The 72,089-nt window shown below is 43.7% G+C and overlaps 1 protein-coding gene across 2 annotated transcripts; it reads right to left on the bottom strand.

Annotated features, from left to right (window-relative positions):
• Window positions 1-35,342: 35,342 nt before the first annotated feature.
• On the bottom strand, window positions 35,343-46,612 carry LOC145348384 (doublesex- and mab-3-related transcription factor 2-like). Of its 2 annotated transcripts, XM_080196596.1 has the most exons (4): window positions 45,962-46,612; window positions 44,683-44,788; window positions 35,978-36,135; window positions 35,343-35,869 (listed from the first exon to the last, which is right to left on the bottom strand). In XM_080196596.1, the coding sequence occupies exons 1-3, from the start codon at window positions 46,355-46,357 to the stop codon at window positions 36,110-36,112; spliced, it is 528 nt and encodes a 175-aa protein (XP_080052722.1). In that variant the 5' UTR covers window positions 46,358-46,612; the 3' UTR covers window positions 35,343-35,869; window positions 35,978-36,109. The 2 variants fall into 2 exon arrangements, with proteins under 2 accessions (XP_080052722.1, XP_080052721.1); XM_080196595.1 differs by lacking the exons at window positions 35,343-35,869; window positions 35,978-36,135 and adding an exon at window positions 39,267-40,367.
• Window positions 46,613-72,089: the final 25,477 nt, after the last annotated feature.

Here is a 72,089-nt window from a genome sequence, read left to right as displayed (position 1 = left end):
GAGATGCCGGCATTGGATTGTGGTAAACACAGTAAGAAGTCTCACAACACCAGGTTAAAATCCAACAGGTTTATTTGGTAGTACAAACCACTATCTTTCGGAGCGCTCCGAAAGCTGGTGGCTTGTGCTACCAAATAACCTGTTGGACTTTAACATGGTGTTCTGAGACTTCTTACTGAGCATATCGCTGAGCAGGGCCACTGCACATGCACCAACTTGTCAGTGTCGAGATCAGCACATGTGCAGTTATGCACTGCAGGCCTCCTGATCACTAACTGGCTCAATCACTGGCCATCCCTCTCAATGCTGGCCCTCCGACAATGCCACAGTCTGATTGCTGGGCCCCTGAACATGTTCAGGCCAGGCCGGCCCGTCCCCACCCTGATGCCCAGCCCCGGTCACTGACCTCTGTCTCCCTGATTGCGATCCCAGTGCAGAGTGGCAGCATGACACCCCACCGCCACCAATTGCTCCCCCCCCACCGCCCCCACTGGTCCTGTGCTCCCATTAGACCCCGCCCCCATTAGCCCAGCGTGCAGTACCAAGATGCCCCTGGGCTTTGTTAATTTTCCCCTTGGGCAGAGCCAAAGGGGGCCCAAGCTGCAATGCCACAGTGTCAATGCTTAGGGGACGCCCCCAGGCATCTGACCCTCTGGGAGGCCTCGATTGCCCCGCCTTCACTCCAACTGGGTTGGTATACTAAACCCTGCTGGAGCGAAATATTCCTGGCGGAGGGGTAGGGAAGAGGCTAGCAGGCCCAGAGATTTTAATCAATTAAATAGGATTTAAATTCCAATTTAAATAAATTACGCAGCTCTGCATGAGAAAGTAGCGCAGAGTTCACGGCGCTGGAAATCTGGCTGCTGGAGATGTGCAGAGGCCATGGCGCCCAGCAGGGACCCCATGAAATGGCCTCCACTCGAGTCTCCCAGCCCACTGTGCTACAAAAGCAGCACAGTGGGCTGGGAGAATAACCCCCCATATCTTTGTTGCAAGTCTGTTTCTTTTGAAGTTTCACGCTTGAAAGAAACCTGACTTACTGATGTCTATTCCTCTTTCTTACTAAAAACACTATATTATTCCACATTTCTCAATCAAGCTACCAACATGCCAGGGCTTGGATTGCAAGATCTCATCTTGGCTATGTTCATGACCCATCAATGTTCTCTTTCAATCTTAGCACTTTCTTCCAACATTCTCACTTTTATTTTAAGCATGTCTTACACTAGTTCACTGTATCACAGTTAGTCAACTCCAAATTCCTCATTCTCACAAATCTGTCTACCAGTTGAACTGCACCCAGCATGTGGTGTGATGAGCATCTTCTCAATATGATTCATCACACCTCACTTGAACAGGCCAGTTTTGCTAGATGACCATACCTGTGCAGAAGTTTTTTCTGAAGCTTGGGTCGGCACAGTAATGCAGTGATTAGTACTGCTGCCTCACAGCACCAGGAACCCAGGTTCGATTCCCAGCTTGGATCCCTGTCTGTGTGGAGTTTGCACATTCTCCCTGTATCTGTGTGGGTTTCCTCTGGTGCTCTGGTTCCCTCCCATACTCCAAAAATGTTAGATTAATTGACCATGCTAAATTGCCTTTTAGTGTCAGGGCGTCAGTAGAGTAAATAAATAGAGTTATGGGGATAGGGTCCAGATGGGAATGTAGTTGGTGCAGACTCGAAGGGCCAAATGGTCTCCTTCTGCACTGTAGGGATTCTATGGATTCTATGAACCTAGTTGTACCTAGAGTTATGTACAAACACTGCATCATGAATAATATGCATGTCAACCAATCAATGCACCATCAGTTCACCCAAAGAATAAAAACAGCAGCCTCGCTGCTTGAATTCAGAGTCGTTAATGGTTATTTTGTTACATAATGATTAACTATCAATTGTGCTTCAATAAAAGTATATTATTTTCGTCATGATACTTACTACAAATAAATAGGTGATTTCATTCTAATGTCTGGTTCTGTTCTTCCTGATTTGTTGTTGCTTGGTTATTGTTACCAGGTCAGGACAACATTAGATTGCACTTTGAATGGTCTAGGTAATTGAAATTTGACCTTTGTGTTCTCAATGCATTCTCGGTAGGAGACCTTGTAGAAGCGTTGTTACAGTTAGTGATGAATGACATGTTTTTGATTGTCTAGACCGGTGGTAGCATTGATTCTTTAAACTATTATTTAACAGGGGCTTCAATACAGTATGTGGGATTGTTCTCTGTTGCCCTCTACAAGCTTCTGAGATCCCGGATAGATGACGCATTTATTCATGCCTGTAGATCATTATCTCCATTATCACTCTGGGAGATCTTCAGAGAATGCAAACAGGTGTGCTGCCAATTCTAAAACTAATGACCTGTGTCTGTCATTTTTTTTGTGAATTATTTATGCACTTCAAACTGAGGGATAACTATACCAATTTGGCATTTCTACTTTCCACATTATATTGTGGTAAAATAAGGGTAATTCTGAGTTTTTCCCAATAAGTATTGTGATTACTCACATATTTCATAGAAGAGCACAGTCAACAGAGAGGTGGTTTTCATCCTTTCAATCATTATAAACATAAATCTGAGTCTTAATCATAATAAGACTTGTAACTTACTGTATCGCCCCCAGCCCCTCCATTTTAATTTCTATGTAATAACAAGATCTCACATCAAAGGAAACTTTGTGGATATATTTAACCTAACCTGTCAAGGGAGAAAGGGGTGGATTAGTACTAGAGGCCCATTTCAAATCTCATTTGATTTTACTTTTCATTGACTTCAGATTACCATCCATCTTATAGTTTAAATCAAAATTTATAAAAATCATACTGAAAGAAAATTCCAATAACTATTTAATCTATCTCATTATAGAGCTTGATCCAGCTGAGGGAATGTTTTGCATAATGATTTTATAATCCTCAAAATAATCACGCAATGTTTCAAATACTCACCTATCTTCACACCTTGCTATTCAAAGTTTGCTTGCTGCTTTCCACAAGAAACAATCCACATTACTACCATTACACTCAACAGTACAGTATGTGATTGGACTCAGTTCTCCAGGAGTGGAACAAGTCTGAATTGAATTTAGGTTTGCATACATGTCCCATATTTGCTTCTTTGCTCTGCAGTTGACACAGTGTGGTACATTGTTTTGCAGTTGGTGCAGTGTGCCACTTTGTCCCACAGCATGTGTTACAGTTCCAGATAAAGTTTGTGCAGCAGTGGCACACAGGAAATGGCTGGCAGGCAGGCAAGCACGAGGTGCTTATCTAACTTGTTTACATCTAGAGAGCATGGTTTTGCCAGGACCTTGCAGAGAATCAACTTAATAAACACCATTTTATGGTCATTTCAGTTGTCGCGGAGCACAATGATAAAAAGAGAGCTCCTGCACCTGAGAAGCTGAAAAGAGAAATCTATTCATGTTATAAGGGAGCATTACCTCAGAAATCCCAGGCAGGATTTTCATACAAGACTTTGTCGCTACATGGCCTCATTACCCTTGGCAATAAGAAAAGTATCATCCATGATATCCAGCATTAGTGTACATGTGCAGACATGGAGTGATGATAAATTCAGGTTCAGCTGCAGTACTCCTTGTGATAAAATTTTGTGAGTGTGTAATTTAAAAAGTGCTTTAAAAATTAAACACAGACACAAGGTTAAAATATTCTTTTTCAAGTACTGGGTTTCAACGATTGTTTCAGTCTTTGTTATTTGACTTCAATGGAGGTAAAAATGAGGAGAGTGAAAAATTGGTTCCCGATTCACACAGTCACAATCTAACTCAATGGTGGATAGAAGGCCTCGAGTGCTCCCATGGTTTAATGATTCCTCCTTACATGTTCCCATCCACACTGTCATGGCAAAGCAAGTTCCCTGAGGCATAGGAGGGCGTTGTCCTGCCTGACTGAGCCAGAATGCCGATCACGGAGGAAATTCACAGCCACAAATGAATCACTCATCCCATTCAGTCTACCATATTGAGTATTCATTATCTTTTTCCTTTTTGGGCCTAAAATGTGGCAACTTGAGTGGGTGTGTTTAGAAAGGGAGTGATCAACTAGTTGGTGGAAAGATGATAGAATCTTAGATTCCCTACAGTGTGGAAGGAGGCCATTTGGCCCATCGAGCCTGCACTGACACTTTAACAGAACATCTCACCCAGGCCCTATTTCCATATAATTATCCCACTCATCCCCCTAACCTGTTTTAGTTATAAGGAGAGGCTGCATAGACTGGGACCTTTTTCTCTGGAGTGTAAAAGGCTGAGGGATGATCTTATAGGGGTCTATAAAATAATGAGGGGCATAGATCAGCTAGATAGTCAATATCTTTTCCCAAAGGTAGGGGAGTCTAAAATTAAAGGGCGTAGGTTTAAGGTGAGAAGGGAGAGATATAGAAGTGTCCAGAGAGTGGTGAGGGTCTGGAACAAGCTGCCAGAGGTAGTAATAGAGGCGGGTACAATTTTGTCTTTTATCAAGTATTTAGACAGTTCCATCGGTAAGATGGGTATAGAGGGATATAGGCCAAATGTAGGCAATGGGATTAGGTTTTTAAAAAAAGGGCGGCATGGATGAAGGGCCTGCTTCCATGCTGTAAACCTCTATGACTCTACACATCTTGGGACACTAAGGGCCAATTTAGCATAGCCAATCCACATAACCTGCAATCTTTGGACTGTGGGGGGGGTCTCTGGAAGCTGGAATCAAACCCGGGTCCTTGGCACTGTGAAGCAGCAGTACCAACCACTATGCCACCATGCTATGGTTAGGTAGTAGCATGTGCTGCCAGAGGCCTGGCTGCGTCTCAGTGAAAAGTGCTCATTTATCACTGCCAACCTCCACAACATCCCTCAAGAATGTCATGCAGTGTCCATTGTGATGCCACCATCATGGACAGCTGTGCTGCACCAGCATAGGTATTGTGCTTGTCTTTGTGGGGAAACTAACATTGCCTTTTTTGTGCTTGGAGAAGACAGCACATAACACCAAGAAAGGCCAAATGTCAGATTTACAAATCCTCTACAGGGGCGGGCTTGTGTTTGGCAGAGCCAATCAGTCACCTCTCTCTGAGGAGCAATCCTCAGAGGACGCACCGTCACAGCATTCAACTGCTCCCTCCATATGTGTAGGTACTTTCACTCATTGGCTATCCAATCACGCATAGATTCTAGTGAGAACATCACTGTCATTCCCAAGCAGCTGACAGAGGCTATGACAGCTGAGGCTAATGATGGTCAGAGGGCTCTGGGCCGCCAGGCCGATGCTGAACGCCAGGCTGATAATGGACCTCTGGAACTGTTTTCAGCTACAGCAAGAGGCAAGCAAACATCTAGTGGAGCTTCCAGAGGCTGTGCACACCCATGCATGCCTTATGGAAGAGTCCATCCAGGCCCTGAGTGCCCCTCAGCACCTCTGCTGGTGAGACCAACGCCTTGAGTCTCCAGAGCAACTGAGAACATTCCTGCACCAATGCAGAAGCTCTTCAACACGGCAGGATGCTCCAATCAGAAGATGGCCACCAAGGTTATCCCAAACCAAAGGCCTACCTCCATTTCAGCTACAAGCACAGGAAGAATACATCACAGGAGTTTGCATAATAGATTTAACAAGAACATCTAACTGCACTTGGGGCTCACTGGTGTAAACAGTAAGTAGAGTTAAGCCTCATGTTTGTTGTGGCAAAGTGATGGACTTTACCATGTTCGGTTAGCAAGTCAGACGTATCAATGTGCATCTGAACATTGGGTGTTTTGAGTGCAAAGGAGGCAACAACAGGGATGCATAAAGATAGACTTAAGTGGAATGTTTTTAAAAGAATAGTAAGGGTCATAAGCTTTTACTGTGTATTAGCGTTTCCCTAGTATATACTTTATTACCCATTGTCTGATGTCATCATGCATCATTTGGTTAGCAGCCTTCTTCACATCCTCACCTTCAGAAGTCGTTTATAACCAAAAAAATTCACATTGTTTAATGCCACCCCTGCTGAGGTTCCAGGTTATGCAGCGCGCAGCAGACCACCACAATATTCAAATCCCTCAATGTGGGAAGTGGAAGGGCTTCACTGGTCTATCTTGACATCTGAATTGCACCTTCAGAAACTCTATGGTCTGCTCAACACCCATTCTGATTGTCCCATGGCAGTACTTCTACTCTGCATCTGTGCATGGGTTCCTCACTGGTGTGAACAGCCATGTCTTTATCAGATAGTCCTTGTCTCCTAGAATGCATCCCTGAAAATGTGCGGGAGACTGGAAAAGCTGTGGAACCTGGGACTGCTGAAGTAGATGTGTATTGTGGTTGCTTTCCAGGAATCCTGCACATACCTGAAGGATATGCTTTCAGTGGTCATAGACCAATTGGATATTGAATAAGTGAGAGCATTTTCGTTGATGAAGGTCATTGATGGTTTCTGAGAATCTTGATAGCCATATGCATGCAGTTGATGGCCAAAACCCAATTATTCTCTCCTGTCAGACTGTCTGGATCAATGAGAAAATGTGGTCCTCTTGAACATTGAAATGGCTGGCTTCATGATGTGCAAACAATCCACAGCCAGGGAAATTACACACAAGTTTCTTCTGGATCCCTGGAAAAATACAGAAGAATGGAATTTAAGAATTATGGTGATTTTCAGTGTGACTAGCACTGGGTGTCCACTAATACCCTTGGGTCTCAGAACTTGCAGCAGGCACATGTATCAGTGATGCCTCCCTGGAGTGACACAGATTTTACTGACAGTCCCATTTGGATTCTGGAGGTAGTTGAGCCTCAGACTTGCTCCTGGTGATAGCCTCTTCTAGGGGCAGGAGTTTGTTGGCATGTCCCCAGGCCTTTAAGTTGGTCCTAAATTTTCTGATGTGCCTCTATCATGCCTGAACCTCCCACCCTCTCAGCCTCTCCTCCAATTCAATGGAATGGGTGAAGCCCTTAGCAAGTAGCCTTCCACATTATGCAAGGCCTTATATCCGAATGGCCCCCACTTTCCATGATTAGTTTCTTCAAAGCAAGTGTTACCACTCCAGTGACATAATGGCAATAATTCAGGCACCTTCTTCTCCCTTCTTCGTTCAACAATGCTTCTGTACACAACCTTCCCTGATGCAGGAGGTTGGTTTATCTGATAGCTGGCTGAGTGAGCCAGCACTGAAATCCCATTTCCTTGCCACTTCCTTTAACCAGACAAGACTCTGAAGACTTGTGGTTCCTGTATGCCATCAGTAAAATCTGAAATGTGCTATAAAATTTCAGTTAATTAGTTTCTCAAATACCTTAATTGCTCTCCCATTACCTTGATGTGCAAAATTCATGGACCTCTAATTCAACATCTTTTGACCCAATTTTATGCCTCTGCCCCTGTTCCCATCCAGTCCTGCTCCCAACCTCCACCTTTGAATCCGTTCTAAGCTGGCCACTGTTCATATGTACCGGTACAATAATGTTCCAGGAGTCAGTGAAAGTCAGAATGCCCAGTGTGCAAGGCTGGCCAGTTTGTTTTTATGAAGGCATTGCATTCTTATATTTGTTCTCTTTCATAATAATCATCTGATTTGCTAGTTGTACTCTTTTTGAAAGCACAATGCACCATATTATTGTAACCCAGATCAGGCAGACACTGATCATTGCATCTAGAGTGGCCCATGTATTTTAAATTTGACCTGATATTCTCAGAATATTCTTCATAACAAACCTGTGGAAACTTGGCTACAGTTAATTCTAAATTATGTTTTCCTGACAGTCCATTCTGGTAGTGCTACTGATTCTATGATCCATCAGTAACTAGAAGCTTCAAGGGATTTGTCAAATGACTTAGCGGCTGAAGTTATTAATTGGTGTACTAATAAGTCAGACTGATATGTTCACCTCATGTTTTTATTTCACCTCTCCAGAAGTAGAGAATTTTGTTTTTCTATATATTAACTCCAGTCTCTGGAGTTAGCTGGTCTCATTTGAGGTGAATTTAGAATCCTAAAATTGGCACCTGTGGCTCCAGGCTAAGCAGTGAAAAAAATCAGGATTCCAACTTCTGGTCATTATCTAGTGACTCTGCTGGCATGTATAAATGCATCAGTTTGAGAAGGAACAAGATTGGGCTTAGCTGTGATGCCCTTCATGATGAAATAGTGTGCCAGACTCACTGGTGCATGGGTAATGGATGTAAAGGTGAGGTACTGGAAGGCTACTAAATTCTGTGAACCTATACCTGAGAGAGATAAGTTGCTTTAACAAGAGGAAATGAAAGGAAAAATCAGGAAAAAAACCCATCAGATTCCATGCCCATTCTCTTCAGCTTGTACCATTTATTGCTTTTGAAGAATACTGATGTTCGCTATGAGTTTTCCTTCATGTGAAAATGAAAACAATTGTGATTTTACTGTAAAAGGATTCAGCAGCGATGGAATCTAGCAGCTGAATCAGCTCATTATTTTCCACTGGAGCCAAACAATACTGCTATACCACCAGACCACTATCTTGCTTAGTTCTCAATAAAATAACATCTCAGTTGCATTAAAGTAACATTGTCTCATTACTGGGGTATTTCTGCATTTACAATCATAACAGTCTGATTCTTGCAAAAAAAAGTCCTATTAATACAGCACCAACCAATATTCAACCAAGAAGCTCGTTATCCCTCTTCCTCAAAATAAAAATTAAAATGAACAAAGTAAAACAAATAAGTTAATGAGGCAAACAAAACTCTTTGGGGGAAAACATGTTTCAACCCAATATCAGGCTGAAGAATCCTGATGGTCTTGAGGCAGGCAGTAGTCAAATTTTGTAGCTTGCAACCCAGTGCGAGAACTGCCAGTGAATGCATGCACACTCAGTAGGGGGCCGAGCAAGGTGCATGGCTGGTATGATGTACTGCACTTCTTAAAGGCAGCTTTCCCCTCTTAAAGGCAACATGCACTTTAGGCGACAGCAGTCGTAGGAACAATGTAAGGAATCCTTTAGTGGAAGAAAGAGAACTGGTAATAGAACTGCACTGAGAGCGGATTTTCAAGTTCCAGAACGTGGCACTGAAGGCCTTATTGACAGAGATTGATGGTCAGAAGTCACATTTCTACAGGGAGTCAGGAAGTCCTCAAAACACACCACAAAGTAATATAACACGTGGGAGCTGTTGGACATCAGTATGATCTGCAGCATCTATGGAAAGAATTCTCCAGTCTTGCCAATAGCAGAAAGTGTGGTGGGCAGGATTGAATAATTTGAAGTGATGGCAAAAGTTAGTTTCCTGCTGGCACAATTTTCCCTTCCCAACTTTCATGACAGGTTGAATTTCCCATTGCTCCATGTCGAAAACCTCATTTGGATCCCTTTGCGTTTCATGCATCATCATTAAAAATCCAGCTCATGTTGTCCGTTCAAGTCGAATTGCCCCACCAACTAATAATTAGACCAGTCAGATTTACAACTGGATGTAAGTGACATGCACCTGGAAACCTACACTTCACTCAGGACATTGAGACTTGGGCTTACATTGCATTGATCTAGCAACTTCTCTGACTTAGTGTCAAAGGTGCCCTCCATCACAGTTGGAAGCCAGACTCAAGACTGGGGTTTTGACTGCACAGAGGGAAAGGATGGGATGGAGAGTTGATAAATATTGACATGGCTAATGATTCACATTTGGCAGCCACAGAGTGCTTCAGATAGGAGGTGCAATGTGGCTCAGTCTGCTACACACCCCTTGAATGAGCAAACATTGACATGCTGAAAGAGGGGATTAAGGGTTATGGGGAGAGGGCGGGAAAGTGGAACTGAGCCACGACAGATCAGCCATGATCTTATTGAATGGCGGGGCAGGCTCGAAGGGCTAGATGGCCTACTCCTGCTCCTATTTCTTATGTTCTTATGTTCTTATGTTAAAATGCATGTTTGATAGGGTCTGTTGCTTTCTGACACCACCACCCCCCTCCCCGCCCAACCCAATGTTTCTTTCACACTAAATTTGGCCATCTGATTTTCTGCTTCAGGCACTCAACTCATGCCGTCTAGCTAGCCACAGCAACCAAGTGGAATTACACAACTGATGAAAAGCCAACATAACCTGACACGAGTAGACGCCATTTGAGGTATTGACAATGTGCACACTTTACAGGTGGTATGGAGTTGGGACCAACAGACCCAACTCCATACCACCACCTGCAAGTTCTCCTCTATGCCACTCATCATCCTGACTTGGAAATATCACTGTTCCTTCACAGTCACTGGATCAGCATCCTGGAATTTCCTCCCTAGCTGTATTGTGGGTCAACTCACAGCATGTGGACTGTAGAGACTCAAGAAGGCAGCTCATCACCACCTTCTCAAGAGAAACTAGGGATGGCCAATAAATGCTGGCCAGCCAGCAACACCCAAGTCCCATGAATGAATAAAAAAACTATTAAGGTATGATTGGGCTGCAGTAAACCCAGGCCCATGTTCCAACTCATTTGAGGGTGATGGTGTAGCTGAGTGCTGATGTAGAACAAAGAAGTGAGTATTTCAATAGAACAGCATACAGGGCAAGGGTGATGGGCATACAGAAGCTTGCTATATGGCAGAGCCTCTTGTTACTGTCAAGAAACATGGTGGAGTCTGGCACCAACTTCACACAGGGCTTCTCAAAAATCTATCCTTTCCAGCATAGAAGTAATGACCAACACAATGACAGTGATGACCGAATCATCTTTATTTGAGCATTTGGTGGTCAATGTCTCTCAGCTTCCATTGCAGCACAGGCAGAAGCTATCCAATGTTTTAGTGTTGCAGTGGAAGCTCAGACACAGGTCATAAAATCTAAACTTGTTGACGTGCAGGATCAGATTGCTGCCATCATGGCTGCAAATACCAGTGCCTAAAGGAGCAGGCAGATTCAAATGACAGTCCAGCTATCTCTGCCCTCACTGATCACAAGAATTGCTGAGGCACCACCACAGAGGAGTGACAGTGACTCTGTGGAACATGAACCTCCTGCCCTCCCTTAGAATGACAGCATTCATGCTCCCACCGCAGCTACTCTGATAATGACAAAGAACAAAGAACAACCCAGCACGGGAAACAGGCCCTTCGGCCCAACGAGCCCGTGCCGCCGCATCTTCCCACACCTACCCTGCCCTGTGTGTATGTGAGTGGAACCCCTAATGTAGCCAGATTCTGGGGAGAATAGTGTCAATTTGTTACACCAATCAGCCTAAGAGCACATCTTTGGGGTGTGGGAGGAAACCAGAGCGCCCGGAGGAAACCCACGCAACCACAGGGAGAATGCGCAAACTCCCACAGACACAGGCCCAAATCCATGTATTTGCACAGCTAACAGTGATAGTCACTGAGCTGTTGCGGTGCCCGTCTGCTGGTCCAGGATTAAGCACACACAACGACACAAAGTACTAGGCCACTCCCGGAACCTCCAAGAGCAGCCCACGCATGAACCACCGTGTGCATGCCCCTCGTTTGACAACAAGGTGGACCGACCCTGTGGAATAAAAAGACAAAACATTAACATGTAATACTACATTTCCAGTGTCGTCCCGAGGCTCTGACCCTATTTAATACCCTCTACTATAACCCTCCATCCTTGCTTCGCTCATGTGTCTGTCTAAGTAAACCTTAAACAAGTCCAACGTGCCTGCCTCCACCACCCTACTCGGTAGTGCGTTCCATACCCCCACGACCCTCTGCGTGAAAAACCTTCCTCTCGTATCCAAATTATACTTCTCCCCCCTCACCCTTAGATCGTGACCTCTCGTAATTGTCCCCAATCTATGGAAAAGCCTACCACTGTTGACTCTATCTATTCCCTTCAGTATTTTATATACCTCTATCATGTCCCCCCTTACTCTCCATCTTTCTAAGGAGAAGAGCCCCAGTTTCTCCAACCTTTCCTCGTAACTCAGTCCTTCTATGCCAGGCAACATCCTGGTAAACCTCCTCTGCACCCTCTCCAGGGTCTCCACGTCCTTCCGGTAGTAAGGTGACCAGAACTGGACGCAGTACTCCAAATGCAGTCTAACCAATGTTCTGTACAACTGAAGCATTAGCTGGCAGCTCCTATACTCTATACCCCTTCCTATAAAGGCTAGCATTCCATAAGCTTTCTTCACAACCTTCTCTACTTGTGTCGACACCTTCAGAGACTTGTGCACCTGCACTCCCAGGTCCCTCTGTATCTCTATACTCTTAATCGATCTACCTTTTATCACATAACTCCTCCCTGCATTATTCTTTCCAAAATGCATCACCTCACATTTGTCAGGATTAAATTCCATCTGCCATCTATCTGCCCAATATACCAACCTATCTATATCCTGCTGTGTCACCTGACAGTCCTCCTCGGTATCTGCCAATCCTGCCATCTTGGTGTCATCCGCAAACTTGCTGATCACACCACGTACGCCCTCTTCCAGGTCGTTTATATATACTACAAAGAGGAGAGGTCCCAGTACTGAGCCCTGCGGCACACCACTGGTGACTGGCCTCGAGCCAGAAAAGGTCCCCTCGACAACTACTCTCTGTCTCCTATTGCCCAGCCAGTTTTCGATCCACCTAGCTATCTGTCCTTGTATCCCATGTGCCTTAACCTTTTCTACCAGCCTACCGTGAGGGACTTTGTCAAACGCCTTACTGAAATCCATATAGATGACATCAACCATTGTCAACCGTTTTTGTCACCTCCTCGAAGAATTCCACCAGATTCGTAAGGCAAGACCTCCCCCGAACAAAGCCATGTTGCGTATCCCTAATCAGATCGCAACGCTCTAAGTGCTCATACATCCTATCCCTAAGACTTTTTTCCAATAATTTTCCTACCACCGGTGTCAAACTCACTGGTCTGTAATTACCAGGGTTATCCCTACTACCCTTTTTAAACAGCGGTACCACATTAGCTACCCTCCAGTCTTCTGGGACCTCACCTGTGTCCAAAGAAGAGACAAAGATTTGTGTCAGAGGCCCAGCAATTTCATCTTTCACCTCCCTAAGCAGCCTGGGATAAATACCATCAGGCCCTGGAGCTTTATCCGTTTTTATGCTACCTAAAAACCTTAGCACTTCTTCCCCCGTAATGGATATTTCCTTCCACTGATCTACAGCTCCCTCCAAGACACTACACGACACCAAACCCCTCTCCTTCGTGAATACCGATGCAAAGTATTCATTCAGGATCTCCCCCATTCCCTCAGTCTCGATACATAGCTCCCCTGTTTTTTCCAAAGAGGACCAATTTTCCCTCTAACCACTCTCATGCTCCTAATATAAGAGTAAAATGCTTTTGGATTTTCCTTAATCCTATCAGCCAAAGCCATTTCATGCCCTCTTTTCGCCCTTCTAACTCCCCTTTTTAGCTCCCTCTTTCTCTATATTCCTCCAGCGCACTCTCCGTTCCCAGTTGTTTCGACCTAACATAAGCCTCCCTCTTCTTCCTGACCAAGTCTTCGATACCCCCTGTAATCCATGGCTCTCTAATCCTGCCTTTCGCATCCTTCCTTTTTACCGGCACATGCCTTTCCTGCAACATTTTCAGTTTGCCCTTAAAAGCCTCCCACTTACCAACCGTGGACTTGCCAGCTAACAACCTCTCCCAATCAGTGTCCTTCAGCTCCCTCCTAATCCGGCTATAGCTTGCCTTCCCCCAGTTCAGAACACTCCACTTCGGACGGCACTCATCCCTTTCCATTTTTATCCTAAAGTAGACGGACTTGTGGTCACTGTTAGCCACATGTTCGCCTAACTCAACCTCAACCACCTGCCCCGGCTCATTTCCCAACACTAAATCCAGTATAGCCCCCTCCCTAGTCGGGCTAGTTACGTACTGCTCTAGGGACCCTTCCAACACACATTTTACAAACTCCTCTCCCCCCATACCCCCAGCTCTAGGCACCTTCCAATCCACTCCAGGAAGATTAAAGTCACCCACTACAACCACCTTATTCTTTCTGCACCTATCTAAAATGCCTCTGCAAATACCTTCCTCCACTGACCTCGGGCTGTTGGGTGGCCTATAGTATACCCCTAGCATTGTAATCTCTCCCTTTTTATTCCTCAACTCCACCCACAGCGACTCAATCCCTAACTCCTCCATATTGTCCTCCCTCTGCACTGCTGTGATGTGCTCCTTTACTAACAACGCCAACCCATCACCTCTCTTCAACTCTCCTCTGTCACACCTAAAACACTTATACCCAGGAACATTCAGCTGCCAATCCTGCCCTTCACGTAACCACGCCTCCGTTACTGCCACCACATCTAACTTCCTCACAAACATCAAGGCCCTAAGCTCATCCGTCTTACCCGTCACACTCCTCGCATTGAAACAGACGCAGTCCAACCCACCAGTGCCACTCAGAACCTCCTTCTCCCTGATAATTTTCCTTTCATCCAAACCTACCCTATCACCCAACTCACTCCCGCCCCCAGTGTCTAATGAGCTATCAGTCACATCCCCACCCCCCCCCCCCATTAGTTTAAACCCTGCCTAAACACTCCAGCTAACCTCCCTGCTAAGATATTTGTCCGTCTCCCATTCAAATTTTCCCCATCCCTCCTATACAGTTGCCCTTCTCTCACAAATACCTCCCAGTGGTCTACAAAAGTGAAGCCCTCTACCTTGCACCAATCCCTCAGCCATGCATTCAGCTGCATGATCTCGTTATTCCTAGCCCTGCCGGAACTAGGCAGCAGCCCAGAGAATGCCACCCTGGAGGTCCTGCTCTTCAGTTTGCACCCCAACTCCCTAAATTGCCTACGTACATCTGCCCTATTCCGCCTTCCTACGTCCCTCTCCCCTGCGTGTATTATTACCTCTGTCTAGGTCCCCTCCCCTTTCAAAATTCCCTCTATCCTTTCTGTTATGTCCTGTACCCCTGCTCCACGGAGGCAGACCACCATCCTGGAGTCACGCCTCTGCCCACAGAACCTCCTGTCGATTCCTTTGACCTTCCCATCCCCTACCACTATCACATTGCCAGCCCCCTTCTGTCCCTCTAAGTCATTCTGGCCCTCCTGTCTATCCTTTTGTGCCCCTGTCGATGAACCTTGGGGGGCCACTGGGGAGGTCTGAGGACCAGGACTATTCTTCTTCTTCCTCTTCTTCCTCTTAACAGTTGTCCACCCATCCTGCTCCTCAGCCCCTGGGACCTCCTCTTGCTCATGGTTCCTAGCCATTAACTCCTCATTTTCCCTAACCAGAAACGCATCCTCTAAACGCACCTCTAGTTGCCTGACCCGGGCCCTCAACCGCTGCAACTCTAAACACTTAACACAGATGTGGACCTTCGGGAGACGTGATGCCTCCAAGAACTCCCACATGTGGCACCTAGCACAGCTTATGTTCCTCCCCATAGCCCCTGCCATGTCCCAACCTCACCTGGGTTTGTATGTGCCGAAAACGCAACCCGGGAAAGTTAGAAACTGCAACTCACCTTCTCTAAGCCTGCTCTCACCTAAGCCCAGGGACTGCGGTTCAAAGTCCAGCCCTTGAGGCCCAGAACTATACGAGCTCATCCTGAACAACCACCTTCAATCTCCCACACTGGGAGTCAGCCACCTTCTACCAGCCATACTGAAGCCATTGAGATAACATTGTATAGAAGCACCAAACAGAGACACCCTCAAGTCAGGCAGTAAGGGAATACACAAGGAAGAATCCAACTTTCTTTGTAGGCCCATGTCATGCAGGAAACCTGACAGTTTTAGTTGTGTGGGCTGGTGTCAGGCAAGGAGTGGGTAGGAAGACTTCTTTTAATGGGCCTATTGTAGGCAATCCTCCCAGGTCACTACCTCTCTTTAAACCCTCCCCTTGGCCACCTTTACCACAAATCTTCAGTCCTTCAGCCCCCTTTGCTGAAACATCTGACTCCTGGCTTAAACTGGCTCCTTAGCATTGGGGATTGCCTGTTGTCCAGCTGTAATCACTGCTCCTGGTGGTGCTACTGAGACTACAGATCTTCCAGCCATTGATTGGCCAACAGCTCTCTAAGGTGGGAGTTTCTCCTGAGAAAGGGGTGACAATATTCAAGTGTTAAATTGCTGCAGGGCAGCCACTGGGATAATGGACATGATTGCAACTGACTTCTTAACTGGGGGGGGTGTGGGGACCACGTTGCCCATAAATTTCAACCTATTGGCAATGTTGCATGCTCTTGCCCCTCTCTCATAGGGAAAGGTCTACGGTTATCTCCATTGATACTGGCAACACAATCTATTGTATGGCTGCAAATCTCTTTGCAAGGAATGGCGCAATTTAGTTACCACCTCTTTGATAAAACATAGGTGTCTCAGACACTGCTCCTAGCTGAGAGGGAGGTAAGAGAAGGGCTCTGCAAAGTGCATGCTCATGTTAGTGTCAACCAGAGCACACTGCATGAGTGCACGAGAGACAGAAGAATTCCAACTGACATTTTGCAATTTGGGCTTCCTTAGTACTAGCAGCAGAGATGCTGTGGAATCAAATTTTGCTTCCTTTAAGTCTGTATATGTGTTTTTTTTAAGTATTTCTTTTAATTTCTCATATACATTGCTAGAGAAAAGAAAGTCAACTAATCTCAAATATTAACTAAGCAATCAACCTCCTATTTCGGAGAGCTGAACCTTGTTTCCATTGAAAAATAAATTGATACAGGGCAAAATCATAAATGATATAGGTGTCAGAAGGCTACTTAACTAAAACTGTAGGTATTGGACTGTGGGATACAGGTGAGAAATCAACAATCCTCAACTAGACTTGAGCAAATGAGAAGGTTGTTATTCAATGGAACAGACTCCCAATCAAAGATTCCACAGTCCTGACCTATGGGCACCCAGTGCAGAGGAGAACAGGGAAGGCAGAGGACCTCCTCATGAATCAGCTCCTGCGCCTAGCAAAACAAGCTATTAACAGGTCCAGGCAGCAGTCAACCAAGGGGATTGTCCAACCTGACTAACTGCCCCTCTACCACGGCTACATTCGCGGCTAGGAGAGGCAGCATGCAATGTCTGAGACCACTATCAAGGTCTTCCATGCTCATTGGGCACTGCAGGGACAGAGGTGTATTATTGACCCATTTAAGCACATTTTGGTTTGCTGTTTTAAGTTTCCTTTTCGCTTTGTTTTTTGTTTCAGGCAGTTCCCTTCTTTTTGGGGCTGCCCCTTTTAATTTGTCCCTCAGTTTATTTGATTTTGTTTAATTGGTTAGTTAAAAAGATTGACTCCTAATCGAAGCAATTGAGGCCACATGATAAATAGCTGGTTGAGAATGGATTTGGTGTTTAGATAGATAGAAGTTTTGGCTAGGAAACATATGTGCTTTAAGAAATTTTTAACACTATAATAAATAGATGACACAAAAGTAAACATGTTGTGCAATTTCAGATTACTTCTTGAAGTGTTGTTTCTTTCCCAACACATGCATCTATATATTAATTTAAACCTGAAGATTTAATTTCTGTACTGCTTTGCCATAGGATTGAAATTATCAGCTGAAATATGTTGGACTTGAAACATCCATGTAGCGATTTAAAAAGTATCCCAGGGTCCTGCTATCCATTGACCCCTGCTGGAAAGTGAACATGTGTGAATATTGGAAGTGATGTCCACTCCTTTCAATTTACCTACCAGTACTTATTGCCCAGGTCCATCCCTGTGGAATTGTATTGCAGCAAAACTGAGTGCTTTCAGAAGAAGGAGAATTATTTTCAAGTTATTAAATCAAACTAGCTACGATATATCAGTTTCATATATAGCATTGCTGAAAGAAAATTAATCAACAGTTTTATTCCATACATTTAAGTCACAAATATACTTTTAAAATTAACAAACATAAAAATAATGTCTCAAAATGCAAGCTGTTTCTTCGTCTGGCTGGATCTTAAAATATAATATAGATTCCATCAGGAAAAATAAGTTGCTGGTATAAGTATTATGCATTTTTTAAAATTCTTAATTGGGCAGTGAAACGATCTATCATTCTGAGAAGTCAGATAAGTGATTACCAAACAAAGAAATCGGATGAATGTTATCACTCACGTCGACGCCATATTGTCGAGGATGCTCTAACTTATCTCCTCCTTATATCTCTGCATTTATAAAGAAAGGAGAAGCACTGAGACAGATATCTAATCTGTTCTTAGATGTTATAGGGGCTGCAAAAGTGTTACCAAAGATAGGGAGGTGTTGCTACAGCAACATATTTTTATTTATTTAGTTGAGTTAAGACGTGCTTTTTACCTCCAGCATGCTGATAATGCTCAGCTCTTTTTGTTTCTCATTTATTGATAACACCAAATTTAATGCTGGTACAATAAATGAATTTATAAACACAAAGTTACTTGCAATGCAGCATTTTTGTGCTATAAATGCAAAACAAAGGGGCTTACTAATAATGGAGATGTAAGAACACAGGAATTGCTCAAGTAAATTTTCTCCTTATATTAAATGTGCTTTTAATTTGTAGGGCGGAATTTTCCAGTTGTGCCAGTGACAGGCATCATGGCGGGCAGGTTTAGAACGTGCGGATCGCAGACAAAAATCAATTTCCCACCGCCAAGAAAATATATTGCAATTTTTCACTCCTGAGTTTCATGGTGGGTCAGGTTGCCTGCTGCAGCACCATGTCAGGGATTGCATTTGCAGGTCTTTGCATTTCACAAAAGTTCATTAAAAATCCAGTTCACTGGAATCATGTCCTCACTCCAAATCTCACGGCCACATCAGCGACTAATTAGACCAACAACCTGATATATATAACTGATGTGCTCCCAACAAACTGTACTTCACTTGCGACTTCAAGGCTTGTATGTGCAGTGGTCATCTATCACTCACTGGACTGCACTTGCCACTGCTCTGATTCTGTATGAGAGTTGCTCAGGCAAGATCAGTAGGAAGGGTAAGGGCTGGAAGGTACACACTTGACTGGGTGGTGGCTGAAGTACAAGAGGGAAAGGGCTGGAGAGAGTCACATGGCAAGAGCAATGAAAGAAGAGCAGAAGGGAATGAGTGGACAGATCTGACTAGAGTGGGGCTAAAGGAGCACAGCAGGGAAGAGGTGGACAGAGACATATGGCTGGCAATGTTAAAGGAGCATAGTAGGGTGGATGAGCCTAAGGGAGTACTGGGGCACTGTATGCCATATAGTTGATCCAGAAATCAAAGTAGGGCAGTGTGCGCTATGTAGTCCTGGCCAGAAATTAGAGACAGTCCTGGAGCAATGCATGCCGTATAGTCAAGGCACCATGTAATCAGGACCAGAAAGCAGAGACAGTCCCGGGCAATGTGCAGCATGTTTCAATGCAAGCTGTTGGCTCGCATATTCTTGTCCTAGTCCAGGGAGGAGAACCTATCTGTCCTGTGTCAGTCATGTATAGCATGGTGTGCAGGGCGTGGTCAGTCCCTGACACATCTCAAATCTTGGGGGTTGGTGGCTTGGTACTGGGCCCTGGATAGCAGAGTTTGTTTTATTAATTGACGGATGTGGATGTTGCTGGCTAGGCCAGTATTTATTGCCCATCCCTAATTGCCTTTGAGGAGGTGGTGGTGAGCTGATTTCTTGAACCATTGCAATTTCTAAATGCAGTTACACCTACACTGCTGTTAGGAAAGGAGTTTAAGGATTTTGATCTGGGGACAATGAAGGCACAATGATAGAATCATAGCATCCCTACAGTGCAGAGGAGGCAATTTGGCCCATCGAGTCTGCACTGACTCTCTGAAAGAGCATCCCACTCAAGTCCTCCCTCAGCCCTATTCCTGTAACCCCATGCATTTACCCATGGCTAATCCATCTAACATCTTTGGACACTAATGGGCAATTTAACTGATATATTACAAGTCAGAATGTTGAGTGACTTGAGGGGAACTTGCAGGTGGTGGTGTTCCCAGGTATTTGCTGCTATTGTCCTTCCAGAGGGTAGTGGTCATGGGTATGGAAGGTGCTGCCTTAAGAGCCTTGTTCGGTTCCTGCAGTGCATCTTGTACATGGTACACATAGCTGCCAATGTTCATCAATGGAGTGATTGAATGCTTGTGGAAGGGATACCAATCAAGCTAGTTGCTTTGTTCAGGATGGTATTGAACTTCTTGAATGCTGTTGGAACTGCACTAACCCAAGTAAATGGAGAGCATTCCATCACAGTCCTGACTTGTGCCTTGTAGATTGTGGATAGCCATTGGAGAATCAGGAAGTGAGTTACTGGTTGCAGGATTCCTAACCTCTGACCTGCTCTTATAGTCTCAGTATTTATATTACTATTCTGGTCAATGGTCACCCCCAGAATGTTGATTGTGGGATATTCAGAATGGCAATGTCATTGAATGTCAAGGGAGAATGGTTAGATTCTCTCTTACTGGAGATGGTCATGGCCTGGCACATGTGGTGTGACTGTTACTTGCCACTTATCAGCCCAAGCTTGGATATTGTCCATGTCTTGCTGCATTTGAACATGGACTTCTTCCAGGTCTGAAGAATCATGAATGGTGCTGAACATTATGCAATCATCAGAAAACATCCCCACTTCTGCCTTATGATTGAAGGAAGGTTATTGATGAAGCAGCTGAAGATGGTTGGGCTTAGGACATTACCCTGAGCATCTCCTGCAATGATTCCCTGGAGCTTGATGATCTTGAACGACCTGAAGGAGTGCCACCAATGATTTATCACTGAACTTTGGGGCACAGCATTTGTTTCCTCTTGGGAGTGTTCTGGGATGCGGAAAGTGAATTTATGCATAGGTGCCCGGAAATATGAGCCAATGAGGTAGCGATAGGGTAGACAAATCCCAATCCACTTTGCCATGAGATACAATGTGCTGCTTGTTTATGCATACAATATGAGGTAAAAATTGGATGGTTTGGTATGGAGACCCACCATGCCAGCTGGCAAGAAGCGCGTTGACCTTCCAGCCTGCGACCACACTTAGAGCAGACACAGTCAGCCTCACTTTATTTTCCATTAAAAATTCAAGCAAAAATTGCTTAAAACAATTTTTAAAATTCTATTACGGAATGTGAATGTCACTGACAAGATCAGGATTTGTTGTCTATCGCTAATTGACTTTCAGAAGGTATTGGTGAACAACCTTCTTGTACTGCTATAGTCCATCTTGGGTACATGCATGCTGCTGTTGGGAATGGAGTTCCAGGTATTTAAACACTGACAGTGAAGGAATGGTGATGTAGTTCCAGGTCAGGATGGTGTATGAGTTATAGGGTACTCTGGTGTTCCCATGAATCTGTTGCCCTGTGACGGAGGTCGTGGGTTTGGAAAGTGCTGATGAAGGAGATTTGGCGAGTTGCTGCTGCACTGCATCTTGTGCATGGTGAAAAATGCATATTTAAGATAGTGGATCAGGTGGTGATCAAGCAAGTTGCTTTGCCTCGGATAATGAAGAGCTTCTTGGGTGTTGCTGGACGCACGGTCACCCAGGTAAATGGAGAATATTCCTTCACTTCTAGCTTGAGCCTTGTAGATGGTGGGCAGGATTTGAGGAGTCAGGAGGTGAGTTACCCACTGAAGAATTCCAGTCTCTGACCTGTTCTTGCTGCGCTGTTATTCATATGACAGGTCCAGTTAATTTTCTGGTCAATTATAATCCCCAGGATGTTGATGGTGGAGGATACAGTGACGGAAATGCCAGTGAAAGTCATGGAGCTATGGTTACATTCTGTCTTGTTGAAGATGATCATTACCTGCCACTTGTATGGTGCATTAGAATTAGCTTCCTTGATGGTTCAGTAGATAAATATGGAACTGAGACATACAAATCAGCATGTCTCCAGTTTTACTCTCTGCTCAGTCCCAGTTTGGAAAGTTGTAAAAACCCTACTATTGGTCCCGTTGGACCAAGAAAGGAGAAAAATCAGTCGTTATTACAGCTCTCTAGTTGTTAAATGTGCAGATGTGACAGTTAGGTACTAACATATGAAACCACAACCTCTAAAGTTCAGAACCCTTAGGAGAAGAAAGGGGAGAAATAGGGTGTAAAAGACTGTAACAACTGAGTCAGCTAACTCTGGCTTTTTAACATTATTTCTGAGAAGTAATCCTAAGTACTGAAGCTGTTTCTGTGTCCTTGATCTTTATGTTAATGCTAAACAAAGTATTCATGTTTAGTAGTGCCTGCAGTATCTCCATAGGTGTCCAGATAATTTGAGGAGGTGGGAATTATGTCAGCAAATGTGCAAAACCCAACCCCAGCTAGCCATGAACATGCCTGCTTAACTTTAATGCACATCTGATGTACTGACGTACCTGAGTAAACTAATGTAGAGAAACGGGTCCATAATTACACTATTCAAATATGGCTCCATTCCTGATCTTCCCAAATTGATCTGAATTGAATAACTCTTGCATGGGTTTTGCAGGGTTCAGGAAACCCGGCAGCTAGAGGGGGCATGAAAACAGCTGAATGAGAAAGGTAATTTTTTTACAGCATTGTTTGTGGATCAGGAGCAATGGGCATGCTTTGCCCTGGCCTCAAAGACCTTCTGCTTCAATCCAATAACATTTCCCAATCTACAATGTTTCCCAGGCACCCACTGCCAACTCCAAAATGTAATTCTTATGCCCATCACCAACCCACAACGTCTTGCCACTGCTGGAGACCATTGACATTGCTGGCTTTCCTGCCTGTCGGCTGGCAACCTCTCAATCTGGCTGATTGTTATGAAAATGGAGTTTTAAAAGTTACAATGTGATACTGTCATTGGATTCAGCAGGATCAACACATTTCCAGCAGTTTGGGTTTCCTTGCACAAACACACTTCCTATTTCTCCCATAAATATCAGAGCCATTAACCCTGAAACATTGCAACAGACTTTTCATTCTATGTTAGCTATGTTTTAATAAAAGTATAAAGCTATTGCTTCTGATTATTCAGAGTGAATTGAATCTTCAGTAGTAGCTAAAAAGGCTGATTGTGCATTGGCAGCTCGTTTTACACTCTTCTGAATGTTCCTTTCAATTGCAGTCAATAGAAAAGAAAATTGGGCTAAATGTAAGACTGGTTGTGGATGCACAATTGCCAATTTTAAGCTAACACCAGGACAAATTTCACATTCATTTTTATTTTATCAAGTGTAAATATCTCCCCTTAATTCAGCTGAAACAATTGACAATCTCCTCTGCATTATTACATCAGCCCAAAGAACATCTTTACTGGACATTTTACGGTTTATAAATTTTTCCGATTTCAAATCCTAAAATGTATTTCCTATTTAAACTGTTGCTACATCCAAAAAGTTCTGATCACCCTGCCACAGCAGTTTTGTTTGTTTTTGCCTTCGAGTGCAAAAAAAATTATGAGAAAATTATTAATTTGACTGAGTTACATTGCTTTTCAATAATTATATTTTAAAATTATTTCTCCCTGGAATCCATTGCTTCTGTTAAGATGTCAGATGCCGATCCATTATTTGCACCTGTAATATCAAGTATAGAATTACTACTGTAATAATATAATTTAAAACACAACTTAATCTAAAAATTAAAGTTAATTCTAATCCACTGTCTGTATTTTCCCCGATGTTCTTTTTCCATTTTCTACCTGTTTCACTTTGTATTTTTTAATCTTAGTTTACTTTTAAACTGACCAATGTGACCTATTTTATTCCATCAGTTCTTTTTCCTTATTTTATTACTGAGAGCAGTTTTTAAAAAAAGTAAGGTTGCGATCTTCTAAATGCCGAACGTGCCTTTTTTTTGTACAACTTAAAAATCAAATCCTGCCTGACTTTGTGAAAAAAAATCAAGCCAAACTTTAGGGGGGCGATTCTCCCATTGCAATCCACGAATTTTCTGGCAGGTCTGGTGTGGAGAATCGTGTGTCAGCTATTTCAAGGGATTTGCGCATGCATTCCTGACGCATGCTTGTCTCCCAGAGCCAGGGAACAGGCACAGTTGGAACCGTACTGGAAACCGGCAGGAAGAGAAGTAAGTGATTTTAATCTGTTTTAAATATATTTTAAGTGTATTTCAAATGTCATTATCGAGCCCTGCAAATTCTGTGGCAGACCCGATAGCATCTCCCATCCCGCCAGGATTACTTCACTCCAGCGGGGTTTAGAATAGCTCCTCACATTTGGGGAACTAGCAGGAAACCCCACTGGAGTGAAGGGGGGAGAAATCGGGGCCACCCCAGGGAGTTGGGCAGCAGGGGGTAATGCCTCCTGGGCATGGGCACCATGGCAGTGCCAGCCTGTGACCCCAGCACTGCCCAAGGGGTAAAGTACCCATGCCCAGGGAGCACCTTGTCACTAGCCATCGGGCATCAGGCAGTGCTAGGCCGCTGCCATTCTGCATGCGGATCAGTCTGGGCTGGAGGGAGACCAATGATCGGGGTGGTCTGGGGGGAGTGCTCTGCCGGGCGGTCAGCAAGAAGAGGTCTGCTGTGATGGGTGGGTGAAGGGAATTGCCATTGCTGGGGTAGTGGATTTGACATTGGGGCGCTCTGGGACAGAGTGGGGTGGGGGGTGGGAGTCAGGGCTGGCCTGGGAATTGTTATGAGGGCCACATGGAGGGGGGCTGGAGGGGCAGCACTGCAGGGGCTCCGGGCTGGCCAGCGATCGACTGGGGACCAACAGATCAGGACAACTGTGCATGTGCAGAGTTTCAGAGCTGTCAGCCTTTGGTGTGAATAAGCCCCGCCCCTCTAACATTTAATAATATTCACGATTGTGAACTCTGCAGTGCACAGAGTGTGGAGATGCACGTCTGAAGTTGCACTGAAAAAACAGTCGCGATCTAGACCAATTTTCTTGCCAATTCAGCATTTTTGGGAGAATCGCCCCCTTTGTTTCTACCAGTGGGGCCTAACTTGCCTGAAAGCCAGCTGATAACAGCAGAGGGCGCTATCATGCTCTGTCAGCACAGGGATTAGTCACTGCCTCCACCAGCTTTAGCCAATCTTTTGGTTCATCACCACATGCTCTGCCTGGACCAACCAAGATCACAATCCACCCTCACCGATCGCTGTTGCAGAGTGGTGGCAGACTTTCTCCCCACCTACCAATTTCTGTTGTAGAGTGGCACCACCTTCCATCGATCATTGTTGCAGAGCAGCAGCGGTCCCCTTCCCCACTATTCGCTTTTGCAGAGCAGCAGCAACCCCCCAAATGGCCTGCTCCTGGTCTGGCTCTGCCCCTTCAGCCCTGGTCCCCATCAGGGGAAGAACTTCCTTACACTTTGGCTACAGAGCAGACTTCTACCACTACAAGCTGCAGAAATCAACACAGTGCATTATCCATCCATTCATCCTCCAGGATAAAGGACCATATGGACCTATCATGAGCTGTACGTTTTTCTTATCTAGCAGTTCTTTTTCCCTATTTTATTACTGAGAGCAGTTTTTAAAAAAAGTAAGGTTGCAATCTTCTAAATGCCGAACGTGCCTTTTTTTTGTACAACTTAAAAATCAAATCCTGCCTGACTTTGTGAAAAAAAATCAAGCCAAGGACAATTTTTTTAAAACTCAGTCGGTTGGTGCTCGCTGCATATCTAAACTGCAATCTAGCATATCTAAACTGTTACTACTTCATTAACTACCTTAAAATCACTAATGGATTCTCAGCCACCTATTATAGACCAACTCGCAATCAGGAAAGTTTTGATACGGTGTGAAAAATCATGAGGGGTCCAGCCAGAAAGGGAAAAACTATTCCAATTGGCAGAAGAGTCAAGGACAAGAGGACAACAATTTAAGGTGTATGACAAAAGAGCCGACAGCGACATGAGGAAAAGGTTTCTAATGCAGTGGGTGGTTAGGATGTGGGGTGCAGTGTCTAAGAATGTGGTGGCTGCAGCAGATTTGGATAATTACCTGAAAGGGATTTGGATAATTACCTGAAAAGAAAGAAATTGCAGAGCTGTGTGGAAAAGACAGGAGTGACGCCAGTTGAATTGCTTTTCCAGAAAACCGACATGGACATGATGAGCTGAATAGCTTCCTTCTCTGTTGCAATATTTCTATGATTCTACATAAAGACAGTGAATGGGTTCTCTACGCTGCAGGGCCAATACGAGGTACTCCAAGTTGGAAAGAGATTAATCCTGGTGTTCAAAGAGGCTGTGCTTCCATTTTGAGGTGACTTCTTTCCAACGTTTTAAGCTACTAATTTAATAACTTGAATCAGCAACTGGACCACAACTGGGAAGGGAGCCACAACTAGGAATAGGCAGCTGGATATGAATGCCTGTCTGGAGTGCTGGCCTGCCTGGCCTCTAAATTTATTTTTGTATCACTCTTCACACATACTGTTACTGATAAAAAGCCCAAGATATATAAAGCTAAATGTGGTATGATACATCTTGCCATTACCATGGTTAGGAGTAAGAATCATGATCTGACCAGCTTGTGCTGGTGCTTTGGTGTTAATGTGTTTTTGTTACCACTTTGGGTTACGATGAAACATTTGATAATTGGCCAAATAGGTTATTTTTGTTTTTGAGAAAATTGCATCAACATTATTTATTTTTCATTAAATGATCATTTCTTTGTATTAACACTAAAAGTTAATTAATAACAATTCTAAGTTTAATTTAGAACAGTCAAAAACAAAACATAAGTATGAGAGAGAAAGGCACGGAGATGCAGAGAGCAAATGATATAAAGATAAAAAGAGAAAAGCACAGAGACTTGAGCAGAGATATTAAGACACAGACAGAGACAGATTTACTGTTAAGATCCATCGTGTGACTTAAAATTACGAACGTAAAATGAAAACAAAAAAATGTTTGATTTCTCCAAGATAGTTGTTCAGTCTGAAGAATCTGCCAAACTGCAGGCACATGTGTTATACTTGAAATTACATTACAGTTATTACATTTGTATATTTGCGCATTTCCAACATAAGCTAATGAAAGAAAATTCAAAGGGAATAGAAAGGTATGTATAACCCTTCTCAGCAGTTGGAAACTGGACAGATGACCAATTAATATCATCTAATGGGCACTGCCTGGCCCTGCCCCCGATCTCCTGGGAGGCTTCAATGCCCCCAGCACTGCTCCAGCACACTGCCAGTGACAGATGTCTGCTGTCAGGATACCTGATTTACCACTGCATGGTCCATTGCTGGGGTGTCTGGTGGACACCACCAGGTGGGCACTGCTTAATGGGCACTGTCGGGCTAGGCTTTGATGGTCTCTAACCCCCTCCAGCATGGCCAGCTCGCTAGGTCTCCATTTGTGTAGACCAGAAGTCTACAGAAGCATGACGTTTCACTGGAGATGATGGAAACATCAATGAGGGGGGAAGCATGCATGCTGGACTCCCCAGTGATATTTAAATCCAGTCAGTTTTATGCTAATATGCTTTGTGCCCTTTCTGGGCCCAAGGCGGTTCATGCCACTTGAAAGGGGCTGGGAAGATAGCAAACTGTTGCACGCTGGACGTAAAATGGATTTTTAGCTTTGCACACTATTTTTCCAGTTCACCCACTGATCGCCAGGTGTGGTGAAGTGGTAAAATTGCACTGTTAATCTCAATACTATATAGTATATAGGGTGGCACATTGGCACAGTGGTTAGCTGGTTCAACTCCCGGCTTGAGTCACTCTCTGTGTGGAGTTTGCACGTTCTCCCTTTGTCTGCGTGGGTTTCCTCCAGGTGCTCTCACAGTTAGGTGCATTGTCCATGCTAAATTCTCCCTCAGTGTACCAAAACAGGCGCTGGAGTGTGGTGACTAGTGGATTTTCACAGTAACTTCATTGCAATGTTAATGTAAACCTACTTGTGACACTAATTACTAAACTTAAAAAACTTATACTATTGCATGTAGTTCAAACAATATGTATTTAATGATTTCCGCAGAACAACATTGTACATAAGCTATACATAAAAGTATGGTTGTTTGATATATACAATTGTGTGCAAAATTAATATTCAGAAATATGTAGTTTTTAACTATGTATTTGTCAAGGATTTATGTACAGATTGTTTACTGATTTAGATACATTGTGATGGGGTTTTTGGAGTGGTGATCTATTTCCCATGAAACAAGTCAGTACAATGGATGTTCCTGTGGTGTTAATTTTCTTTCATATGTCAATTTAACTGAAATTTCTCCAATTTCGTTATATTTGAAACTGTGCCACTGGCAATTCTATAAGGTCTGGTGATGGAGTTGATCAAATCAAATGCTGAGGTGCATTTTTCACACTCAGAATTCAAATGGTGAAAGGTTCATTTGTGCTGAAAGTTCATATTGAAAATAGAACTTCAATTATCAGTTTGTCAGATAATTAATTTTTGTGTTCACATTTATTGATAACAGTGAATAAACAGAAAGAGAACTTGAAAAACAAGAACATAATCTCAAAATAACTCAGAAGATGATGTGATTCCTGCAGTAACCTTAAGACTCAAGTCATTGATTGAGAAAATAGAAGCAGCCCTTTCCATAAATGTACCGCAAAATGTGCTGCTGAGCTATAAATTCAATTTCTGATCTTTGCCGAGTCTGTCGGTTTTTTCTGAAATAGCATTTAGGGATTACATGGTTGGTCTCAGCGTTCTAAATCAGCAGTGTAGATCATAGAATCCCTTCAGTGCTGAAGAAGGCCATTTGGCCCATCAAACCTACATTGTCAATAATCCCACCTAGGCCCCTCTCTCTTAAACAGTACAAAATCACATTTCTTCCTCTCTTTAGCTCTGCAGAAGCATTGTGCGGATTTGAAATGTTAAGTCTGTTTCTCTCTCCACTAACGCTGCCAGACCTGCTGAGATTTTCCAGCATTTTCTTTTATATTTCATGTTTCTAGCATCTGCAGTATTTTGCTTTTATATTATTATTATAACCTGACCAACACTCTGACTTGACTCATATGTGAAGAATAGCTGAGGTACAAAAATCTCAGCTTCTGTGGAACTGTTCTATATTGCACAAGTTTGTACTGTCAGGATAGGAGGGCAAGATATTGTGAACTATGTCCTGAAAATATTGTGAGATAATGAATAAGAATTCTCAGTCTCTGATAATTCAATTAGTTTGAAAAGGTGATTACTTCTCATTGCATAAGCTCTCCTTTAGCTGTAGTCGACTTCACTGCATCTGATACTCTTGAAATGGCATAACATTTCTGTCCTGTCATTTAAAAATGTGAGAATACCGGTATTTACACTGACTGGGGCCAAGCAATGTCAAGAATAAGGGGGATGTTGACAGGAATAGCATGAAAGATTCCACCTCAATTTTAAAACACAATTCTTAGCCCTTGATGAAACAAGTTGTTTGACATTGTTTCTTATAGATATTTAAAATTTCAAATGTAGAGCTTAGGCAGATACAGTTTTTAGATTTTGTTTAAATGTATAACTTATAAAGGCCGAAAAAAGAATGATGTAAAGTAGGAAACAGTGTGATGAGTATTGATTTCAAAACAATGAAGATTTGGCTAGGAGGTAGAACATGAAAGGTGGCACATTTGAAGCTTAAAAGGATTGAGATAAAAAAATTCAGTGGTAATGTCTGAAACACCAACAATGAATCAGCATGCCAAGAATCACTGTGACAGTGATAAATAGAATGAAGGGCAAAGGTGAGAGAGATTGGAAATTAAACAACAAGCTTTTTTCTTGTAAACTGGTGAGGATTGAAGAGAGATTTTAATAGAGTCCCAGTTATAATAGAGCAGGAATAAAGTGATGGATTGATTTAGACTTTATATTGCACTGTATTATTATTAAGTGGAAAAGAGTTATGGCAAAAGAAACAAAAACGACAAAAGAAGTAGTTTTCTGGTTGGAATATGGGATACACTCTCTGAGAATGTGGTGGTGGCAGCAGATTCAATTGTGACTTTTAAAATGAAATTGTTTGAAGCCACATTAACATTAAGAAATGAAAATTTGCATTAATATAGCACCCTTTAATACCTCAAATTGTCATTAAGCAGCTAAATAAGTAGCTCGAAGTCTAGTCGCAGAGCAGACAATGTGCACAAAGCAAGGCCCTGCACACAGCAATACTTAAATGACCAAATACTGTTCATGTTTAATGTTGGTTGATGGGTAATTATTGGCCAGGAAACTAGAGAGAACTTCTCTGCTGTCCTTCAAGTAGTTCCACTGAATTTTTTACAATCCACCTGAGAAAATGGATAGGATCTCAATTTAGTGTCTCATCTGAAATCAGGCTGGATTTTACACTGCACTGCCAGAGAATTTGAAGGCAGGGGTTCATTTTTCCAATTCACAGCCTTCCTGCCACCTATCCACACGCCTGCCTGCCCTTGACCCGGATGAAATTTTAAAGGCTGCAGTTAAGGTGTCAGACAGATTTCCTGCCCTTGGACTATTGAGGCCCTTAAATTTAAAGTTTATTTATTAGTGTCACAAGTGAGCTTACGTTAACACTGCCATGACATGGAGATGCCAGCATTGGACTGGGGTGGACACTGTAAGAAGTCTCACAGCACCAGGTTAAAGTCCAACAGGTTTATTTAGTAGCACAAGCTTTTGGAGTGCTGCCCCTTCACCTGATGAAGGGGCAGCGCTCCGAAAACTTGTGCTACCAAATAAACCTGTTGGACTTTAACCTGGTGTGCGAAACTTCTCACTGTATATTAACAGTGCAATGAAGTCCCTGTGAAAATCCCCTAGTTGCCACATTCCGGCCCCTGTTCGGGTACATTGAGGGAAAATTTAGCACGGCCAGTGCATCTAACCAGCACGTCTTTTGGACTATGAAAGGAAACCGAAGCACCTGGAGAAAATCCACGCACATATGGCAAAGGGAGTGTGAAGAATTGAACCCAGGTCCCTGATTCTGTGAGGCAGCATGCAAACCACTATGCCACTATGCCAACCTAAAGGTCAATTAATGGCTATTCATCTCAACGCTGATCTATTCCACCTATGGCAGGGGGATGTCCATGCCATTTTGGTCGCCTGGTAGCTTTAGCTACATGAGTTGGGATCAGAAAAGGGTAGATAGACATCCTCTGCAGGTCCACTGTGCCTGTTGGAGGAACCCTCTGCATTACTAACACCCCTCCCATCCCCCCAATTAAGAGTACACTTGCCCCTTTACCTTTATTCTTTCCACTTACCTTGGTGTCTGGCTCCTGTGACAATCCCCACTGGGGACTGCTTGGAGACCCAGCATTGCCAGGCAGGCATTGGGATCACTGTTGGGCTATAAAGCTGCTGAATGACTAGCAACTCTCTGACACATGACTTCTGCTCCTGAAATCCTGCTTCCAGCCTATTAATGGCCAGAACTGACAGCAGATCAAGTGTTCTTCCCATTGACAGACTCCCCAACAACATTTTAGCTAGGGGAAAGGGGAGAAAACACAGTGCCCCGTAAAGTCCAGCCTAGTATGTCTGACAGTGTAGCATTCCATTCATACTGCTCTGGAATGTCAGCCTGGATATTGGGCAGAATTATTCCAAAAAAATTCCAAGTATCGAATTTGTGTGAAAACTGGAGTAATTAACGTTTTTCAGTGGGAGTTCAGACTGGAATCTTCCACTGTCTGTGCACTGCAAGGGCTACCAGGGTGAATATCATTAAATTTCAGGCTGCAGGGCCTATTCCCGCTAGAGAGACTAAAATCAGCATGATGAGTGGGCCACTGCGTGTATGCCAATCTGTCAATGTCGAGATCGACACATGCGCAGTAACCCCACACTTACATCCTCACTGATTGCTGACAAGCTTGATTGCTGGCCAGCCCCATGACCTCTGCAATGCAGGCTCCCCATCCTGAACAGCCTGATTGCTGGCTCCCCAACCATTCCCAACCACCCCCCCCCAACAGTAAACCAGCCCCGCACTGCCAACCTCCCCTCCATGCAGAGCCAACACACCCCCCAGCAAGCTGCCTCCCTCCTTGGCTTACACCGCCTCCCCAGCCCACTCCGATTCCTGGCCTCCCTCCTTCCCCCACCGATCCTGACTGCAGAGTGACAGTAGGATCTCACACCCCCGACCAATTGCCCCTTAGGCCCCGCCCCCGCAGGCCTTGTCCCCTTGGCACTGCCCCATGCCTGATGGGCAGTGCCAAGGTGCCCCCTAAGCATTGGCACTTTGCCTCTTGGGCAGTGCCATGTGGCACAGGCTGGCACTACCAGGGTGCCCAAGCCCAGGAGGCACCATCCTCCTGCCACCCGGCCCCAAATGCCTCCCCCTTCACTCCAGCTGGGATGGGCTGCAAGTTCCCCTAAAGTGGGGAGCTATTGTAATCCTCGCTGGAGTGAAACAGTCTGGCGGGATGGGAGAGGCTAATCTAATGTAACTTAAATGGAAATGAATATTTAAATCATTTCTGCATCTCCCCACTGATTTCTGGCATGAAACAGATGCCGCCAGAAATCTGGTGCTGGGAAACACTAGCAAGGCACAGACGCGCATACAAACCCCATGAATTGGTCGACGAGGCATTCTCCCAGTCCTCTGTGCTACACAATTAGCACAACAGAATGGGAGGATCATGGGTCTTTTTGTTCAAGCCCCCCAAGTGGAATTTGAGCCCACAACCTCTGACTTTAACGTATTGGAAGAAACCTTTCTAATTTTAGGAAGTTCTAAAATGAGCTTTTTACCAAATAAGACTTGGAACAGCCTGGACACATTGGGACATTTTAGTCATTTCAACAGCTAGTAGCATGTCACTAGGTTTGAAGGCATCCTTATCAGTTCAGTACATAGCCCTGACATTTGTATGTTTCTATTAGACATAATTTCTATAACATAACATGGCATTAAATAAAATTTAAAAATTTACTGCTTTGTTGTTCAAGGATTGGATCAATTGGGTAATTTAAGAAAATAAACAAGCAACTTTTCATACCTTTTTCTGTCAGTACCAGTTTAGATATATATGTACATTGGTCATGCAGTGTGACTTCTTCAGGAGAATTCAGTAGCCCTTGGATAAGCTGCAGGCTATCAGGAGTACTCTATACTTTCTGAGTGGGATTTCTTTAAGTTTCTAATTCATAACACATAACAAATTCCCATTATTGGAGTAATTATGCCATTAGGACCAACTTCAGAACCCAAACAACTCCTCTCATAATTGCTATTTTACAGAATTTATCTTACCTTGTATGTTTTTTAAGTGTCCTAATTTTGCTGGAGTTTCCCCATTTAATGCTAGCCTCTTTGAGCATACCTATTTCAGAGAAATCCATGATGTACCAGCTAATAAAAGCTATCAAAGACCTTTTCTTAGCCAGTGAGAAATATTATTGGTAAAGTCTGACTTGAATGGATATTTAAACTGCTGGATCGCTCTGGATAATAAATAAAAGATAAAATTGGATATTCCCATTGAATTAAATGCTTAGTGCTAATAAAGACAGTGGAGTTAATCAGCCTGGCAATGGAAAGAAGAGATAGTATCATGGAGATTCAATCATTAATTACATTAATTATATTGCACCAGCTAATGTTCCATCACCATGCAATTTGTGCTTGTGCCATCTGCATCACCGTTGAGAAAACAACTCTATGTATAGCTATTCAAATGCATGTGCAAATTACTAATTGTCAGCCTCAGACTGCCAGTGACATTTCCAATAAAAAAATTATTAAAAATTAAATATTGCTACTGGTAGCCAATTGAAATTTTCTTTCTATCTTTAGTGAGTAAAGTTTCAAAAACAGACTGAGAATCTTTGTAGGAGCACCTAGTTCTGATGATCTCACTGTTAAACTTTACATTTCTGAAAAATTATTCTCATTTGATATAAAACATACTTTAATTACACAGATGTACAATGCAATTGGAGTATAATGCAAGATGCTGCTGAGGAATTGATATTGTGAGGTAACAATTTTAAAAACAATAGAGGATCATTAACCAGTGCAGGTAACCAACTGAATTAAGGAATGCTGAGAGTGCAAGAGAACGGGATTAAAATTCATAGAGATCGGGGGGGGGGGGGGGGGGGGGGGGGGGGGGCGGCGTGGAGTGGGGGGTCGATTTTGAGCCCGCACTCACCAATGGCGGGAATAGTGGCATGCAGTCAAGTTTCAAAGAGGAGGAGTGCCACGTCTCCTCAAAGGAGGAGGTGGAAGAAGCCCAGGCATGGCTGGGGTCCAACTAGGCCAATACACTTGGGATGGCTTCATAGCATCTTGCTTCAGGCCTAGGATTGACTAGCTCTCCCACCATGGGGACTAACATCTAACCAGGTATGTTGGGCCAGCAGTATGCTCCATGGGTAGGGCGCTGAAGCTATTTGTCGGACTGTGCGGGAGAATGATAATGACTTGCATTGAGGACAGAGCGATGCACCTCTCATCCTCAGTGGTATGTCTGATTCCTGCCTGAAAGAGAGTTTAATGTGTTGTACCATCAAATGGGCTTATCATTGGGTTCAGAAACTTGGTATGTGTGGTGTCAGTTACTACAGGCCCCCATCCACATCAGGGACTTGGTGTTCACATCCCTCTTAAACTGAGGTGGTCAACCTGGCAGCACTTTGACAGCCCTTGGCCTTGTGATCACTAGAGAATGATGTTAGACATGAGACGGGTACACTTTGATAGGGGGGTGGGGGTGAGGGGCTCCATGGATGGAGGTTGGAGGATGGGGTTCAGGGCAGTAGGGGGCATGCTATCGGCAGCTCCTCCTTACTGTATTGCTAGTATAGGAGAGACATAGCACTGCCATTCTCACACACCATAGGGATGAGGCGCCAGGTCAGCATGAAGGTTCCCCAGAGCTTTGCGGCATGAACAGACAGCATGGAGGCTCTGTGGGTGAACAAAGTGAAACTTATTGCCAAACATTCAAAATAAAATGGTGACCTATCTATATTAATGCATTATTCACAAGTACCTTTTAAGTACCCATAGTTTCTTAATCTTCCTGTCCCCATGGGCCAAATGCGGGAAATTAGGATTAGCTTAGGGGTTTCAAAAAAAAAGGGCGGCATGGACAAGTTGGGCCAAAGGGCCTGTTTCCATGCTGTAAACCTCTATGACTCTATGACACCCATTACCCCCACAGCTGAGGTTGAGGCGGCCTGCTGACTTTCACACCCTTTTGCGTGAGATGACCTTGGCAGGTGTGCCCTTAGGGACCAGGACCTTAAGGGTCCAGGCCAACTTTGAGGCAGCATGGATTTTTGACTGTTTCCCTCCTCGATGTCAGGGGCTGAAGGTGTGTTGCTCACAGGGAGGGCATTTCAAATGGGCTGGAGATACTCAGGGCCCTCTGACTGAAGGGCTCCAGGCTGTACTCCTGCTGATCCTCTTCCTTTTGGGTTCTCGGGGCCCCTATGCTACTCCATGGTATGGAGGGGCACCTGGAGGGAGATCCAGAAGCCCCACCATCCTCTAATGCTGATGCTCGTAGATTCTCACCACTGTCTGCACCATGCAGTTGAAGCCCTGCACCATGGAGTTCACGGGCTGAACTATTGTGGGACATCTCCTGCCATGGAGTGCATGTCCAAGATTTTCACTGCAGACACCAACCCCACAATTTTGGTCTTTGTGAACTGCAGTCATGGCACCATCTGCTTGGACAGAAGGCAATGGGATTCCACCAATCAGCCTTGAACTCTGAGGAGGACTGCTATTATCCCTTACTGATACTTGTGACTCTGCCTTTGCAGCTCCAGCAGTTGTGGCATGATCGGGTAGAGGGCCACAACATCGGCAAGAGGTTCAGCAGTGTTCTGGGCTCTGGCATCCCTTCGAGTGCTGGTTCCTTGGGACGTCCCTGCTTCTACATGTTGTGGATCTTCAGCTGTAAGGTGTTCATCAGTGAGTGACCCAGAGGCCTGCCTAATTAGTGATTCTACTGATGTGTGACCATCTGTGCTCACGCCTGGTGTGGGTGACATCTGTAACACCTCTTCAAAGGTAGAGTTGGAGTAGACCCTCTCTGAGCTACTGGAGACGGTGGGCCTACGGGCATGAGGATGGTCTGGCCTGATTCATTGGGCGGCCTGCAAGAGAAGGGACATGGCATCAGTACATTTCAGAGAATACAAAAGGAACATTGATTACTCGCTTGTGACTTGAGGAATGACAGAATATGGATTGAGGATTCTCACATTTCTCTGATGCCCCCACTTCAGCAGCAACACGGGGCACGCTCTTCCTGCTCCCCAGCCAGCTTCAGGGCCCGCTCCTCAAAACACGTGAAGGTTCTTAATTCGGGCATGACCCCAACTGGCTGAGCCCACTCATGCCTGTTGTGATTGCATTTGTCCTGCAAAGACACAATGAGGAAGGGTGTTGACGTTAGAATGGTGATGAGTTGTGACAGGCATGATGCTTGGATGGTAGCAGGAATGTGACAGGCATAGCAACTGCTGGGGCAAATATAGTGATTTGGAGGGAACGAGGGAGGAATCTGATGCCCAATGTTGGCAAACACTAAGGTGACTGAGTGAGAGAAAGGGTTGGAGGTCCAATAGGAGACTGAGGGCGGTTCACTTACCCTGGTTGAGCAAAGAAGATCATTCATCTTCTTTTGACAGTGTTGCCCCACTTGCACTGACCAGGGCTGCCACTGCATACAAGATGGGGGTGATGACCCTACTGGAAGGCCATTTCCTGGACTGAAGGTAGGGAGTGTCCTGTCTCTGCTTCACTCCATTGAGCATCCTGATGAGGGCCCCCTCTGAAAAGTGCTGTGTTGCCTTCTTGTCTGCCATCCCCTCCAGTCATTGTAGAACAAGTGCTGGGGAGTGCTGGATAGCTGTTTATATAGAATTCCCCAGTTCTTGCAGCAATTAAATCATTGTGGGGTGGGTGTATCAGATGAGTCACATTGCAGGCACAGCGTGACTCTTATAGGCATACAAAATATTGCTAATAAGGCATAAGGTTCAACCTGAAAACATGCTGGCACCATCAGCATGAATCACTCTGTTTTTCACACGGAACCAACACTTACCAAAAAAGTTTTCACTTATAGTCAGCAACACAAATGAAATGAGATACTATGTCTGACAACATGAGGGAGCCATATTAACTATAATTCAGAAGGCCACTAATAAAGGGACCAGAATTTTATTTTGTATGAGTGGGCATGTGCCTGACCCGACAGCAAGTGAAATTAAATGAGAAGACATTGGGAGTGTTTTCCAACATCATTGCATGCATGCATGCATAATATTCCACTCGGCAGGCATCACAGAAGTCGGAGGCGCATGTGCTGAAAAATAAGCTGACAATTAAAGCCTTTATGGAGTCATTTTAAAGTGAATTTACGTGGTTCATCCATTTATATGTTTGGCAGAGAGGCCAATCAGCCTGGCAACCATCATTTTATATTAAACTTCAATCCAGGGCGAGGTGAAATGTCTGGGTGAAACATAACCAAAGTGGATGCCTGGGACTAATACTTTATGATTTCCGCTGCCAGGAGTTTAAATGATGCATAAACATAGTTTGCTGCTTTTTTTTAACTCATTTAATTTATACAGATCTGCAGCTCTGAGGCAACTTCATAGCAGTTGTCCACCCGCAAATAGCTGGTTAGAAGCGCCCACTCATTCCCTCACTTTTCTGTGCGGCCACTCTCCTCCCATCTCTTCCATCCCGGCAGCACTGAACTTTTCTCAGCAAGAGTTTCACACTGGCTACTCATTCTTTGGCCAACCAGCATGAAATTGTGTTTGGGAACCGATAGTAGCCGGAAGCACATTTTGCATCAACATCCAGGCCTGCTAATCGTGTGCACCCAATGAGCACAAGATTCAGATCAGGCTGTTAGCTGGGAAGAGTTACTGATGCAGACATTATGAAAAGCTTAATATCAGTAGAAATCTAGTTTTAATCACCAGGTGCCATTTGGAAGGAATGTCTGAGACCAACATTGTAAAGGAAATCAAATAATTTGAATGCAATTTGCAGTGAATTACTCTATTGAGCCCAACATGACCTGGCTTATCATCAGTTTCATTATAATCATTGCTTCTGGATATTTCAAAATTAATTTATGTGAATAATGTGTCACTTCATTTCAGTGTAAAAAGCATTTAAGATAAGCATCTAAAGGTTACTCAACAGTAGTAACATCACTTGCAAGTCCGGTTTTCATGCTACCTAATGTACACAGTCTTGTAGCCAGAGTTCTTGAATAGTAACTAGAAGTGGAAATCCTGGTTGACTTTTCCACCTAAGGACACTGAGGTTGACTGTCACACGACCAAAACTTGGAATACAGAGGGTTCAGTCAAGGAGCTTCTGGTTAGTAGCACTGTGCTCAGCCCTGGGGCACTTGATTTCTAAAAGTTGTATGGATGTTGGAATTAATTCTTGAAAAGTACCATTTATTCTGAATATGTCATGCAATGTGTTTAAAAATTAAAATGAAAAGCAGTACTGTTAAGAGTTACTTCCTCACAGAATTATTTTCTCAAAGATTCTTCACTGTTGCCATTGAAGTCATTGAAACTTTGGTACCAAGGTATAATTTGTACCTAATATCTCCCTGAGTCATGTAATGGATACTATTATTTGCTTAGAAAGCATACAAGGGTTTTATATTAGCCATTCTGATGAAAGGTCATCAAACTGAAATGTTGGCCTGGATTCTCCCAAAAACAACTAAGCACCCAACAGGTGGCAAAATGGGAGATTTTCCTACCTGTTGTTTGGGCATACTTAGTGAAATGAATCTCCGGCACTCTGTGCTCCATAAAGTGCCGCAGGGGTATTCATGCTGGTAAGTGGGGGAACAGAGCCTCATCTCACTGGAGAGACCAGCAGCGTACTGCTCAAATGGCCACTGCACATATCAGTGTGCAGATATATCAGTAGGGAGATCGCCGCATGTGAACTGCTCCCCACACCCCCCCCTCCCCCGCCCAACGCTGGCCTCCTGATCGCTGGCTTCCCAACACTGCACCCCCAACCCGACCCCACCACCCTCCCTCCCCGATCAGTGGCTTCACAACCCTCCTCCCCCACTCCACTCGATCACTGGCGAATCTGACCAAATGTCAATTTCCATATGGTAATCAGCCTTGCACTGATTTCCGGTGCAAGGCTAATTATGTCAGAAAACATTGCTGGGAGACTCGTGATGGCTGAATGCCAGTCGTGAGTCCTACTCACAGGCCCCCCACTGATGTCTCCCAGCCAGCGGTACTACTTAAGCACAAGTGCAGTAGGCCAGGAGAATTGCCCCCGATAAATCTGTTTCTCTCTATACAGATGCTACCTGACCTGCTGAGTAATTCCAGCACTTCCTGCTTTTATTTAAGAATTCTCACATACATGGTAATTTGTTTTTTGATTTACACTGTTTTCAAATATAATTAACATGTTGGAAGAAACATTCTAATGAAGATATGTTGAATATAAAAGAAAATAAAAATACCTCCTCAATCAATGTTCAAAAGGCAAGAATCATAAGACTATTTTATTTACAGCAACTAAACAGAAAGGGAAAAAGATCAAGTTACAAACTTGCATCTTAAATGTGAACAGAGCAACAGGCACTTTTTAACATAGCTGCACTGGACCTTCTTCCAGGAAAACATAAAATTTAATTCAAGATTAATCTTCTGAACTGGAATGAAACTTGTCACTAAATTTATGTTTTCAGAAGAGATTCCACGGAAAATGGTAGCAGCTGTTTAGTAATTTTTCCTTGACTGTGAGAACAATGTTCCTGTGTTTTCTTTGTAAAGTGCCTTAAAGTTTCTCTTGCGATGAAGCTGTCTGGAGTAGATTTATTCCTTGGCTCAGGAGCTTCACATGAATCTGGGGGCAAGTAATTTTTCAATGAAATAAGCTCTTCGGACAGATCTGTGTGTTGTGCAGTTTGTTTCTGAGTGGGACAGATAGCTGAATTTTCATAAACTGTGTCAAAACCTTTTGTTACTTTTGTCTGAGTGCAGTAATCTCTGTGACTGGAACACGTTTCCTTTGAGGTTAACTTTCCATGTGATAGAATTGTCTGTGTAGAATCCAACTGTTCAGGTAAGTTGCTGTGATGGTGGACACTGTTTGGATGGAATGCTTTGTTGACTGCAGTGGACTTCTGCCCCCATAGTGAAGTATAGTTTGATGCTTCTTCAGAAATGCAGCCTGCCATGTTTCCTGAATAAGAACCTTTGGTTTGTTCAATGTTTCTTTGATAACACTGAGATTCAAAGTCCCAGAGAACAGGGCTGGTGTGCACAAGAGGAATGTAAAAATTAAATAATTCCCTAGATGCTGAAGGGTTAATTTGTGATGAGTCACAGAACTGATTGTAGCTGAACCTAAGTAGATTGTACTCAGGAATAGTTTCCACACAGGGTCTCATGAATGTTTGAACTGCTGTAAGTTCCTGTAACTCTCTCTCTCTGTACTCTCGCTCAAGCATCACACTCTCCAGTTCCTTGTCTGCAAATGCTCGCCTTTTCCTCATTCTGTCACTCAATGGGGGTAGAACAAAACGGTTTGGACAGGAATAACTGTCATCCTGTGGAGGCCGATAACCTGCAGAGAAAATGCAACACTATATATGGTGTGGAAATATTACCTAATGAGAACATTAACACTCTGCTTCTATACAATGGACAATATCCAGTGTTGTTACAAAACTACATCCACAAAATAATAGAAAATTTGTTTAACAGAAATGACATAAAAATATTACTCTGGTGGTAATGTATAGAAGTGACAAATGACAAATACTTCAATATATACTCAAACTCAAAATTAAAGCAAAGATCGAAATTAATTAATTCAGAAATTGTCATTAATCTAGGGTTTTAAAATAAGCCTGTTTGTCTCTAATAGTAGTGGTAAGAAATTACTACTCAGGCACATGGAGATTAGTTATACACATGGTAAAATACAAACACACGTTAAAGGGGTATCTGTATAAAAATACTAGAGTAAATCAGGTCAGGTTTCCACATGACTTATGGACACACTGGGTGCAAGAGGTGGAAGAACAGCTTAAGCAGACTCCCAGCTGGGCTTCATTCCAAACAAAGGAAAACTATATTCTAGAAATGCCCAAGAAATCAGCACATTTAATTTACATGGTTAACATGTCACAAACTACATGGATGACGGGTGTCATTTGACTCAACTTAATACATCATTCCAGTCAACCATTTTTCCTCCCACTGTTGCATCTACTTGTTTCTTAAATAATTCCAAGATTCTGTTTCAAGTGCTGATTATTCTGCATGAAGAACATTTTGATCTTAGTCCTAAAGTCACTACTTACTAGGTCAAAGCTATGTTCCCTAATCATATCCTGTCGTAGGATTCAGGATTAATCTTTTTCATGCAAATACTACATTGCATCTCTGAATAAGATCACTGTGAGGCATCTCCTCCTGAGGCTTTCCTCATCACTCACATCCTGATATTATGGTTACGAACCAATCAGAAAATTGTAGGATGAAACCTTCCCAAAAAAATTCTAAATACTGAACGAGCGAGAAAACTGGAGAGTTTCAGACTCGTTTTTTGGATGAGTTGAAAATGTAATCCTGTGACACTCTGTCACTTTTTTGGATAGCAGTGTGATTCTCATCAGTAGGGAGGACAGAGTGAGGCTGATGCAGACTGTTCCGGGTGTCATTGTGCAGATGCCTTGATGTTCCAGTGAACTGGGAGATCCCCTACCAGCCCACCCCATCCAAATGAACACTGTTCCCCCCTCCCCCCGCTTGCCAATCACTTCCTGTGACAGTCTTTCCCACCCCTGCCACACTTAGGCAATTTGCTACCTACTGTCACCTCCCTAATGTCATTGACTCACTGATAATGATAGCCACTGCTACATAAGCCTCTTTGCCGGTCTTTGTCAACATTCTAAGATGAATACAATCTATCCCTGAGAATATATTTGTTTTAGGTCCTACCAGTTTGTGCAGGACTTCAATTTCATTTATATCAAATATGAACAGAAAATGCTGGAAAATCTCAGCAGATCTGAGAACAGAGAATAGAATCAATGGCTGGATTTTTACCTACATGCCCTCCCAAGGCTTGTAAAATCATGCCTGAGGCCAATGGGGAATGCTGTTCTGTGAGTCTCGCCCAGCCCGATTGTGGTAAAATCAGGGCCAATGTTTCAAGTCTAGATGACCCTTTGTCAGAGCAGCTCTAACAAAGGGTCATCGAGGTTCAAAACATTGGCTCTACAGATGCTATCAGACCTGCTGACATTGTCCAGCATTTTCTCTTTTTGTTTCAGATTCCAGCATTTGCAGTATTTTGCTTTTATCATTTATATCAAAGTTTTTAGTTCAATTGTGTCTGTCCTCGTGAATACTTGGGAGGGCATAATCATTAAGAATATTTACTAACCTGGACTCATAAATGGATTAATTTAAATTAAGAATATAAAATTTAATCCAGCAGTGATTATTAGTCTATTCTAGGCAAAGTGATTTCACTTAACATTGTTTAAATCATGAAGGTAGAGCTTAACTGAAAATGAAGAGTGAAGCAAAGGGAATTGCTGTGTGTAAGTATTCTCCATTAGCTTGGATATAGTTCCCCAGAACAGCACTCTACATTTGCAGGTTGAACAATTATCAGTGAATATGTGATTCTGTGGTTTGCTGTTGTGAAGATCTAGGGGTCAAAGAGAGTGAACTATGAAATGTTTATTCTGCAGCTAGCAGTCTAAAGCAAATAGTTTCAATATCAGCTCTGTGTAGTCAGCAATTCACTTACTTCATTCTTCCCAGGAAACAGCTTTGTGGTGGCATGAAAACACACATTTCCAAAACTGCTCTCATGTTTGTTAAAATGCAATTATTTTAGCTCATGTGAGTGGTAGAATTTAACCTATGCATTTAAATTACCTTATGGTAGGTTTGAAAAGTAGCTAAAGTTTAACAGACATGCCTGGAGCTTTTAAAACCAAGTTTGGAACCAGAATTCTGTTATATTCAATGCAGTGTCAACCCTAAGTAGTATGACAACATCTTCATCAAAGGTTGACACACTATTTCTCATCAGAATAAGTTCAGGTTGCAACTCCTGTTCTGAGGCATTTCCATTAGTGCCAACGCTTGGCATCGGCTTTAAGTGTTCAGTATAAAACATTTCTCTAACAAAATAAGTTTGCAGATAAATTCTTCTAATTTTAAATATATGGGCTGACTTTTAACTTTGAAAAATCTAAAGAAGCAAAGCATGCATATTTGTACCCGCTGGACAAGTTCGAAAGCTCTGCAGTATGGGAGATGCAGCAAAGTGCAGATTGCGGTGTAACTGGGATCTATCTGCTGGCTACATATCGCCCTCTGTCGATACTTACCCGAGATTAAATTGCAGTAACAAGTGTGCACCTTTCAGGGAAATAAAACATTCCATGGCCTTCACAGAGATATAAGAAAATAAAAACCTGTGATATATTAAGACACATTCCAACATGCGCATAAGTATACGTGGGCACAAAAATATATGCTAGCACTTAACAGATGTAAATTTCTGTTCTACTGTTCTTTTGGTTCGGTGAGCCAGCTGTCTTTTATGTTGTTAATCCCTCTTTCATTGCCTGCTAGCAGACGACACCGTGGCAGTATAACAGTTTACCAGCCGACCGAAAACAGATTCAGCAGCATCACCTGGAGAAGTTGTCTCACAGAGCCCAGGCTCCTGGGATGCGAATCAAAGAATAGCACAACACTCAGAAACCACCTCACACATCAAAAGTACACCCACCCACACAGAGAAGTACGCAGATAGAGAACTAGGTACACAAATATGCATTCAGACATATAACACAGATTTAACCGAGATAAAACATTTGCCTTAAAAAAAGGGTGAGATATCGAACCAATGACTTAAATGCCACAGATCGATGTGACACATTGGAAATATGCTAAAATGCCATACGTAATACGATGTCTACACAATGTGACGACAAATTGGCAACAATTAAAAAACGGTTAGAAAAGCATTAAAAGCCTCGTCAGGTTAGCGACCAGTATTTTTTTGAGAGTCTTTGTATAATAATACTACAGAGAGTCAGGATTTTGAATGGCGGATGAGGAATAATTTTCCGCCATGGAATCTTATATGAATTCTATATAACACATACATACATATTTCACAAATGAGAGAGGAAACAATATGGTCAGAAGCAAAGTCATTTCAAAATTGATTTTATGTTTAGCCAATATATATATCTGTGTTCTGGAGAGACCTGGCAGTCTTCATCACATAGATTATTGCATTAATTATAAACCTTAATAGACAGAACTATGTCAAAGAAATGGAGAGAAATGAGAAACAGGTCAAATCGGTCGAATCGTCTTAATCTGTTCATAATTCTGGTTGTTGCAATATAAATCGGGGATGTAACTGCTATTTTATATAATTATTGTTTAATGTAGTGTTTCTTATTCTTTGATCTGGATTATACTTAAGATATTTCTGTACTTCATTGAAATTAAGAATGGACAGACATGCGGTTTTAAATGAAATGCGAAAAGTCATACAATGCATGCTATATTGTTCTTGGGGAAAGGCTTTAACTCATGCCATTATTTTTATTGTTGAGATCCTTGGGAGAAGGATCGAGGCAGGAGTACAAAATTAAGGGAATAGGGCAAAAAGACAAAACAAATAAAGGATTAATGGTTGGTTGAGAGACCAAGGTTGTGTACTGATTTGTGCGGATGCTAATCGGTTTTTAATGATATAGTGTCATTGCAATATATATGCTAAATATATACATTCAATATGAAAGTACCTGGTTATAGAGACAGAGTTAGTCCAGATAAATATGTGTTAATGATTGCCAGTTGTACCTCTTAGGAATTTAAAATATTACCTTCCAGAATGCTTTTAGCCAGGAGGCTGGGAGTCCGAGGGTAACGCTGGTAAGATGTTCTGCGTACTGAGGCTGTGGACTCCTTGGCACTCACACCTTTCTTTACCTTTTGAGACCAGGAATTATTTAATTAATTCGTATATTAAATCATCTTAGAAAACTTTAATGTATATCAAACAGTGCAAGCTCCACCGTCCGAAAATCAACACTAATAACAACACTCTAATCATCTGTTTGGCCACCGGAACAAGCTTTGTACTGTGAAATAAATGATGAGCTTCCGATTAGTCATCCACAGTGCTGTCCTTACTTAGTATTCGTCTTTTGAATCGTTCACAGTTTTCCTAAAACCGTCTTGAAGTTGCTCGCGTCATATTGGGAATTACAAGTTTAAAGGTTTATTTTCCCCATCATGTTGGACACATTAGAATTTGTCTGTGCTTTAAATCGAAATCGGGGCTTTTTTGAAAAATTAATTTCTATACTCTTTTCGGAATTAAATATAATTATTAATGTCATCAAATGTGTCCTGTGAATGGAGTGAAGTTATTGTGTCAGAAGTTTACACTGGCTAAATGAAATGGCGTTTTAAACCTATTATCGTCATTTGAAAGAGCTTTTGACTTCATCTTATTTCTTGAAGTAGCTAATCGTAATTACGTATAAAATCACCCTAGAAAATGTAATTGTGTTTATTAGGAAATAAATTATTCTACAGATACTGCCTACTTATACCACGTGTGCAACACGGTGGATAAAACAGAAAGGTGTAATTTATAAAGTAACCGGCTGATGGGACAATTTCTACAGAACCGGCTTCGGAACAGAAGTTCTAATTGGTGCACTAACGTGAGTTTTAAATCATACTTAAGTCTGTTTAAATTCATCTTGTGCATTTCAATAAAACATTTCCGAGATGAAATCTAAAGATCATGCTCAACAAAATTGGGTTTGTTCCCACAACCTGTTCCTACTCCATTAACCCATTCTAAAGTTGCGAACCTTAACTATAAATTTATGTTAAACAACTATTATAAAGCCAAGTTCTCAACTTGCTGACACTGAGTCCATGTCGTTATAGTTACTTGACTCCGGCTATTTTGGAATCCGTGTATATGCATTAAGAAAACACCCTAAATATTTAATTAATCATTGGACAGAAAGTCCAACAAAAGTACTTAATATTTCTGGTGGTTGAATACTGTTCGAACCTTAAATTAAAATGTGAAAGTACAATTTTAGTGAAACAGCTCACTCCTTTTTTTCCTTCCAGTCTCACCTCTGTGGCTTGCTGCCTCCTCAGAGCTACCTGGGCTGCCATCACCCTTTGCCTCTCCACCACCAGGAGACAGTTGGTGCAATGGCAGTCTCTCCACCGGCAGAACCTCTTGTGTCCTTTCAAACAGGAGACAACACCATGGTTCCTGCAGCGAGCGCACTTGGGGCTCCTGGCCAGTCTGCGTTGCTCCGGAGCTGGCTTCTTCGCCTTTTTGTCCGCATTCATCATCCGCTCCTCTTCCTCCACCCCTTCCTCCTTTTCCTCTGCGCACCCCAGATCATCGCCTTGGGAAAGGCAGTTCTCCACACTTTCCACATCGATTTCCTCTTCGTTCATCCCATCAGATTGTTGGAATTGCGAGTCCGCCTCAGCGGATTGAACAGACATCTGGAGCATGCTCGCTGCTCACACTAGAGTGAGAGGCTCGATTTCTGCGAAATATTGGAACTGCCGGATTTGGTGGCTGTCAGTGCTGTGTTGTAGTTGGCTTCAGATGGTAGCTGGGCGTTGACTGGCAGAGCGAATCTACTTCAGACTTTTCTTGACGTTACTCTGCCTCCAACTTTTGTTCTTGAAGTGGCGCAACATGAAAATTCAGCGACCTCCCCGTCCCGCAAGCATCCCTACCTGCTCATACTTATCTCTTACGTCTATCGCTGCTTTTAACGACCCTTCCCTGCATTTGCCACCCTGAGTAACTTAACCACTCGCAACGTCACGAGGAACCTTGCCACAAGCAGACTTAACCCTTAGGGTGCTGGATTCATTTTATTCCTTTACAGTCCAGACCGGGACTCTTTCACCTCTGTTTCCCATCTTCAAAAATAGCCAATGAAGCTCTGAAAAATACTAGCACATTGCTACAGTATTTCCTGAAATTAAATTTACGTTGTTGACTTTGCGCGGTTTCACGCTGCTTCACGAAAATGTATACAATATATATGAGATGTAATTAATTAATCCATGTCCTGAAATTAGAACGTTTCTTAATGTAGTTCCCAAATAGGCTGGGATTTAGAAGATACCAAGTGATCCAACTCACAGAATGAGATATTCAATCACAACTGACACTCAAAGGTTAAATATAAACAAAGTGTTTGAAAGAGTCAGCAGGTCCGGCAGCATACGAACGGAGTTGAGGAGGAACTTCTTCACTCAAAGGGTGGTGAATCTCTGGAATTCTCTGCCCGTTGAAGTGGTGGAGGCTGCCTCGCTAAATATTTTTAAGGCGCGGGTTGATGGGTTTTTGATGAGAGAGGGGATTAAGGGTTTTGGGGAGAGGGCGGGAATGTGGAACTGAGCCACGACAGATCAGCCATGATCTTATTGAATGGCCGGGCAGGCTCGAAGGGCTAGTTGGCCTACTCCTGCTCTTATTTCTTATGTTCTTATGTTCTTATATGTGGAGAATTAAACAGAGTTAATTGGGGCAATTTTCCAACCTCACTGCACCTGGCACAGATCGTGCTGATCATGGAAAATAACGTGCAAGCCTAAAATCAGTTCCATGGCTGGCGCCAAACGATTTGCAATCGTCCTGGCCCTTTCTACTGGTGCAAACTGGTTCACACCTAGAAAGGACGTAAGGCTCATTAGCTTTAGCTGGATCTCAGCTTCATTAGGGTGTTTGGTACATAATCTTCCCCTTTCCAGGAATGTTCCCATCTCGCCAGTGGGATGCCATACTGGTACAAATCACTATCCGTCTCAACTAGCAGAGATCCGGTATGATAGCCATGTTTGGGGGGGGGGGTCATTGAAGTTCGGATGGTCAGCAGCAAAGCTGGGCAGTGCCCATTGGGTTGTGCCTATCTGGCAGTGCCCACCAGACACCCTAAAATTGCCCCCTGGACACCCTGGTAGTGTCAGTTGGGCACTGCCAGTGTGTTGGGGCAGGGTGATGGGGTTGGGCCTGAGGAAGGAGGGACCTGAGTGGGGATGGAGCCTGAGTAGCAGCTATGCTGCAGCTATGCTGGGGCGGGGGGGTGGGTGCTATGGTGGGGGGATCATGCTAACATCATGCAGGGGTAGAGCATGAAGGGGGCACGATGGAGGACCATATTCAGGGGTCCTTATGGGAGTGCGAGTTGACTGTCCTGATGGTGGTGGCATGCCAGGGGGGTCAGGCAGGGGACCCATTAGGAGGGTCTTGATGCTGGTGACCAGTATCAGAGAGGGGGTGGATGAACATGCAGTCGATGAGGGGGATGTCCACGGGAAGTGGAAGGGGGTCTCCCAGTGCACTATGAGATCAGAGCATCTTTACAAAATGGTGCCAGAATGTTCTGCAGCCAGCCTCACCAGTGTGTTTAGGCCCCAGCATCCTCAGTACTGGCGCACAGCTCACCAGTCTCCCAAAAAGTGAGTGAGTGTGCGAATATTGCGGTGCAGAGCCTGATTGACTGACCAATGCAGATTGCTCCAGTTTTCTTGTCATTCTGACACATTTTTTGTGGGGGGAATATTCAACCAAATGTTTCCAGTCCATATGACTCTTCTTCAGAGCTCTACTTAAATATAGGTTGTACTTAGATTCAAGAAAGCTTCGCCAGGATAGTTGTCTGCATTTAATTAATGACTTAGCTCATATCCCTTCACTCTCCTTGCATGGTGTGAAATAAATCCTTTGTTTATTAATTAAATGTTAAAAACATAGAAACTAGAAGCAAGAGTAGGCCATTCAGCCCATCGAGCCTCCTCCACCGTTCATTATTAACATGGCTGATCATCAAATTCAATATCCTGATCCCTTCTTCCCCCCATATCCCTTGATCCCTTTAGCCTCAAAAGCTATATGTCATTTCTTCTTGAAATCAGACAACATTTTGGCCTCAATTTTTTTCTGTGGTAATGAATTCCACACATTATAGAAACATATTCCATACATTATGGAAACATTTTAGATCCAGAAAGCCCTCTCACTCCTTTATTTCTTGAATAGTGATCTCACATTTGCTACTTTTCAATTCTCTTGGACCATTGTAGAATGCAGAGAACTTTAGAAGAGCACAACTAATGAGCGTAGATATACACATGGGTACACACAAACATGCAGATACAGATGCATGTACTGGAACATGGATACACTCACATAAACAAACACACCCTATCAGACATCCTCACATACTCATCCAGATGTGTACACACACTTGAAGGCTGTGGAGTGCTTTGACATGAGTGAACTAAAATAGTTCAAATGGTCTTCCTCGTCCATAATTATCTTGTGATAGATGAACACAGCAATTTGCAACATACATATGCACACACAGACACATACAAGGTCACACAACCATACATACAAACACAAATATATACCTCTTATGCATGGACAAAAACATACACAGATGTGCACACTCTCAAGCAGAAATATACACATAGATTCACACATTCCTACAATGGGGAATTATTTGTTGTCAAAATAATAGCAGTGCGTGATAGCACACAGTGCATGATATGTGACGGTGTAGCATGAGTTCGGGATTGCAGAGTGACAGTGGAGCAGGGGCATGGGGTTGAGTGCACAGAGTGGCAGATGAATGCGAGTCCATATTTACATTCTGTGCAGATGGAACATGAATTCAAGCTTGAGTTGCAGTGGGTGAAGGGCAATAGTTGGAGATCGACAATTGAATTTGGCAGTTGACCCTCAGGAGTTGAAGAATATGGAGGTTTTTGTTGTCCTCCTTTGTAAATAGTTCTTTCCGCATAAATAAATGCTGCCAAGTAATTATGAAGCCTCACAATTATTACATTTGGCAATGAAGTAAATCAGGTCACCAGCTCTTAGAATTGAGGAGGTAAGAAAGTCTGTCTATTATTTTTTTAAAAATTGTTGCGGCAGAAGTAAGTAAAGAAAACACATTGAAAAACTCCACTATTTCTTACAAGAAAAGATAAGTAAAAAATCATTCCGCTTACGAAATGTGGACCTCAGATTTATAATCTTACTAGACATTCAACATTTCCAGGAATTCTTTGACCACCTTGTAGCTTTGGTTAAGGATCATTACAACCCTAAACCATCAATCATTGCACAGCATTTTAAACTTAACTTTGTTTCATGGGACCCAGGAGAGTTGATTATGACATATATATATAGCAAGACTAAGAAAATTGGCTGGGCCATGTGAATTTGGACCTTCACTAAGTGACATGTTGCAAGACAGATTTGTTTGTGGTGTAAATAACTTAAACATACAAAAAAACTACTGGCCAGAGAAAAAGATTTCCTTAGAGAATGCAATGGAAATAAATTGAGTGTGCAGGGATAGGCACTCTCGAGTTACATCGCATGCATACAGGCAAGGTGAGTGAGCAATGGCATAAAACTTTGGCAAGTCAGGAGATCAGAGTTGAGTGTGCAGAAGGGACAGAGCAAAAACTCAATGAGCAATACAGGGGAGTGAAGAAAAATAAAACGGGTCAACAAACCAGAAATTCTGACAAATAGCTAGAAAGTCAATATCTTTTACCAAAGATAGGGGAGTCTAAAACTAGACAGCATAGGTGAAAGATGAAAGAGGAGAGATACAAAAGGATCCAGAGGTGCAATTGTTTCACACAGAGGGTGGTGAGTGTTGGGAACAAGCTGCCAAAGTAGTAGAGTAGTAGAGGTGGGTACAATTTTGTTTTTTAAAAAGCGTTTAGACAGTTACATGGGTAAAATGGGTATAGAGGGACATGGGCCAAATGCGGGCAGTTGGGACTAGCTTAGGGGGTTAAAAAAAAGGGCAGCATGGACAAATTGGGCTGAAGGGCCTATTTCCATGCTGTAAACCTCTATGACTCTATGACTGTATGGTTCAGATGCAGGAGAGAACACCTCCAGAAAAATGTAAATTTTGAGATTCTCTCTGTTTTGGCTGCAAGGGAATCGACCACATCCAAATCAGGTGCCGAGTCAAACAATATACCTAGTTTAAATAAGAAAAACCTGGATTCCAATAAACAATTTGGAATATAATTCAGAAGAGGAATCTAAGATATATCAAATGAACAATGTGAAAAGGAGTAAATTAGATCCTACTGTAATAGTACCCTGGTAAATGGACAGCCACTGAATATGGCAGTAGACATCAGTGCTTCTATAACTATCAGAGGGGAGCAAATACTTAAACACCTTCAAGACAGAGTTCAACCTCTACTGTTAAGTAATCCAACAACTAAACTGGCCACATATACAGAAGAAACTCTGAAAATTTTGTTTGCACCCCAGTAACTTATCAGCGCCAGAAACTTGCCAACACCAGTCTATTCAACTCTCGATTATTGTCGCATAAGGCCAGGGGCCTGGTCTAAACAGGCAAGATTGGTTACATCAAATAAAGCTAAACTGGCCAGATATCTTCAATATATTTGATGGTAGTTTACAAGAAGTTTTAAAAATATGCCCAGAGGCCTTTCAAAATGAATTAGTTGGAATTCGGTGAGTGAAGGCTAAAATTTACATTAATATTACTCCAAAACTTTTTACAACTTGCCCAATGCCCTTTGCTTTGCATCGAGGAATCAAGACAGAACTTAAACATTTGGAAGAATTAGGAATCATGAGGTCAATTCATGGTCTGCCCCCATTGTACCAATACTAAAATCCGACAGGATTGCCCGCATTTGTGGAGACTACAAATTATTTATCAATAGAGCAGTAAAATTGAATGATGATTCAAGAAAATTTATAACAATTATCATTCACAAAGGTTTATTTCAATGCACCTGTTTACCTTTGTGGGTGTTTTCAATGCACCAAGGAAGGTTTATTGCAAGATATGCTAAAAGTAATGGTATATGTAGATGATGTTTTAACAACAGGAAGTTCTCTAGCAGAGCATTTGGCAAACCTTGAAGTGTAGCTCAAGAGATTGAAAGAGGCAGGGGTGGGACTTAAAAGAGAGGAGTATATCTTTCAGACCTACAAGGTTACTTATGTGGGATTTAAAGTTGATGCCAAGGGGCTACATCCTCTTGAAGAAATAAAGAAGCTATAAAGGAAGCACCAGCACCTAGAAACATGATCGAGCTGAAATCTTTTTTGTGCATGGTTAATTATTATGGCAGGTTTATACCAAACCCTTTAACTTTACTGGCATCATTACACCTCCTTTAAAAAATTTCAACGTGGTATTTGAGTGAATCACAAAATGAAGCTTCAAGGAAGTTAAATTTGCTTTACGATCTTCAGATTCACTAGTTCATTTGACCCAAAAAGAGAAAAAGTACTAACGTGTGATGTTTCACTAGTTGCCATAGGGGTGGTTTTGTTTCACAGAATGGAAGATGGAACAATAGCCAACACTTTGTATTGAGAACCTTAACTGATGCCGAGAGAAAATACTCTCAAATTGAGAAAGAAGGGTTATCCATCATTTACAGAGTTAAAATATTCAACCAGTATGTTTATGGGCATCATTTTGTGATCATTATTGATCACAAGTGACTATTGGGGTTGTTTTGCAAGGACAAGCCTGAGTCCAAAGGTGAGCTTTACTTCCAGCAGCATACAGTTATGTGCTCCAACGTAAACCAGGTACCAAAATATCAAATGCAGATGCTCTGAGTTTCCTTCCTCTGCCTCGAATAAAATCACTACCTTTAGTACGTTTTGTGTTAGCCCCCAAGTTCTTGGATAAGCTGTTATCGTCAAAACAAATCTAGAATTGGACTCAATGAGATGCAGTTCCCTGTCCAAAGTAAAATGGATGATTTACTATGGATGGCACTTTGACTTGTCAGATCAATTCAAACCTTTCTAGCTCCATAAAGATGAATTGAGCTGTGAGGATGGAGTATTACTGTGAGAGTCTAGAGTAGAGGTTCCTGGCCCAGCAAAGGAAATATTACTGCAGGAATTGCACAATGTTCACCCAGGCCAGACTGAAATGAAAATGCTCACAAGAAGTTATATTTAGTAGCCAGGTATTGATAAAGATATTGAAAATCTAGTAAGGCATTGTCATAAATACCAATTGCACAAAACACAGTCTCCTTTGGCTCACTTGCACCTGGCTGGCCTTGGTCATGGTTACATGTGGATTTCGTTGGCCCTTTTATGGACACAATGTCCCTAATTATCATTGATGCCCATTCCAAGTGGCTTGGTATCCATGAAATGCAAACAACAATGATCGAAAAACTACGACAATTTTTTGCTGCTCATGGCCATCCAGAGGTTTTCTTCTCTGATACTGGCACTATCTTTACAGGAGCTGAGTTTTAGCACTTTATGCAAAATAACAGATTAAGACATGTGTGCATAGCATCCTATCACCCAGCCTCGAGTGGCTGAGCAAACTTTCAGACTGTCCAGACTTTCAAGTTAGTTATGAAAAAACAGCCAGGTGCATCATTACAATTGAAGCTTGCAAGATTTTTCCTCATTTGTAGAACATCACACGTTATCCCTCACAGAGCTACTAATGGGAAGGCTTCTCCAGACAAGGCTTGACCTAGTGTTTCCAAATTTAGCAGGGAAAGTGGAAATAAATAAAGGTATTCAAAAGAGACATCACAAACCTGTTAAGGGTGATAGTTATTCAAGGTAAATGATTTAGTGTTTGTTAGGAACTTTAAATTTGGTCCAGCCTAGGTGCCTGGGAAAATTGTAACAAAATCATTGGGACTGTTTATTTCAGAGGAAGGCCCTAGTATTGTTCCCATGGGAACTGGAGCAGATGTCTGCACTAGAGCACTTCCTGCAATAGCAAAACAACTGGCTGCTATTCAAGACATCGTTAATTCAACTGAGACAGGGATCGTCAGAGAGCTAAGACATGCTCAGAGAATTCGGAAGTCTTTTGAAATATCTAAATTTTGAGAGATATACAGTATCACACAAACATGTTTTTAAAAAATGTCTCCACCCTGGAAGCCCTGGATGAACCTGTATATGGGGTCTCCATTTCAGATATCAGAGCAGCTTTCTTGAAGATTATCCTGGGGAAAGCTCCGGATGAGGTACTGGATGAGCGCTCAGACCCTGTGGGAATAGCTGGCAGAGCATTCACAAACACCATCACCCTCTTTTTACAACAATCTGCGATCCCTATCTGCTTCAAGAAGACCACCATCATCTCAGTACCTAAGAAAAACCAAGCAGTGTGCCTTAATGACTATCGGCCAGTGGCTCTGACATCCATCATTATGAAATTCTTTGAAAGGCTGGGCGTGGCATGAATCAATTCCAGCCTCCCAGACTACCTGGATCCGCTTCAGTTTGCCTACCACCGCAACAGGTCCACAGCAGGTGCCATCTCCCTGACCCTGCACTCAAACATGGAACATCTAGATAACAAGGACACCAATGTCAGTTTCCTATTATTGACTACAGCTCAGTCTTCAACACCATTATTCCCACGAAACTCATCTCCAAACTCTATGGCCTGGGCCTTGGCACTTCCCTCTGCGACTCGATCCTGAACTTCCTAACTCACAATGAGTAAGGATAGGTAACAACACCTCCTCCGTGATCATCATCAACACCGGTGCCAACAAGTGTTCTCAGTCCCCTATTATACTTCTTATACATCTATGACTGTGTGACCAACTTCCCCTTCAATTTGATTTTCAAGTTTGCTGATGACACCACAGTGGGTTGGATCTCAAACAATGATGAGACAGAGTACAAGAATGAGATAGAGAATCTTGTGAACTGGTGCAGCAACAATAATCTCTCCCTCAATGTGATCAAAACGAAGGAAATTTTCATCGACTTAAGGAAACGTAAAGGAGAACATGCCCCTGTCTATATCAATGGGGACAAAGTAGAGACTTTCAGGTTTTAGATGTCCAGACCATCAACAACCTGTCCTGGTCCCACCATTCCAACATTATAGTTAAGAAAACCCACTAATTCCTCTACTTTCTCAGAAGACTAAGGAAATTTGGCATGTCAGCTATGACCCTCACCAACTTTTACAGATGCACCATAGAAAGCATTCCTTTTGGTTGTATCACAGCTTGGTAGGCTCCTGCTCTGTCCAAGATCGCAAGGAACTACAAAAGGTCATGAATGTAGCCCAATCCATCACGCAAACCAGTCTCCCATCCATTGACTCTGTCTACACTTCCCGCTGCCTTGGAAAAGCAGCCAACACAATTAAGGACCCCGCGCACCCTGGACATTCTCTCTTCCATCTTCATCTTTCGGAAGAAGATACAAAATTCTGAGGTCACTTACCAACCGACTCAAGAACAGCTTCTTCCCTGCTGCTGTCAGATTTTTGAATGGCCTTACCTTGCATTAAGCTGATCTTTCTGTACAGCCTTGTTATGACTGTAACACTACATTCTGCACTCTCTCGTTTCCTTCTCAATGAATGGTATGTTTTGTCTCTATATTGCGCAAGAAACAATACCTTTTACTGTATGTTAATACATGTGACAATAATAAATCAAATCAAAATTTATTGTATATTCATAGAAATAATTGTCTATTCATGAATTCATTTATAAAGAACTTAAAGGGGGAGGGAAATGTGGTAGCACAACTTGGTATAGTGTGAGTTCAGGAATGGCGGTGGGGCCGAGAGCATAGAATGGCAGTTGAACGGGAGTCCAAACTTGCATTCTGGGGAGGTGGAGCACGAGTCCAAGCTCAAGTTGTGGCGGTTGAAGGGCGGCAGTTGGAGATAAGTGGTTGATATCGGCAGTTGACCTTGGAAGTTAAAGTGTATGGTGGTCTTTGTTGTCATCCTTTGTAAATAGTTCTTTCAATAAATAAATCAATTTCCCCTGCCAAGTAATTGCTGAACCTTGCAATTATTACACAATGCTAATAGTGTCCAATTCTATTTATGCACAAATGCTGCAGCAAGTTCAGTTGAGGACCGGTGCATGGTTAAACAGGGATGTCCAAAAGTTGCTCTCTCAGATGTGTCTTCCTGCTGTTTGCTTTGTAAGTGGCATCTTACTCTCTGCAGCAACACTGAAATGCATTGAATAGTGTGAAGTTGCCATACTTGCATTATAGCTAAACTCACATTAGTGAAATAAACTTCGTCCATTTCAGTCTAAGTCTATTAATGTTGTGTAAATTATAGTTACTGACCAGTGAGCCTCAACTATTACAAGTAAACAGAAAGATGCACATTTATATAGCACCTTTCTTGACCATAAGGCATTCCAAAATGCTTTATTACTAATGTAATATTTTGAAGTATTGGTGTAACATAGCAGTTAATTTTCACAGCAAGTTTCTACAAGCAACAATATTATCATGATCAGATTACCTCTTTAATAATGTTAGTTGAGGGATAAGAATAAACAGAACATTAAGAAGAACTATTTCTATTTCTTTGAAATAGTGCCATAAGATATCTTCCATCCACCCAAGAGGCCAGACATGGCCTCAGGTTAATTGCCCCATTTAAAAGATAGTGGCCGGGGTTCACCCAAAAGAAACTAAGTGCACAACGGGCGGGAAAACAGGAGATTTTCCTGTCTGTTTTTTTGGACATACTTACCTGAATGAATCTTCAACATTCTGGGGGGGCTTTACCACCGCGTTGCACCTGTTTTCAGGTGTGAAAACTTGGTAAAGTCAGACGTGAGGCACCCACCTCCGCGATGATTCCCCCTATGCGAAGGCCCGAAATTGGCTGCGATTCGGAACATACCCAGAATGGTCGCGATGGCCATTTAAATGTATTTGCACACATTTCAATAGACTTAATGGGCTGCATGCTCAACTTTACCAGCATGTCCTGCTTTACCACCATATTTGCCCATTGGAATTGGCCTGAAACAGACATGCTTCATAAAAATCTGATTTTGCGTGCTCCACCAGTGAGGATTACTGAGGAGTTAAGCGCCTACCGTCCAATGGTTCTGTGCTGCTTATGAGGGTCTTTTTGTTGCAGCCATTTTATTTTTCAGGTTGGGGGAGCTCTACGAGTGTGTTGGGGTGTGGGGGGGGGAGGGGGGGGGGGGGGCGGCGCGGTTACCTGTTTCTCAGCAGGGTGTCCAGTGTCTGATTTGCAGCATGCTGCCGGGTCACGCACTGACCTCGGGTCTTGTGGATGCGCCAGGCACTCATCACTCTTCCAGCTGAAGGATGTGCATTTGGAAATTGCACTGCTGCAGCCTCAGAACTTTTCAAGGAGCTGTGATTCTGGATAGCATGTGGATGGGAATTGGGGAGTCTGTGATTCTGGGGGTCATGTAGGTGGGGGAATGGGCAGTATTGGCAATGTGTGTTGCTGGGCTAGGGGCAAGCAGCATTCCTTAACCCCTACATTGGTTCCACTCATTCTCCAACTCTCCCCTTCAGAGTGACAAGATGGCTTTTGTGATGCAACTGATTGATCCTGCTGTTCTTTTGGTTGCTGCTCGAGCTGAGGAGGAGTAGGAAGAATTGCCGGACAGGAGGCCCAGGCCTTATCACTTGCAGGAGTAGAGAGAGACAGCCACCAAAGGCAGGAGGTGTCGCCATTTGCCCAGAGGGGAGGCTGCAGAAGAAGGAGGGAGCAGAGACCATTCCATGCATGAGTGTCATTTGAACAGGTGTCGGACACCGTGTGCCGCCGACATTTCTGCCTCCAAAAGGAGACAGTGCAACTTGTTGCAGGACCTGGCACTTTGGGATGGTGGTGGTGGGTGGGGGCGCAGGGGGCATCCACATCCACTCTTGGTGGCTGTCAAATTGATGGCTGCTCTGAACTTTTATGTAACTGGCTCTTTCCAGGCCCCTAACGGAGATGTATGTGGCATTCCCCAGTCAGCTGTGTACACCTGTGTAAAGCACTGTAAGCCCGGGCTGGGCAGTTCATCAAATTTAACCTGGACCAGGCCCATCAGGAAGCCTGGACTGCAGGGTTCACAGCTGTTGTGGGGATGCCTAATGTACAGGGGGCCATCGACTGCCCCCACTTCGCCCTCAAGCCCCTCTGCAGAATCCACAAAGATTTGTCAATAGAAAGGGTTCCACTCCCTGAATATCCAACTGGTGTGTGAGCACAATATGTATATTTTGCATGAATGTGTGAGACACCCTGGCAGCGTGCATGACAGCTTCGTTCCAAGGGGCTCTGACATACCGGAGGCTTTTGAGGAGGAGGCCAAGCTGCACGGGTGACATGGGTTACCCGCTTCAGACATGGCTGACGACGACCATGCGGAAGCCTGTGACTGAGGTGGAGACCCACTATAATGAGGCCCATGTAGACACCTGTGCGATAGACCACCCAGCAGGAGGAGGAGGAAGAGTAAGAGGAAGAGGAGGAGTAGCATGCTGAGCAACACCACCCAGGCACTAGGGAGCTGAGGGCACTTCAGTCACTAGGGATCTGTGTCTGCACGTGTGTTCCATTCCCATCCCCCATCCCTGCCCCCAAAGTCTTCTATCTCCTGCAATATTGTCACATCAGTGTGGAGCGCTGTGTTGGTGAGTTTATTTGGCAGGCAGGAGGGTGATGAGACTTGCTAAGCACCATTATGGTGATGCCCTAGTGCAAACTAGTCTGACTCCTACTGAGCTCCACATGCATGCTGGCACTGGGCCCATGTCTGTCTAGTGGGTAAGGAATCTGAAACCCTCAGACTGGGCCCTGGGGCAGGTGGGATAGGGGAGGGGAGGGGAGGGAATCGCTCATGTGTTCTGGGGAACCAATGGCTTCATTTCCTCAGTGACACAGCATTGTGGGGTCTCCCCAACTGACATCAGCATGAAGAGAAGAGGATTCCTGTTTGAGACAAATCTGAGACAAATTAGTCACAGGTGGGCGGTGGAAAAACTTTTAATGATGATAATAATGGTGTTAAAATAATAAGTTTTAACATAAAAATATGTGACTGGAATACATTTAGGTGCTTAAAGATTACTGGTGCAGCTTTTCACCCATGCCACCTTAGTCCAACTAAAAGTTCCGACCCTTAAGTGGCCTACTACTATGTCTATGTATCTCCCCAGAATGTACGTTGGAAGTTTAGGGGGCGAGCTGCCTACCTTGCCCTGTGGTCTGTTATGTGCGTGGCAGGTGTCCTCTGGAGGCCCTGGAACTTGATGGCCCTGGCAGGCTTCCAGGTGTCTGGGATGTTTCCATGACACCCTCTTCATCCTGCTGCCCTTGAGATGCCCCAGTGTCAGGAAGGGGGGAGTCAGAAGGTATAGCCACAGTCACAGTTTCCTGGCTGGAATGCCCTGACATGGGCTCGAGCCCTTCCTCCTCCCTTGGAGTTCCTGTGGACCCCTGGGTCACTCCATGGGATGGTGGTGCTTCTGCAGTGAGCTTCAGAAGCTCCAGCGTTGCCTGGCCCTGCCAATCCTGGAGGACCACTTGCATCTTACCCATGGTGGTTGAGCCCCCAGCGATGGTGCTCTGAAAGGGGCCACCTTTCTATGGCAGCAGCAGGTGCCATCTGTGACTGGGCCAGGCTCTGCAGCCCCTCAGCAGTGGCCCTCTGCAACTGGGCCACATTCTCAAGAGCTGTTGCCATAACCTGCTGTATCTCAGCGCTGTCCCACTGGGCCTCATGCAAGCTCTTGAACCCCTCAGCGATGAGTCCTGCTGAGTTCCTCAGCTGTGGCCTGCTGTGACTCAGCCGCGGCCCTCTGGGACTCCACCGTGGCTTGCTGTGACTTGGCCATCGCTTGGACCCTGCCACTCATGGTGAAGATTCTCTGCCCAGGCTTTCCATCGCAGACACCACCATTGCAATGTTGGCCTGGGAATCACGCAAAACAGGCAATAGCTGGTCCATCTGGAAAGCTTTAGGACTCCTCCTAGCAGCTTCACAGTTGGTCCAGTGAGGCCATTAGCCCCTCCTGCATTCCCTGGCTCTGTTGCTGCATCTCCAGCAGCTGAGGGAAAAGTGATCTCAGAGGCCCAGTACGTAGCCAGGAGCCAGCCTAGTCCTCAGCTCCAGCAGGCTCCCACATGCCAGGGACTTCGAATGTTCCCTCCTCCACGTTATGTAAATCAGCAGGTATGTTGTGCTCAGCAAAGAGTGATCCAGAAGCCTCACCACTAATTGGACCCACTGATGTGTCAGTATCTGGGATGGTGGACTGCGAGGTGGAAGCTGATGCCAAAACAATGTGACACTCAGAGGTGCCTTCACCCATATCGTCCGAGCTGTCTGAGGCAGGATAGGCGGGAGCTGCAGTGGGGGCCACAATGCCAAAAGGCCGTGGGGCGACCCGATCTGTTCCTGCAACATAGGACACAATGTTAAGTGCAAGGGAGGGAGAGGAATCTGGGTTTCCAAAACTTGATTCACATTTCTCCATTGAACATAGAACAAAGCACAAAGAAGATTACATCATACATACAGGTCCTTCAGCCTTCCAAGCCTGCAGCGACCATCTGAATTATAACCTGCTATCCTGCCAGGACCATATGCCTCTATTTCCATCCCATTCACGTCGCTGTGAAGATGCCCCTTAAAGGTCACTTTTGCATCTGCCTGGTATCATACTGACCTCTTCCAGCAGTGAGTTCCAGGCATCCACCACCTTCTCTGTGCAAATCAACATGCCTTTAAACCTCCTTTAAACCTTGCACCTCACACCCAAGACCCATCCCCTTAGAGCTTGCCTCATATTGATTGGAGGATTGAGAGGTGCTCATTTATTGACTGCAGTCCGACCATGCTGTTGCTGACAGCCTGCATCTCCCCTTCCCTGGACAATTCCAGCACCCGCTCTTCAAAGAGGTTGAGGACCTGGAGGTCTGGCTCACCACCTCCTGTTTTTGCCCTTTCTTGGATGTTATGGTCAGTCTTCTTCTGTGGGGACAGAAGGAGCAATGAAAGAAATTATGGCATGACTCCAGCAGAGTATCATGTGGCCCTCAAAGGGAAAGGACAGTGGTGCCCTTCAGGAGAAAGGAAGGAGGTGCTCGGGGGGGTCAGGAGCTGAAAGCATGCAGGTGCTGGGGTTGGGTGGATCTGGGGGCGATTTGGGGGAAGATACTAGATGGGTATAAGCACTCACCCTTGCTGAATGGAGATCATTGACCTTCTTGCAGCACTGCTTCCCTGTTCTGGGGGCCAGTGCTATAACACTGATGGAAGCGACAACTGCCTCCCAGACTGCATTGCCACCAGCCCCCTGGGTCTGTGTGCTGCTGGGGAAAAGAGGGTGCCTCGCCTCACCTCTGCCACGTCCAGCAGCCTTCCAAGCTCGCCTTCAAGGGCTGGCCATTTTTTCATCTTTTTCCTGCACTGCCTAACTGCCTGTCCATTCTTGGGGTTTTAATGGAGCTGCCCCTCATAAGGCAGATCAGTGGCAGGCAATTTGGGAGAGCATTCCAGCAAGTTACATGCAGTTTGGTTGTTAGCATTGAGGGGGAGGCAAGTGAGCATTTGCAGTTGTGCTGATGGAAAGATGGTGGATCAGTGCCTCAGTGATGATTGGAGACATGGGAGAGAGAGGGAGGTGTCATACAACCATCCGAATCGGGGGAGATGAGGGTATTGTGTGAGAGGGTCTGAGGTGGGAGAAGGGGGCAGGGGGGTCTCACTGCCTGAGATCAGTGGGGGGAAGAGGGCTCCACTTGCACACTATCTGAGATGGGTGGGGAAGGAGGATCTGATGCCACTGTGCCTGAGATCAGTGGAGGAAGAAGGGGGGTCCACTGCCACTCTGCCTGCGATCGGTGGGGGGGGAGTGAGGAAGGGGTCCATCATCAGTCTGGGTGCCGAGGTTGTGGGGGGATAAGGGAATCAGTAATGTTGGGGGGATTGGACAGTATCTTCTGGGGCCAGGGGAGACATTATTCAGCCTGGGAGGGATGTGGCAGGGGAGCAGCATTCTATCCTTTTTTTGCACATGCTCTGATTGGAGCTGCATGATTCTGGGTGCGTTAAGCCCCACCCCAGACTTGTGCATCGTGATTCGGAATCGCTGATTTTTTTCAGACAGAGCGCGTATGGGGACGCCTCAGAATGGGCCCAGAAGTCGGATCTGAAACACTCCCAATTTCAAGTTTACCCAGCACTTAGAGTCAAAATGGTAAAATAGGGCCCTCTGTGCAAAACTGGGAGACTCAGAGAGATTTGAGCTGGAAAGTGGAGGGCGAATCATCATCTCTCTTGTGAAGCCAGCAGCGTAATGCTGAGCAGGCCACTGTGCATGCGCTGATCTGTCAGTGGGGAGATTGGCTCATGCGCATTGCCCCCCTGATCTACGGCCTCCCGATCGCTGCCTTCCAATATCTTCCCAGGCCCCCTTCTCCCTGATCACAAGCCTCCCCCTCCCAATTGCTGGTCTCCAGACACCACCCCCTGCAGTCACTGGCCTTCTTGAACCCGCCTGACTGTTGGCCTACCAGACTGCCCCCTGCCTCCAGCCCCAACCCTCCTCAATTGTCCCCTTACTCTCTCCCCCACCGATCCCATTATAGAGTGGCAGTAGGTCCCACCCCCAGTATGCACACCCCCCTCTGGGCCCACCCCCTTGGCACTGTCCAGTGCCTGGTGGGCAATGCCAAGTGCCAGAATGCCTCCTGGGTGCCACTGCTCAAGTGGCACCCCCCCCTTACTCCCAACCTCCCAGGCGGCTCAATGGCCTCTGTCCCCACCAGCAGGTTGAGCATGTCGGTTCCCCATTGGTGGGGAGCAATTGTAAATCCTGCTGATAGGGATCTCTCACGTAGGATGGGGGGGATGCTAGCGAGCCCAGAGACTACCATCCTGGGCCCATTAATCATGTTGAAATTGCAATTTCAATATGCTAATCAGCTCCACATCAATTTCCGACGTGAAGTTGATTATGTGAGAAAACATAGTCCGGGAGACTCGTGATCAGCCGGACACTGATCATGAGTCCTGCTGCAGGCCCATGCTGATGTCGCCTGATCTGCTGCACAACTTAAGCAGCACAGCAGGCAGGGAAAAGCTCGCCAACATTTCCAACAGTGCAGAGACTGTCAGTATTGTAGCACCAATTGTGAGTAACATTTAAACTCAACCTTCTGACTCAGACAAAGAGCTACTGGGTGACATAAATGTGACAGACTCATTCCTGCATGTTGAAGATCTTAAAAATATAAAAAATAAAAAGTTGACTTTTCTATGTCATTTTTCTTTCTCTCTTAATCAAATGGCTTTTACTCTCTATTTCTTTTTCACTCATTGATTTGGAAATAAATTCACCTATTCTAATTTATGCTTTTTCAGCTTCTTGTTGTTAATTCATAATCTGGACAAATGCCAGCCAATGTACAGCTCCAAGAAAAGAGAGTTAAACCAGCTCCACTTGACAACCAGTTGCATCAGTATCATCAAACTTCCACCATTGATATCCTGGGTAATTTTTGACCAGAAACCTAACTAGATCATTCACATAAATACTGTGCCTACAAAATCAGATTAGAGGCTAGGTATTCTAGGCATTCTTTAGCAAATGATTCCCTTTCTGAGTCCTCCAAGCCTTTCTAGCACTTAAAAGGCACAAAAAGCATGATAGCATACTTTACTGGCTTGGATGAGTGCAGTTTCAACAACATTCGAGAAGAACAGCACCGTCCAGGATAAATAGTGCACTTGATTAGCATCCCATCCATCATCTTAATCATACATTCCTTCCACCTCTGGTGCATTTTGGCTGCAGAAGGTACTATCTACAAGATACATTGTAGCAGCTTACTCTTTGACAGCACTTCCCAAGTATGCAACTTCTACCATATGGCAGGACAAGAATAGTGATGCATTGGGACACCACCATCTGCAAATTACTCTTCAAGTAACATCCTGACATCGAAACATGTCACTGCACCTTCATGGTTATTGGGTCAAATTCTGAAACTCCTTACCTAACAGTATTGTAGGTATACTCTCAACTGCAGTGATTCGAAAACACAGTAAGAAGTCTCACAACACCAGGTTTACGTCCAACCAGTTTATTTGATAGTAATCCCACAAGCTTTCAGGAACAGTGTTCCTTCGTCAGGTGTGTGGAAGGTTCTGATCAGAGAAAGGCATATACAGACGCACACAGTTTGTAAATTGTGTGTGTCTTTATATGCCTTTCTCTGATCAGAACCTTCCACACACCTGATGAAGGAATACCATTCCTGAAAGCTTGTGGGATTACTATCAAATAAACTGGTTGGACTTAAGAACATAAGAACATAAGAACATAAGAAATAGGAGCAGGAGTAGGCCATCTAGCCCTTCGAGCCTGCCCCGCCATTCAATAAGATCATGGCTGATCTGTGGTAGCTCAGTTCCACTTTCCCGCCCTCTCCCCATAACCCTTAATCCCCTCTCTTATCAAGAACCCATCAACCCGCTTCTTAAAAATATTTAGCGAGGCAGCCTCCACCACTTCAACGGGCAGAGAATTCCAGAGATTCACCACCCTTTGAGTGAAGAAGTTCCTCCTCAACTCCGTTCTAAACCGCCTCCCCTTTATCTTGAGGCTGTGCCCCCTAGTCCTACTGTCTTTTTTGAGCGGGAAGAGTCTCTCCACCTCTATCCTATCCATCCCATTCATCATCTTATACGTCTCAATGAGATCTCCCCTCATTCTTCTAAACTCTAACGAGTACAAGCCCAGTTTATTCAGCCTCTCCTCATAGCTCAATCCCCTCAACTCCGGTATCAGCCTAGTAAACCTCCTCTGCACTCCCTCCAGGGCCAAAATATCCTTGCTTAAACCTGGTGTTGTGAGACTTCTTACTGTGTTTACCCCAGTCCAATGCTGGCATCTCTACATTGTGGTTTGAAAAGACAGCTCAGCAGCACTTGCTCAAGTTCAAATAATGACATACAATAAATGCACGCCTTGCGATTGATGCCCAAATCTTGTGAAGGAATAATTAAAAAGAAACAAAAAAAACTTCATTTAATTATTTAAGGATATACACAATTGTTTGCCCTCACTCAGATCTAGCTACCTCATTTCCTTCACTACACTGTTATCAGTTCCCACTTTTAGCAGCTTTCCATGGAAAAACTTAAAAACCTAAACATGAAAGAGCAAGTTAATAGACACATTTAAATGCACTTCTACAGCAAATTATAGTCCAATCTAGCTTTTGTCATAACAACTTGTGTTTTTAAAGTTCCTTTCACATACTAAAGCATGTAAGGTGCTAAGATATATGCACACACACTACTATGCACAATATTGTCACTGACGTAGAAGTATTGGTGAACTCAAACACACAGATATACACATATATATATTCATGCATACAGACTTGCTCATATCCCAGACAGATAAATATTTCAGATACGCCAGCATACACACACAAACACATTCATACATAACTGGGCTATTTGTATTTAATCTGCATGTTCTTTTAAAGTCAGTGTCATTTCCCACATAATCAAATGAGTATTTTTAAGTTGTAACTTTATAGGATTTTATGAATGTTCAATAGTACCCATGTTTTGGTGTGGCAATATACTGATATACATATATGAGTGTATATGTGTATAGTTTGAGTGTAATGCACATAGATAAATACATTCACGGTGATATATACACACGCATCCATGCATATAGACTTGCACATACATTTCGTGTATAAACATAGTCGAACATATCCGTACATAAGACCAAATTATATGTACATGTAATCATACGCACATGTTCACAAAAATATGCATTAAGATGCATAAAGGTGTTCAAAATCATGAATGGCTTTGACAGAGCAGATAGAGAAAAACTGTTTCTTTTGGCAGAAGGAGCGAGAACCCCAGGATACCCACAGTCCAAAGATGTGCAGGTTAAGTTGATTGGCCATGCTAAATTGACCATAGATTTATAGGTTAGAGGATTAGTGGGTAAAATATGTATGGATATGGGGTTAGGGCCTGGGTGGGATTGTGGTCGGTGTAGACTCGATGAGCCGAATGGCCTCTTTCTGTACTGTAGGGCTTCTAAACAGAACACAAAGTCTTCTTTCTTTCTTCTAAACAGATACCAATATAAGGTGAATGACCAAAGAATCAATAGCAACATGAGATAAAACCTTTTTTATGCAACAAGTGGCTAAGAAATGGATTGCACTACGTGAGAGTGCATGGAGGCAGATTCAATTTTGGCAATCAAAAGAGAATTGGATATGCAAAGGAAGAGAAAAGAAATGCAGGTCTATGGGAAAAGGGCAGGGGAATGGTACTACATGGAGACAAAAGGTTGATTGGTCTCCCTTTTATGTTGCATCATGTAGTATCCGGTAAACAGGTGGTGACTTAAAATGATGTGGATTGCGTCAGAATGTGCTCAATAAATACAAGTAACCCAATGGGCGATGTGGTGGCATAGTGGTTAGCACTGCTGCCTTACAATGTCAGGGACCCAGGTTCAATTCCAACCTTGAGTGACTGTATGGAGTTTGCACATTCTCCCTGTGTCTGTATCGGTTTCTTCCAGGTGTTCTGGTTTCCTTCTACAGTCCAAAAATTTGCAGATTATGTGAATTGGCCATATTAAATGGCCCTAAAAAGGATTAGCTGTGGCAAATATGTGAGGGTACGGGGATAGGACAGAGCGCGGGACTAGGTGGGATGCTCTTTCAGAGAGTTGGTGCATACTCAATAGGTTGGATGGCCTCTTTCTGCACAATAGGGGTTCTATGGTTCTGTGGGAGTTGAAATGGAATATTTATCCTGATAAATATCTGTAGAAAAGGAACTTGTCTGATGCAAAATGTATGGCATGGACTTTTCACACTTGGCACCATGAACTGTTTTGTTTTAGATTAATTTAATTCAATTTAGTTCAATGTTCTAGGTATTACAGTGCCAGTGATTTGTGAAGGAAGATTTCTACCCAATCAGTTTGAGTTTCATTCAAATCCCTTTTGCAGAGATGAAAAAGAATTATGTTTCACTCATTGGCTAAGTAGATGAGTAAAATATGAATCTAAATATGGAGTTTAATTTAGTTAATGGAGCAAGTGAGGAAGATTTGCAAAGGTAAATTCTGTAGCAAAAAGGAAACTAACTAAAATAACACTCTCAGTTGGTGCTTTTACAGGCCAACCCCAACATTATTTTTTTTATTGTTACTGTACAAAAAAAAACCTGGTTCATTTTTATGTTAGTGCAATAACAGATTATTGAGACGGGAGTGATTTAATCTGTAAGAAGATTGGGAGGTAAATAGAATGCACAGAGACCATTCAGCCCATCATGCTGGTATTGACTCTTTGGCTATTATCATTGAGTCCTATTTCACTTTACGTTTGCATATCAGAAGTGAACAATAGCATTTTTATTGTAATATTCTGTTATTATTTTAATAGTTGTGCAGTATTTATATGAAAGCAATATTCCAAAAACCTGACCTTTAATGTGTAAAGTGAATATAAGAAGGAGCTTTTCAGATACTGCAGGCTCTCTAAGTTATCCTAAAGATCTAGAATGCTGCAGGCTGATTATGGTTAATCCTAACCATAAGTGATTGGGAAGATCGCTTATGAGCACACTTGAGTTAATTTGGCACATATTCCCTAGAGTTTATAAGAATAAGAAGTGACCTCTTGGACATGGAATATTATTAAAATGTTGGACAGTGCAGACACTAGGAGAATGTTTTCCCTGGCTGGAAAATTTAAAACAAGGCATAAGGGGATGATTAGGACTGGGATGAATAAAAGAATTGCTCCAAAGTGTTGTAAAACTTTGGAATTCTTTACCCAAGAAAACTGTGGATATCCAGTCCATGAGTATATTGAGGACTGAGATCACTAATAAGGGATTACGGGATATTGCAGGAAGATGTCGCTATGGTAGAAGATCAGCCTTGACCTTTTGAATAGAGAAACAGTCTCAAAGCGCTAACTCCTATTTCTTATGTTCTTGTGACACCGGTTCCAAGGTAAACACATTGATAGTGAAATGGCAGGCCTGTCCAGAGTGGAAACAACTGTTTGCAGTGAAGATGTCTGGTCAGCAACTCCGGGGTGTGGGATGATAAATAATAAACCTGTTCACAAGTGCAGAAGATACATATGAACAGCTTGTAAAATCAAGTCTTATTTAAATTGCCTGAGAATTAGTTTTAAATTAAGAGAATCCTTTGAAAATTAAGGTAATTCATATCGAGACCCACGTGAAGGTTTTAAATAATGGGTTGGTTCAGTGTGTATGTCAGTGTGTTTAAACCGAGGCAGTGTCAGCGAATAAAGATTGTTAAATGAAAACAGATTCTCAACAAGTGAAGCTGATGAGAAATGGCATGGCGCCACCTGCTGTGAGAATAAAACTAACACTTGCAACCTCCCATTGTTCAAAACACCAAGTTCTGAAATTGAGTTTATATGTCACATATGACATTTGCTCAACATGTGGCTAAACTAGAATTTTTGCATTTGTGCTGATGGACTAGAATTATAGTTTATGTTTATGCCTGTGAGGAAATGTTCATCAAATTTAACGGATCTCAGCTTCCTCTATGATATTTATCTCAACCAGAGCAACAGTTGGGTCGTGAACAGGGAGAGCATGTCATTATTGTACATCAGAGGGTGATGACTATATAGCAGTAGCATCACTAGATTTGTAATTCAGCAGCCCAGACTAGTGGTCAGTAATGATACCCACCATCAATTATTGTAACAATCCATCTGGTTCACTATCTCTTTCTTGTATTCCATCTCATCATTGTTTGAGATCCAACCCACTACGGTTGTGTCATCAGCAAACTCGAAAATCGAGTGGAGGGGAATTTGGCCACACAGTCTTTGGTCTGTAGGGAGTATAGTAAGTGGCTGAGGACACAGCCTTGTAGGTACCAGAGTTGAGGATGATCATGGAGGAGTTGTTGTTGCCTGTCCTTATTGATTGCAGACTGTGCATTAGGAAGTTCAGGATCGAGAGGGAGGAGCCAAACCCCAGGCCACGGAGTTTGGAGATGAGTTTCATAGGAATGATGGTGTTAAAGGCTGAGCTGTAGTCACTAAATAAGAGTCCGACATAGGTGTCTTTGTCATCTGGGTATTCCAAAGTTGAGTGCAGGGCCAGGGAGATGACACCTGCTGTGAACCTGTTGTGATGGTATGCGAACTGTAGTGGATCCGGGCAACCTGGGAGGCAGTAATTGATTTGTGCCATGACTAACCTTGCGAAGCACTTCATAATTATGGATGTCAGAGCCACCAGACGATAGTTATTAGAGCACGCAGCCAAGCTTTTCTTTGGAATTGGGATGATGGTGTAAATAGAGGTAGAAGATGTCTGCGAGTACCCTCACCAGCTGGTCCACACAGGATCTGAGTGCTCATCCGGGTATCCCACCTGGGCCAGTCTCTTTCCGCAGGACGACCTTCAAGAAGGCTGGCCTGACGTCTGCAATGGTGACCGCAAATACAGGTTTGTTTGAAGCTTCTGGGATGGAGGGTATGCTCTCGCTGATCTCTTGCTCAAAACGGGCATAGAATGCGTTGAACTCACCATGGGGGTGGGGGGTGCATTGGTGCTGGTGATTTTACATGCCTTCATCTTGTAGCCTGTTATGTCTTGCAGACCTTGCCATAGTCAGCGGGAGTCCATGTGGCTAGCCTGGGACATTTTGGCATGTTTCATTGATCTCTGTAGATCATATCTGGCTTTCTTGTATTGGTCAGGGCTGCTTGACTTGAACGCCTCAGCCCTGGACTTCAGAAAGCATTGCATATCTCAGTTCATCTATGGTTTCTGGTTGAATAACACATGGATTTGCTTCTTTGGCATACAGTCTTTTATATACTTACTAATGAAGTCAGTTACTGTAGTGGCGTACTCATTTGAGCTGGTCACAGAGTTTTTAAATACATGACCAGTCTACTGACTCTAAGCAGTCCTGTAGGAGATCATCCAATTCCTCAGACCAACATTGTATGACTTCCTTTAACGGATTCTCCCATTTCAGTTTTTGTTTGTAAGGTGAACTCCTGTGGAAGGTAGTAGGGGTGGCATTGACGTCAGGGATCCTAGGTCCGAAGAGCAGAACTTGCCAGTGTTGCTACATCTAGGCACCACGAGGTGTTAATTAGGAGGCAGATCCCACCTCCCCTAGCCTGGCCTGAGTCTGATGAGTGGTCCATTCAGTGGATTGAGAAGCCCTCTGGTTGTAGGGTAACCATACATATATTCACATTAAACACCATCTTCTATCTTGTTATCCACACAATTAATCTGTCTATATTGCTTTGCAGCCTCCTTGTGTCCTTATCACTATATTCATTCATACCTAGCTTTGTATCCAAATTTGGATCATCTCAGTCTGTTTGTCTAAGTCATTAATGTAGATTTTAAACCATACCGGGAGCGCTACTTCCCTAGAACTCAGCACTGGCTAGGGCCAGCAGTACTGGGGTTTTGTGGGGAAGGGGGAGGAGGGGGAGGGGGCTGGGGATACAGGGGGTTGGAGACCCTGAGTGTTCTAATCTCTCTAACTCTGTCCCCTACCCCCGACCAAACACTCACCCCTTTCCAGCACTGACGATACAGAGATCCTGGCAGCTAAGGACGCGTGTCCTTTGAGCAGCTATCAGACATTATGTATCACTGCAGGCTCTGGCTCCACAAGGAGCCAGTGCAGCACCTGTGCCACATCCTGCAGGATTTGACACCTCGGGACACAGAGAGACATCCACTCCTGTTTGTGGTGAAGGTCATGGCAGCTCTCAACTTTTATGCCGCTGGGTCCTTCCAGCCTGCCCGTGGGGACCTCTATGAACAGACATTGAGACAGAGATTTGGTGTGGCCTCTGGGAAGGTAGAGGAGGACAGAAAATTCCTAAACAATGAGAGACCCTGCCTTGTGAATCATGTACCGCCTGGAACCAGAGACATCTGTTTCACGTAAACCTGTGTGCAGACAATGTTGTAATCTAAACAGTGGTTTGTACATGTGACTTCCAGTTTATAAAAGTACTTGTAGATCTGTAAATTGGCAGAGTACTGCTCTGGATGTCTCTCTCATGTAGTTCTCTCTCAGCGTATGTTGGAAGAGTAAATGATTGTGCTATACTCTAGTCCCCTGAGGTCATTTTATGCAAACATCAGCACAAGGTGCCACATCAAACATAGTACATATGATGCTGGGGATGATATTTTTACATGGATAGTGGATGGCTAACTAACAAGAAACTGTGTCAGGATAAATGGAACATTTTCAGGTTGGTAAACTATAACAACTGGCGTACCACAGAAATCAGTGCTGGGGCCTCAACATTGTGTGATTTATATTAATGACTTGGATGAAGGAGCCAACTGTATTGTAGCCAAATTTGCTGATGGTACAAAGATAATTAAGAAAGCAAACCATGAGAAGCATACACAGGGTGGGATTTTATGGCCTCGCTTGTCCCAAAACTATAAAATCTCACCCAAGGTCAATGAACATTTCCATAATGAGGGTGGTGGTGGATGGTAAATATTCATCATGGAGTGCAGTTACGAGTGGTGTGCCTCAGGGATCTGTTTTGGGGCCACTGTTGTTTGTAATTTTTATTAATGATCTGGATGAGGGTATAGTTGGGTGGATTAGTAAATTTGCTGATGACACCAAAGTTGGAGGTGTGGTAGATTGTGAGGAAGGGTGTCATAGTCTGCAGGGAGACTTAGATAGGTTGCAGAGCTGGGCCGAGAGGTGGCGGATGGAATTTAACGCGGAGAAGTGTGAGGTAATTCACTTTGGTAGGAGCAACAGATGTGTCGAGTATAGGGCTAACGGGAGGACTTTGAATAGTGTGGATGAACAGAGGGATCTAGGTGTGTGTGTACATAGATCCCTGAAAGTTGGGAATCAAGTAGATAAGGTTGTCAAGAAGGCGTACGGTGTCTTGGCGTTTATTGGTAGGGGGATTGAATTTAGGAGTCGCAGTGTAATGTTGCAACTGTACACTACTCTAGTGCGGCCGCACTTGGAGTACTGTGTGCAGTTCTGGTCCCCGCATTACAAGAAGGATGTGGAGGCGTTGGAGAGGGTGCAGAGGAGGTTTACTAGGATGTTGCCTGGTATGGTGGGGAGGTCCTATGAGGAGAGACTGAGGGATCTAGGGTTGTTTTCGTTGGAAAGAAGGCGGCTAAGAGGGGATCTTATTGAAACATATAAGATGATTAGAGGTTTAGATAGGGTGGATAGTGATAGCCTTTTTCCTCGGATGGAGAAAGCTAGAACGAGGGGGCATGGCTTTAAATTAAGGGGGGGTAGCTACAGGACGGAGGTCAGGGGTAGGTTCTTTACCCAGCG

This window comes from Carcharhinus amblyrhynchos, chromosome 9, assembly GCF_965287045.1.
Source record: "Carcharhinus amblyrhynchos chromosome 9, sCarAmb.v2.hapA, whole genome shotgun sequence".
In the NCBI taxonomy this organism is placed as follows: Eukaryota; Metazoa; Chordata; class Chondrichthyes; order Carcharhiniformes; family Carcharhinidae; genus Carcharhinus; species Carcharhinus amblyrhynchos.
The sequence above is the reverse complement of the archived record's forward strand: the minus strand, read 5'-3'. Positions and strand labels throughout refer to the sequence as shown.

What these genes read in the sequence shown, in the direction of transcription:
- LOC145348384 (XM_080196595.1), bottom strand. Translation starts at nt 46,357, where the DNA reads ATGCTCCAGATGTCTGTTCAATCCGCTGAGGCGGACTCGCAATTCCAA. An exon ending in GGAGGCAGCAAGCCACAGAG is followed by an intron (nt 44,789 to 45,961) that starts GTGAGACTGGAA and finishes TGGTCTCAAAAG; the next exon opens with GTAAAGAAAGGTGTGAGTGC. An exon ending in GGCTAAAAGCATTCTGGAAG is followed by an intron (nt 40,368 to 44,682) that starts GTAATATTTTAA and finishes TTTTCTCTGCAG; the next exon opens with GTTATCGGCCTCCACAGGAT.